Source organism: Rhipicephalus sanguineus, chromosome 9 (genome assembly GCF_013339695.2).
Source record: "Rhipicephalus sanguineus isolate Rsan-2018 chromosome 9, BIME_Rsan_1.4, whole genome shotgun sequence".
Taxonomy (NCBI): Eukaryota; Metazoa; Arthropoda; class Arachnida; order Ixodida; family Ixodidae; genus Rhipicephalus; species Rhipicephalus sanguineus.
In genome coordinates, this window is record NC_051184.2 from 131,285,513 (window position 1) to 131,357,601 (window position 72,089).

A 72,089-nucleotide genomic window follows, 5' to 3' on the forward strand; every position below is an offset into this window, starting at 1 on the left:
AGCAATGCAACAAGTTGAGGAAATGATTCTAACATTAAAGAATAGGGAAGCAACAATGCAGTGCTGCACATGTTCTAATTTGGAAAGGGAGAGAATGTTGTTAATTTGCAGCCTCTTTGCATAGTAGTCTGAAAAGTTTTAGTCTTTGTGACAAAATGGTATTTCAATTCAATTACTCCTTCTGTGCGCAGGTTGACATAGGCTACGGTGTACTGGTGGAGCAAAGCATCCTGACTCAACTCTCCGTGACATGTCACGGTGGACCGGGAAAAGACGCCAGGGCCCTCCTACGCCACTTATTTGACGACATTGAACTCGAGGGGCGATCCTTGTTTGGTGGAAAAGGCAGAGGCAGCAGTGGCCAAAAGGAGGCTTTGGACCCTGTGCGCGTGAAAGCCATAATAGGTGAGATGAACTGTACACTTGCGAGGTCTTGTCCTGGCGATGTTAAACTTTACAAAAGCTGCTCACAGACATTTCTTAGGCTCTACTAGAAACAAAATGCTGCAACCTCGATATTGGTTGCTGTCATCCTGAAGCAAAATACTTGTGCAATATTATATTAAGGGGGCTTTTCATAAAAAATTCACACCTCGTATGTTGTGACCTATGTTGAAGGGTAGTGCATTCATTCCTTAGATTGCTACATGCAAAAGTCGGGTAAAAGCTGCAACACGTAAACCAGTTAGAGCTCTATTGAAATCACTACCGTGAAATTTCGAACAAGCCCCCCCCCCCTCCCTCCCCCCCTTCTCCCCTTACGGTGAAATATAATTTGACACGATTTGTCCCTGCTCGGTTGTGGATCCAAATTCAAGATGATGGAGGAAGAGCCACTGATAAAAATGCACTCACACTTCTAATGAATTACAGTATTCAGTACGTTTGCATCTGCTGTTTTTAAAATGATGAATGAAAGTGAAAATGGTGGGAGGGTAGTATGGGGGCACATGCTCTGTCATTGGCAGATATATCAAGTCTTCAAAAAAAAAGGAAGGGGCACTTGCATGGGTAGGGGCGTTTACTCGGGATTTAACGGTAAGCAATATTACCTAATTTTTGTGAAATACTTCAGTTTTATTCTCTAAAGTTCTGAAATAAAATAAAACGTAAGCAACAGCTCGCAGAAGGTTTTATTGCTACTAAGATTGGTGGCATGGTATTAGTGTCCCTTGCATGCCTTCAAAATTAAGTTCGCCTGAACCGAAATAAAAGAAACCCTCAAGTGTGCAATGCCATGCAACAAGGTTGTTTAGGCAAGATCGTTTTACGTCATAATACAGTAAAAGCTCGTTGACTTGAACTCGAAGAGGACTATAAAATTGTTCAATTTAAGTGATGTTTGAAGTAGCGAGACAGCACTAGAATGAACGGATATTGCACCACTCTGCGTGGGCTAAAACCCAAAAAGCCACCTCTAGACTCCTTGTTGCGAATGAGGTGCTACTACACAATAATGGCAGGAGAGTTCATAAATTAAGCTCATTGTGCTTTAACAGCGCACACAATTACTAGATCAGTCCATGATACACCAGAAATAAGCGCCGACTGCATTCATGCAAGCAGCGAGCCTGAATGTCGAACTATATGGCGCTATTCATGCTCCAAAAACGAGGAGCGACTACCCCCCCCCCCTTCCCCCCTAAAGACTGTCAGCACCCTCCCTCCCATAAGTGCCTGTTGTCCACCTCCTATCACAGAACAGACAAATGAGTTGTACCCCTGTAAGCACACATTAACAATATTTATGCTGAGGTGGCGTTGTTATGATTACTAAATAGAGAAGAGTCAGGACTCCCTCCTCCCCCCTTCCCCCGCCTTTCGGGTTTTAATTCGAGCGACCGCCCCCACTAAAGTGAGTGGCTCAATCTGCTTCTGTCCGAAACACGTTTATTTACATGAGAGAGTTACCGCAATCCCGATGAAAAATAATCAGTAATTTGCATGTGCTTGCGTTTCTTCTCTTGTGACTCCATGAGCATTGCCTAAACTTGCTCAGAAGTTCCAGTGCAGCGTATGAATTCTTATTTGCTGAGAAATGCTGCTGTTTCATAGTTTTACATTTCTAGTAAATTTGCTTTAATTTGGTTTTGCAACACATTGTGATCACTCGGGCCTGACTTCTGCGAGGAGCGATGCAAATTAGGGGCTCGCAGTTCGAACTAACCATCTTTAATAGTGACGCGTTCAAATTGTCTGGAGTTTTCCTCCATAGAAATACAAGGGGGCTGTGCCGGGACCAGGTCGTCAGTTCAAACTCACTGTGTGTTCGAATTAGCGAGCTGTTGCTGTATCAATGTTAGAAGCAAGTTTACTTTGACGAATGTTTTTGTTAACTAGTGAATGCTGCAGGATTATGCCCTAATTAGAGAACAAGCACTTGTTGATGAGCTTTCCAGTTCCGGGTGGTAAAGCTAGACAGACAGGCAGGTAAATGTTCTGCTAAGCTAGAACTGCTTGAAGCCATTGTAGCAATTAAAGAAATCCGTCTACTCTACTTGAGCTGCAGCTGTTCTATATGTGTTTTGTCTTTGTGAGAGGTCTTACGGAAAATATGATATATTGCAAATTTTAGTATCTTTGAGAGACCATTTCAAAATGTCTCGTGCATTGCACTGGATAAACATGCTCCGTTATAGAAAAACTAGGAGGTTCTCTCAGAAAAGGTTCTTGTAGTAATTTGAAAACATTTCGATCGCAAGTTAAAGCCACACATCTGTCAAAACAATTTTAGGGTTTATCGTCATCTGCTTGCTAGTGCTAGCTTGTTAGTTCTAATTGATTTGTGTCTAACTTGAAAAAAACGAGCGCTTGAAATTCCCCTCCTTTTGTTCATTCATAGCGAGGGCGTCATACTGGCAGATAGGTGCTCCGAGGTGATCTGCGAGAGATTATTGGTCAGCTGCCAGCTCGTAGAAAGATCACGTGCTTCGTGACGCCAGCAGGCAAAAAAAAGTGTTCCACACTCGCCATCATGGCTACTAGCGGCGTTTACTAACACTCTAGCATATACAGTAACTCTACTCCCAGTTTTAAATTCCATATATACCTATAAAGTGGACGGGGGGATGACAGCCGCTGTAGCTCAATAGTAGAGCATCGGACTCGTTATTCGAAGGTCGCAGGTTTCGTCCCTGCCAGCGGCAAACAATCTTTTCGTCCACTTTGCTTTCTTCAGACTTTGCACTACATATACTACAAATACCATACCCTATACTTTCCTTGGGTTTCTGGTCTGTTACTTCTAACTAATGTCTCTAACGAAGAAAAAACGAACCTTAGAAATTTCCCTACATTCGTTCATTCATAAGCGAGGGTCTCGTGCTGGCAGACTGGGTGCCTTATGGTGGTGTACGTGGGATAATTGGTCAGCTGCTGGCTCGCATAAAGATCATGTGCTTCGTGATGCCAGCAGGCATAAAAAAGAGCGTTCCACAGTCGCCGTCATGGTTGCTTGCGGCGCTGACTAACACTCCCTGGTTTAAATTCACATATATACCCCATAAAGTGGACGGGGAGATGGCCGCCGCTGTAGCTCAGTTGGTAGAGCATTGGACGCGTTATTCGGAGGTCGCAGGTTCGGTCCCTGCCAGCGGCAAGCTATCTTTTCGTCCACTTTTTTTCTTTAGGTCTTACGCTATAATTACTACAAATCACATCCCCTCTACTTTCCTTGGATTTCTTGTCTGTTAGTTCTGATTTATTTGCACTTTTGTTAAAGTCGTTTTTGCATAGTAAATATTAAACTTTCACAGAAACTAAGCTTAACAAATAAAAAAAGCCTAGTCACGCTGTTTAGCCACCTTAAACGTCTTTAAAAGGATATGCATCAATAATATTTGGCAAACGTAATAAATTAGGCAACGCTTCTCATGGTTCTTTGTACAAAAACTTTTAATGACAGAACTGCTCTATTTTGTTTGCTTCGTAATATGACTATGTGTCTGATGACAGAAATAGTGTGTTATTTACACTGTTGCAAGGCCTTTTTTATGTTGAAGATAAGTGCAGAAAAATCATTTTTCTTTGGCATTGGATATAGCTCCAACTTCTAAAAGCACATGGGGTCAATTACAAATAAAGGTAGAACACTTTTTATGCATGACACCATCAAGACCTGCCGTGTGCTGCCTACTTGATTGTATGTTTGCGTCAGTATGCTGGTGAATTTTTTTCTGGAGAACTTGCCACCAGTGGGCAATGGTATGCTTGATCATCTGAGCATCCAAGGATCTATACATTTGTGGCACACTTTTAATGCACTATATTTACGCTTGTTTTACACATGCTCTTTGCAGGCTACACCTGCACCAAATTCCCGGGATGCAATGTCCCATACCTAAAGAACAGCCTATCGAACCTGCTAGTGAGGAGCTGCAAATGAAGACTGCAGCTGCCATTCAGCGGGATGTTCAACTTGACTGCCGAACGGCGTCAAGTGGGAGTCTGTGTTCCATTTATACAATGTCGCAGCTGCTGTAAGTGATGCCAATTTTATTCATGCCAAGAAGGCCATGGCATGTGGGTATTTCGTGCATAATTAGTACCTTTTTTTCCATGTGATGCCTTCTACTGTTGCCTGAATTAGGTTGTGGGCAGTCGTACTCTGTAAGTCTGTGTGTGTGTGTTTTTTAGACAGGGCAGGAAGTTTTCAAAAGGTTAAAATATGCACATAGTGTTTTTTCCAGGCGAATGTTAAAAGCACTTCACTTTTTTACTGTGCCAATTTTAAGCTGTGCCAAATTTTGCCCGCGGCAAGCTATCTTTTCGTCCACTTTTCTTTCTTCACATTTTACCTTACATTTACTACTAAAAACATCCCCTATACTTTCCATGGCATTATTGTCTGTTAGTGCTCATTAATATTATGTATAACAAAGAAAACGAGCCCTTAGAAATTAACACTTCTTTCCTTCATTCATAGCAAGGGTCTCGTTCTGGCAGACTTGATGCTTTCAGGTGGTATGCGAGGGATTATTGGTCAGCTGCCAGCTCGTAATAAGTTCACGTGCTACGTGACGCCAACAGGCAAAAAAGAGTGTTCCACACTCGCCGTCATGGCTACTGGCGGCGCTGACTGACGCTCCCACGTTTAAAAATGTACATATATACCCTATAAAGTGGACGGAGGGATGGCCGCCGCGGTAGCTCAGTTGGTAGAGCATCGGACGCGTTATTCGAAGGTCGCAGGTTCGGTCCCTGCCCGCGGCAAGCTATCTTTTCGTCCACTTTTCTTTCTTCACATTTTACCTTACATTTACTACTAAAAACATCCCCTATACTTTCCATGGCATTATTGTCTGTTAGTGCTCATTAATATTGTGTATAACAAAGAAAACGAGCCCTTAGAAATTAACACTTCTTTCCTTCATTCATAGCAAGGGTCTCGTTCTGGCAGACTTGATGCTTTCAGGTGGTATGCGAGGGATTATTGGTCAGCTGCCAGCTCGTAATAAGTTCACGTGCTACGTGACGCCAACAGGCAAAAAAGAGTGTTCCACACTCGCCGTCATGGCTACTGGCGGCGCTGACTGACGCTCCCACGTTTAAAAATGTACATATATACCCTATAAAGTGGACGGAGGGATGGCCGCCGCGGTAGCTCAGTTGGTAGAGCATCGGACGCGTTATTCGAAGGTCGCAGGTTCGGTCCCTGCCCGCGGCAAGCTATCTTTTCGTCCACTTTTCTTTCTTCACATTTTACCTTACATTTACTACTAAAAACATCCCCTATACTTTCCATGGCATTATTGTCTGTTAGTGCTCATTAATGTTGTGTATAACAAAGAAAACGAGCCCTTAGAAATTAACACTTCTTTCCTTCATTCATAGCAAGGGTCTCGTTCTGGCAGACTTGATGCTTTCAGGTGGTATGCGAGGGATTATTGGTCAGCTGCCAGCTCGTAATAAGTTCACGTGCTACGTGACGCCAACAGGCAAAAAAGAGTGTTCCACACTCGCCGTCATGGCTACTGGCGGCGCTGACTGACGCTCCCACGTTTAAAAATGTACATATATACCCTATAAAGTGGACGGAGGGATGGCCGCCGCGGTAGCTCAGTTGGTAGAGCATCGGACGCGTTATTCGAAGGTCGCAGGTTCGGTCCCTGCCCGCGGCAAGCTATCTTTTCGTCCACTTTTCTTTCTTCACATTTTACCTTACATTTACTACTAAAAACATCCCCTATACTTTCCATGGCATTATTGTCTGTTAGTGCTCATTAATATTGTGTATAACAAAGAAAACGAGCCCTTAGAAATTAACACTTCTTTCCTTCAAGCTGTAAAATTGTGTTTTATATGGAGGCAGCCTTACTGCTCTGTAAGTGTAAAATCGTCAGCATGCTTAACTCAAACCCTCCGCAGCATGGCCTCAACCCGCTTCGAGTGACGCCAGCGCGGCCAAGCGTTGGACACAGTATGTTTACTGCAGCTAACACAGAATGAGTGCGGCACAGTTTCACTGGTAAATGTGTTTCACGTCTGCCTGTACGGCAGGTCGAATACACTCACTTGGCAGATCCGTTTTCACCACGTTCGCCCGTGGCTTCGCTTTCACGCGCACCTACGAAATTCGTGACCATGTGCTTATCTCGACACTGAATCATGAAGTGAGTTGAGTCTACGCAGCGCAGCATTCGAGTTCAGCCTGCAGACTGCACGTGATCTTTCTCTAGTCATATATATTTTAAGGGAGGGTAGAAAGTTTTTAACAATTTGAAATGTGCACAATGTGTTCTTTCCTGGTCATTATTAAGAACTGTGTTTTAATTTGTAGTTGCTACTGTGTTTCCCTTTTAAGCAGTGAAATGGTGTTTTTTCTTATGCTATAAGTGTTTATGCTACTTCTCTTGTTCTGCATTTCTTTTTGGGTTGAGAGGGTATGTTTGAACAATTTAAAATATGTGCAATGTTTTTTCCTGGTGAACTTTAATATCTGTGGTTTTGTTGTGGCTGCAGTGTTCTAATTTTTAGTGTTGAGATATTGGTTTATATGCTGGCTGCCTTATGCCATAAATGTTCATGTCCCTTCTGTAGTATTTTCTTGAGAGAGGGTAGGGTTTCTGCAATTTAAAATATGCACAGCGCATTTTCAGGTGATGATTAACGGCTTTAATTTGTAGTGCGTTCAGTGTTTGGGTTTTATAGGCAAGCTGCCTTATTATGCTGTAAGTGTACGTGATCTGCTTTTTTTTTCCTTGGGAGGGGACAAAGTTTTTAACAAGTCAAAATGTGCACAGTGCGTGTTATTTCTAAGAGAATAGTAGGAACTATGCTTTTGGAGTGGCTTCCGTGTCCCAATTTTGTTCGTATCACACTATTTCAGTTATATTTTTTAGGGATGTTTATGCTGTATACACGAGGTTGTATATGTCTACTGGAGTACTTATGCCTTCCTTACTGTAGTGCCACTGCATTGAAAATAAAAGTACCTGACATAAGTCATTCTTTGCCTTTTCTGTACGTGTAGCTTGCTGTTTCCCATGCAGAATGCGAGTTGGCACAGTCTGCCACAATAACACTAACTATGCAGGCCTCTTATTGCTTTTTATGCAAGCATACACCAGAAGTGCCTATCTATAGATAGCTGTATGCTCATATAAAACCCATGAAAGGGCACTTATTAGCAGCTGTTATCGAGCAACTGTTTATGAAGCCCGAGGAACTGCAATTTTTATGGTAAACACGTGCCTCAGTAGGAATTCTTCAAGAGGTTCTATGCAAGACCTTTTGGACCATGCCTACTGTGGCATGTGCTTCAGTAGGCATTGTTCTTTCAGGGAGAGGATATATATCACACTTGCATGTCTACAAGAATTCAACAACTATTACGACATACTGTACATTTGCTTTCAATAACGAGATCATCAAATTTCAATGCTGCTTGAATTGCAGCTCATAAACTATTCAATAACAGGTTCACTACTGTTCAATCACTTTTGTGTCAATAATTTTTTTATAAAATATCACCGGCCAATTTTCAATGGGTGTAAATGGTGAGCTCAATGACTTTTCAATAACTTTTCAAATACCATTCAAATACTTTTCAATACAATGCGTCAACATTGACCACTAGTTTCTGAATTATTTTTGAATAAGATTTTTTGTTAGGGGGACCTGACTGTATAGTGTTCGTACCAGCTTGGGCACTCACAATAAACGGCGCAAAGCTTACTTGATCGACGCTGTTTTTGCCAGTCGAGACCAGTTTGGTCACATGGTGATAAACACATAAGCCAGTCGTTGTGTCTGTCACTTCTTCGCTTGCCCGGCGTCTTTTTGACTGGTTTTTGTCTCCTCTCGCTATTGCAGTTCACTACGCTGCCGCTTCGTTTATTTTCTTTCTACAAAGAAAAGTTCATTTTCCGTTCTTTGAAGTTGGTACAGATGCTGTGTGGCGCGGTTTCCACTGGGCGCGCACATGAGCCTGCTACCCGCGCCCTGTGACGAATGCGGAATTTCAGGAGGCTGTCGAAAAGTGTGCCTGCGAACGACTGCACTCGGCCATTTCTGCTGCATATTCTGCAGCTGGTTGGGAACTTGTGACAAAGTTCAATCCTTGCACCCAGAGCTTTCTGCTTGCGCACTGCTACAGGCAATCTTGTCGTTCAACGCGGGAGTGCAAGCACACGTATTTTACAGTAACAAAATAGCAAGTTAGTCTAGCTGTTGCTGGTTCATATTTGAAGAAATACGGCGCTCAAAAAGACGTAGAGAAAAAAGAGAGGGAACACCCACATCGTTGTGTGTGGTCCCTCTCTTTTTTGTCTAGGTCTTTTTTAGTGCTGTATTTATTCAAACAGATATATTTTGACTTCGTGGAGTTTATGAGTGAACATTCGCAGCGGTCTGACGGATCGAGAGCAGGAGTTCCACATAGAACGCCTGTATTATCGCGGCCACTAACCTTCCATCCATGGACGACTGGAAAATACAGGTAACGGCAGTAGTCATGGTTTGCCCTAACTCAGTTGCATCCAACTCTGATGATCTGCAATGATTTTCGCTGACTTCTAGCCACATGTGTCGCGCGAGATTTCCCTGAATAGGGAAATTTTCAGCGGAACGAGATAACCTTCCACGCGAGCAATAGTCTTGTTCCAAAAGAAAATAACAACCACCTTCATGCTTCTTTCTAATGTTTTACCGCTACGTTGACTGGTGAATTCCTCAGAGACCTTTTCTTTATATATTTTGTCAAGTACGAAACTTAAAACCACGTGAGCAGTTTTGTTTCTAACAGTGTAATGTTGCGTACATCTCACGTGCGTGCTCATTTACATCTGTGCTTTCCATAACAAGTTGGCTGCTGATTGTCAGCGCTTGCCTGGGTATCTTCCCTGCGGCGTTTGTGCTGTGCTGCACTTTACGTAATTTTAGGGTGGCATACCGTGCAACCAGCCCAACATTCCGTTCTTTTGCAGTACCAAACTGGCACGATTATAAGGCAAAGGTACTTAGCAATTTTTAAAGTCAGAACGCTCCCTTAGAAGAAAATCTTTTTAAAATAATTTTGGAAAACCGTTTGTCAATGTTGACATATATTATGGGAGAGTTATTGTCTGTCCATTGAATAATCATCGATTTCAATGTTGACACCTATGGAAAATTGGCCACTGAAATTTTACAACAATTTAATTGACAGAGAAGTTGTTGAATAGTAGTGGACTTGTTATTTAAAGTACATTGTGCATTCGGAATTTTTCCTGAATGTTCTGTTGAATAATTATTGAGCTACAATTGAAGCAGCATTGGAATTCAATGACATAGTGAAAGTACACATAGAGTATGTTTTAATACATGTTGATTTTTTGTACAAGTGAAAGACGCTACCACAGTATGAACAATGCCTACTGAGGCGCGTGCCTCAGTATTACTGAGGCCCATGCCTCAGCAGGTATTGTACAATAAATCTTATATAGGGCCTTAATAATAATATTTGGGATTTTACCCCCCAATACCACGATATGATTATGAGAGACGCCGTAGTGGAAGGCTCCGGAAATTTCGACCACCTGGGGTTCTTTAACGTGCACCTAAATCTCAATACATGGGCCTCAAACGTTTTCGCCTCCATCGAAAATGCAGCGGCCACTGCCGGGATTCGATCCCCGGGCCTTCGGGTCAGCAGTCGAGTGCCATAACCACTAGATTATATAGGACCTTTTGAAGAATGTCTACTAAGACAGGTGGTTACAATATGTATTGCGATTCCCCATTGTATGCTACAGGTTCAAAATACATTAACTTGAATAAAAGTTGCTGGGTGCATTTTAGTGGGTTTATATGAGTACACATCTGTCTGTAAATGTGCACTGCTGATGTATGCTTGCATAAAGAACTATAGGAGGTCTGCACAGTTCGAGGGTTATTGTGGCAGACTGTGCCAACTTACTCTGGACGGGGAACAGCAAGCTACATATACAGAAAAAGCAAAGAATAGCATAAACCAGGCCGGTTTACTTTCCCTATAGCTCAATTACAGCAGGTAAGGCACAACTGCACGGAGGCAGATCGCGCTTTCAATAACTGCAATAGCAAAACCTTTTTATCGCCTGCTATAACGCTTCAGTTGTTCGAAACGCGCGTAAATCTGAAAACGGGTAATCTGGGCGAGAAATAAAATACCAGGACACGGGCACATAAGTCAACTGAATGACACACACACAGACACCGGGAGAAGCCAACCCTTTTATAAGTTCTGTGAACCTTTGTTTTTTTTCAAGAGCCCAAGGAAAAGACGAAAACGCAAGTGTACGGACATCTGTCATTATTTATGCAAAAAACTGCAAATAACCCGACCATCAAAGATGGCAGCTGTAATTTGTTTGGTGTAGCACTCGTTTCAAAATATAAAGCGTGAGTCCCACCTGCAAAAAAAAAACATGAGAAAAGGAAATTGTTGTATAAGTTCGTTCCTAGAATAGGACGGTGTGAACAGGCGAAAACTCGATAACATCGTACGGCTACAAAGGGGCGAACATGGGACAATTAGCCAGGCTGAAACGGCACGCGGGAGAACGACAGCTTTGAAGGCGCGCGTCGAAACAGTCAAGGCAAAGTAACAGTTTGGCTCTAGAAAGATGTCCAACTTCTGTCCCTAAAACACAACTTTAAACGCTCACGCACCCACGCATTCGTAACTAATCCAAAATAGTGCACATACCGCAAAGTAGCTTTGCAGAGTCAGAATAGTAGGACAGGCGATCGACCGTAAACGGTAATGTATACCCTGAAACAAGCTCTATAAAGCGAGGCCAATAAAAGTCAGTACGTTCGAAACTGAACGGGAATGGCAACCAATATTTTATTAGGGCAGTGTAATCAATCATGCCGCAAAAATTAGGCAGTCACGTACTTCTGAAACATGTCGCGCAAGTAGCCCATCGTGCAACGAAACACACATTTTCATTTATAATCGTGCACATGTAAAGGAAATGGAGTTACCTTCAACAAGGACAGAGCCCTGTACTAGAAGGAATCTGCAAATGCAAGCATAGGTAAACGCACATCAAGGTGATCGCGACCGTCCCTCTATCTAAGGAGAAATGAAGCTGCGAAAGTCTCGCACCCAAACTGAGACGTCCATTTCTCCGCAGGAAATGTTCCGGGACTTAAGGCTGAAATCCAGTCCACGTATAACAGCCACTAACAGTCACTACAGAGGCATGAACTACTTGCATGTAGGTACACGAGGGGGTTGCAGCGATGGCGTAGTGGGTAGAGCATCAGCTTCGCATGCAAGAGGTCCGTGGTTCGAATCCCGGTGCCGCACAATTCCCAACCGGATTAAAAAAATAAAAAAATATCCGCGTGATGATGGAATTGTCTAAAAGGCCTGGGGTGCAGCCACACTGGCGACCACAGCCAGCAATGCACTCCCTCACCAGAGCAGGATTGGCCACCCTGGTGTAGTACTTGGCCACTACCTCCCACATGATTACACCAATTAACCCTCAGCCCTCAGTCCCCAGCGGCTGCGAAGCAACTGACCAAGGCGGCGGTCAGACCTGCGACGCAGCAGAGGGTGCTAGGAATCTCTGGCTCCGGACAGCCTGCCATTGGAATCTGAACTTGGCTACATATAACGCTAGAACTTTATCTAGTGAGGTGAGTCTAGCTGTACTATTCAGGAATTAGAGGGTGTTAAATGGGATGTAATAGGGCTCAGTGAGGTTAGGAGGCCACATGAGGCTTATACAGTGCTGAAGAACGGACACGTCCTATGCTATCGTGGCTTAGCTGACAGAAGAGAACTAGGAGTGGGGTTCCCTATTCATAAAAATATAGCTGGCAATATAGAGCAATACTATATCATTAATGAGAGGGTGTTATGTATCGTGATTAAGTTTAATGAGAGGTACAGGATGAAGGTGATACAGGCCTACGCGCCTACATCCAGCCATGATGATCAACTGGTTGAACGCTTCTACGAAGACGTAGAATCAGCAATGAGTAAGGTAAAGACACAGTATACTGTACTGATGGGCGACTTTAATGCAAAAGTAGGCAAGAAGCAGGCTGGAGATCATGCAGTTGGGGAATATGGCATCGGCTCTAGAAATGCCAGAGGGGAGTTACTAGTAGAGTTCGCAGAACGCAATAATTTACGGATCTTGAATACCTTCTACAGAAAACGGACTACTCCTAAGTGGACAAGGATGAGTCCTAATGGTGAAACTAAAAATGAAATAGACTTCATAATGTGCGACCACCCGGGCATTATACAGGATGTGGAAGTAGTTAACAAGATCCGATGCAGTGACCATAGAATGGTAAGATCTAGAATTCAACTAGACGTGAGGAAGGAACGGCAGAAACTGATACGCAAGAAGCCGATTAATGAACTAGCTCTGCGAGGGAAAGTACAGGAATTCAGAGTTTCACTTCAGAATAGGTACGCGGCTTTAACCGAGGAAACCGACCTTAGCGTTGACGCAATTAATGATAATCTGACTAGTATCATTAAGGAGTGTGCAGTGGAAGTCGGGGGTACAGTCGTTAGACAGGACACTGGTAAGCTATCCCAAGAGACGAAAAACCTCATTAAGAAACGTCAACCTATGAAAGCCTCAAATGCAACAGACAAAATAAGCTGGCGGAGCTTTCGAAGTTGATCAATAGGCGTAAAGTAGCCGACATAAGAAAGTATAATATGGAGAGAATTGGGCATGCTCTAAAGAACGGAAGAAGCCTCAAAGCTACGAAGACAAAACTGTGCATAGGCAAAAATCAGATGTATGCATTAAGGGACAAGGATTGCAAGGTCACAACCAATATGGATAGAATAGTTGAGGTAGCGGAAGAGTTCTACAGAGATCTGTACAGCAGCCGAGACAGTCAGGATGATAACGTAAGAAGCAGTAATATCCCAGAGGAATCTGACATCCCACCAGTATTCACTGGAGAAGTAAAGAAAGCCCTAAAGGGAATGCAAAGAGGCAAAGCCGCTGGTGAGGATCAGGTAACATCAGCCCTGTTGAAAGACGGTGGAGAGATTATGTTAGAGAAACCGGCGACCCTGTATACGAAGTGTCTCTCGACAGGGAGGATACCAGAATCTTGGAAGAATGCCAACATCATCTTGATCCATAAGAAAGGAGACGTCAAAGACCTGAAAAATTACAGGCCCATCAGCTTACTGTGCGTTGTCTACAAGATATTCACAAAAGTAATTGCTAACACAATTAATACGCCATTAGAGTTTAATCAACCAAGGGACCAGGCAGGATTTCGTACAGGCTTCTCAACAATAGATCACATTCATACTATCAATCAGGTGATAGAGAAATACAACCAACTCCTATACATAGCCTTCATAGATTACGAGAAGGCATTTGGTTCGGTGGAGACATCAGCAGTCATGCAAGCACTGCGGAATCAGGGCATCGACGAAGCCTATATAAACATAACGGAAGAAATCTACAGCGCATCCACAGCCACTATAGTCCTTCATAAAGAAAGCGACAGAATCCCAATAAAGAAGGGCGTACGACAGGGAGACACGATCTCTCCAATGCTATTCCCCGCGTGTTTACAGGAGGTTTTCAGGGCCTTAGATTGGGAAGAATTAGGCATAAGAGTTAATGTAGAGTATCTCAGTAACCTGCGATTCGCTGATGACATTGCATTGATGAGTAACGCGGGAGACGAATTACAGCTCATGAACTGGATACGGAAAGTAGAAGAGTAGGTCTGAAAATTAATATGCATAAAACTAAAGTAATGTGGAACAATCTTGGCAGAGAACAGCGCTCTGCGATAGGTGGCGAGACGCTGGAAGTTGTAAAGGAGTACGTCTACTTAGGACAGGTAGTAACCGTGGCGCCGAACCATGAGAGTGAAATAACTAGAAGAATAAGGATGGGATGGGGATCATTCGGCAAGCATTATCAAATCATGAATGGTAGTCTGCCACTATCTCTCAAGAGGAAGGTGTATAACAGCTGCATCTTACCGGTACTTACCTACGGAGCAGAAACCTGGAGACTTACAAAGAGGGTTCAACTTAAATTGAGGACGACGCAGCGAGCGATGGAAAGGAAAATGATAGGTGTAACCTTAAGAGACAGGAAGAGAGCAGAGTGGGTCAGGGAACAAACGGGGGTTAAGGATATCATAGTTGAAATTAAGAAGAAGAAATGGATATGGGCCGGGCACGTAGCACGTCGGCAGGATAACCGGTGGTCATTAAGGGTAACTGACTGGATTCCAATAGAGGGTAAACGCGTGAGGGGAAGACAGAAAATTAGGTGGGTAGATGAGATTAAGAAGTTTGTAGGTATAACGTGGCAACAGAAAGCACAGGATCGGGTTGATTGGCGGAACATGGGAGAGGCCTTTGCCCTGCAGTGGGCGTAGACAGGCTGATGATGATGATGACACGAGCGCTGACCATGCCGCGAAGAAGCTTCTTCACAGCTGCGTTCATAATTTCCTGTATCACGGCATTCACGGAGCCCGAAACAAAGCGAGAGGGGACGAGCGCGGCGAGCGCACCGCCACGTCCAAATTCCGCGTGCTCTACTGCGTGACACAACGGCCGCGCCGATGGATACACCGGATACAGCCCCAGCGCTACGAAGGCCGTCACAAAGTTAGGCAGTAATCGCTGTTATTAAGTAACGTAAAGCCAGCTGGTTAACCACCTTCGCACTCTGCATGCTTGCTGACGCATTGCTACACAACAAATTTATTATTCTTTTGGCGTTATTTTCTTTGTCGCAATAGGGCATCTAAGCTAAAGTTTACCGCGCGACGACAGCGCCGGGCTGCGGATCTGGCGCCACTGGAAGCACAGCCGACTGCACATATATAGGATGATCGGTCACGCGCAATAAACAGTTGGTAGTGAGCACTGTATGGGGTGTGTTCTTGAGTGGAAGTCTGTGTGAATGTGAGTGTGTTTTTCGAGTGAATGCCAAGTTGCGCCGTATATCTTCAATATGACAAGTGACCAACTAGCCCAACAAGTTCTTTTCTGTTACGGTTGTACGTGAAACAACTTAGTTTTTTTATTCCCCGTATTCGTGAGACCTACCCGTCGTTGTTGAACGTCCACACTCGCGTTATACCGTTAGCGTGGCGCGGTTGGCTGAATTCAACTGAACTCGGCACATTGCCCGAAGTTCGGCGCCTGCAATTTACGCGTCGGAAAGGCTCCTTTATCACGCCAGAACGGACGTCTGTGCATTTTCAGCAAACTTTGACATCGTTCTGCAGGTTTCCTTTGTTTTTTTCGCTTTATTAGGGTGATATATATTTAAGCCGCTAAACATAGCTGACACTTAAGACATGCTTTGCGACTACTACCTTGGAGAGTAGCGACCTTCCGAATTTGTGCGATTTTCTAGCCTCTTTCGCGCAGCAGGTTTTATACGCCTGCCATTCTATATCCTCAAAAAAAGAGTGCAAGCACGACGCGAGAGGCCAAAATACGAGGCGAGCAGTTCATCTTGCTTCACAGTAGCTAAAGCTCAGCTAGCTCTCTCGCGTCTTAATCGGCGGGTGATGCTCCAGCGGCACGGAGGAATTGACTCTAACCATATCAGGAAACAGTGTCATGGCCGTATAATGTCTTTTTTTCGCACGCCGCAAACGTTTTTTCACGAAAGTACACGGCTGCTACTGCAAGCATGCCATATAAAAACAACAATCATATGATTCGCAGCCCACAACGCAGCACATTGATGGCGTTACGCACCGTTACGCATCTTTATCACGACAGAATTAGACGTACCTCGAGGTTTACGTCCTACACGGTGAAATCGCGACTTGGCAAATGCATTTCGCTTTTAATCGGGCGTCGTTGTCGTCGATCGTCTGCTCTTCTTTGTAAACCCGATTAACGATTGCTGAGTCAAGCGTGAAGACCTATTTGAAGCCTATCTGCAGGCGGTACATTGTGAGGTGCCGAAAGTGCACCGCGAGAGCTCTGAACGTGCACGGCAGCGAGCGGCAGCGCGTTGGAGAGAAGGGAAAACGCGCGTTGTTTGCCCCAAGTTTCTATGACAGGCAGCGCCAGAGATGGCGCTGCCTGTCAAGAGCAACAGCGCCACTGAGCGATACTTGGGGAGCCCATACGTCTTACACGGTGTACTTATATTCATATTCGTAACGCAAAAAACAAGACACCGACACAAGTAAGGAACACATACACAAGACGGACGCTAGACATCAACTCATTTATTACTGTAAGACGACATACACAAGCCAAAAAGCCGCACCGTCTGACATGTGCGCACGCGCACCATCACACTCCGAGGTGCTTTCTTATACCTGCATCCCCACGTGCTACCACCTTACATGCGCAAGATTTCCTTTCAGATAGTCAAGCTCTTTACGGGACAAAGCTACCGACGCAACACTGACACATTTTCTTTCACTCTCACTTATAGCAAACGCTTCTATTTATTTTCGCGTTGCCTCATCCTTGCCTTTCTTAAGCACACATGTAGTGGTGAATTCTGAAGCACAACCACTCCGGCGGCAATGGTCCGCCAGATGTTCCCCTGCCGCCTGAAATCATCAGTTCTGTGGCAGACGTCCTCCTAATGGAGGCGAAGACTGAAGGGGGGGGGGGGGGCTCGATCCTGGTCCCCTGGCAAGCCAAGTGCATGGCCTGTAGCCTTGGCATACATTCAACGCTTCTGCCACCGGCTAAAGAAGGTAGCAGCAAAATGCGATGTGTCAGTGGATTTCTCTGCTCCAGAGAAGCTGGCCCATATGTGCCCTGTGGTGAAAGGTAGCAAAGAACAAATTGCGTGCACGCGACACCGCTCATACCTTGCGACAACGGTGTCGTGTACAAGATACCCCTTACTTGTGGCAGATGGCACATAGGACAAACCGGGCGCTGTCTTAACGACAGATTGCAAGAGCACGGTGCGGCAGTTGATGGATGGATGGATGCTATGAGCGTCCCCTTTATAACGGGGCGGTGACATGTCTGCCACCAGGCTCGAAGAAAAAAAAACCTTTCTTGTTTCATGTTGGCCTAATACCTTATCTCCATTGATTAAATCTATGTTAATATACCAAAAAAATATAAATTCACGGTCCATCTCTCTGCCTCTTAAGGCAGAATGACCTTATTTTTTGCTATTATTTATTTTTGTACTTGATCTCTATATTTCGGCCACCAATACTCTAACCGTCACTTACGTATTTTATCGCGGATGTGTTCACCTTTCCATTGTTGTCCCTAAAACCCAATGCTTCCTTTAGACTCGTGCCCACACGTATACCTGGGTGAATATCGCCACATTCAATCAGTACATGTTCCATCGTTTTCTTAGTTCCCCCGCAGCATGTACATTGTTCATCTTCATTACTAAATCTCGCTTTATAACTACGCGTTCTAAGGCAGCGCGACCTTGATTCAAACAGTAAAGCGCTTCCCCTTAAATTATCATAAAACCTTTCCCTCCTTCTTTCGTTTTTTCCCTTTCGGTAGTTACTCAGGGCCGGCTTCTTTTCCATCGCTGTCATCCAATAAGTCCTCTCCGCCTCTCTGACCTTCTGTTTAATGCTCCTTGTTGCCATATCGCCCACACTGGTAGCCGTATATTTGCTCGTGAACCTCCTAGTTCTTTTTCTCCACTGCGTGTCAACGCTTTTTCTATACAAATACCTGAAAACCTTCTCTGCCCATCTACTCTTCTTCATTTTCCTCAGCCTCTCTTCGAATCTCATTTTGCTCTGAGCTTCCCTCACTTCAAAGCCTGCCCATCCCATATCACCCTTTACAGCCTCATTTGTCGTCTTCCCATGAGCGCCCAACGCGAAGCGTCCCACCGTCCTTTGATTTACATCCATTCCTGATTGTACCTCTCACTTCATGCACACCACTGAGTTCCCAAATGTAAGCCCTGGGACCATCGCACCCTTCCACAGTCCTTGAAGCACCTCGTACCTATTGTATCCACATAAAGCTCTCTGCTTCATAATTGCAGCATTCCTCTTTCCCTTTGCTACCGATGCTTTCTCTTTTACCTCCATATATCTATCCCCTTCATTTACCCATACTCCGAGGTACTTCTACTCGCTTACCCTCGGTATTTTTTGGCCTTGTTTTAAGACCGCATGGTCTTCGTGATCACTGAATATCATCAATCCACATTTGATTGAACTAAATACTAGTCCTAGAGCCTCACATTCCCTTCCGCATATATCTGCCAGTCGCTGTATGTCATCTTGACTGTCCGCAAATAAGATAATATCATCAGCATAAAATAGACCTGGAAGCTTCTGCTCAACCATCGTGCCGACCTGTTTGTGTGAAAAAATAAATCCAATGTTGCTACCTTCTAGCACTTTTTCCATCCTCACCATGTACAGCATGAATAATCGCGGGGACAAAGAACATCCCTGTCTTAGCCCCTTGCAAATTTCAAAGTTGTGCTTGCTACTTATTCCTTCCCATTCTATACAAACTGTATTTTCTCGGCATATTTCCCTCAAAAGCTGTATACAGTCGTCACCTGTGCCCACTTCTTTCAATATATCCCACAAAATTTCTTGATTAACGTTGTCATACGCCCCGGTGATATCAAGATAAGCTGCGTATAAGGGCCTGTTTTCCATTTTCGATACGTCTATACACTGGAAAAGAACACACAGATTATCGTATAACCACCTGTCGATTCGAAATCCATTCTGCAGTTCTCCCTAAAATATCATTTTGTTCTACCCACGCTTCTATTTTTAATTTTACTGCCTGCATCGTCAACCTGTATAGCACCGATGTAATGGTTAGCGGTCTATACGAGCGAATGCTATCCTTTTCTCCCCTGCCTTTATAGATTAAGTTCATTCTACTTTTTCGCAAACTGTCTGGTATTTCCCTCTCCTGTAAGCACTTTCCTACGGCTTTCAGCAGTGCTTCTTTAGCGTTATGTCCGAGTTCGTTAATGAGGCTGACGGGAACCCCATCTAAGCACGGAGTAGTGCGGTTAGGAATTTTTCCTTCGGCCTTCTTCCAATTGAAATTCTCTAGTACTACATCTTCGTCGGTTGCACCCCTTTGCGTACTTTTGCTCACCGGGGTAATCCCCTGGGCTACCTTTTTAAACGAATCGGCTGTTATCTTTCGGATGTAACCTAACGCTTCATACCCTTTCAATTGATTTCCTCCTTCATCTAACATATGTTGCTGCATTGTGACAGACTTCCTACCCAGCGCTTTTAGGTGACTCCAAAATATCCAAGGCGCGGCCGTCTTCTTTTCGCGAATCTCTGTCATCCAGCGTTCACTTTCACCTTTAATTTTTTTTACTTATTTCTGCACAATAGATTTTCGCTCTAAATATATTTCCCATATTTGGTTGACATCGTCCTGTGGCCGCTTTTCCTTTTTTGCCTCTCTGTGCTCCCGTGATGCCTCACGTCGCTTCTCGATCGCCTCCCGGATTTCTTTGTTCTACCAACTTTTTGGCTTTCTATTTCCTTTCCAACAAAGAGTTTTCTTCTCTCTTTCCATTTCTTTCGTGATTACACGTAGCAGCTCACTCTACTTCCAGTCTTTGCCTGGTAGTTCGTCTACTTTTTCCTCGACTCTTGCGGCTATATTTGTTATTTGTTTGTCATTTAGATACAAGCTGCCAAACTTTGATTCTATGTTCTTATTTTCAGTTTTATATCCCATTTGTAATATTATGCGTTTATGATCACTACCCAAGCTGTTAATGCCTTCCTCGTCTATTTTAATATCTCTAAGTTTGTCATATATTCCTTCTGTCATGAGACGATAATCAATGCTCGATTGCCTGTTTCCGACTTCCCACGTGATCTGCCCCTCACACTTGGGCCCCACGTTAACTATCTCAAGACTATGTTGCTCGCAGAGATCTAGCAATAACTTGCCATTGGTGTCTGTATATCCGCCAAGGTCATGAATGTGAGCGTTCATGTCCCCTAGAAGGATTATTTCGGCATCATGACCAAATTCTGTAGTATCGGTGCCTATGCATTTCACTATCTGCAGATGCTTTTCTCTGCAGTTATTCCCCGTACAAAAGTAAGCTACACCTAGCCACGTTTTCTTTCCACCTACTGTGCCCAAAACCCATGTGTGCTCTGAACACGTTTGTTTTACTCTATCCCATTTTGTTCTGCTATGAATTAGCATTCCAACATCCCCACCTCTTCTTTCTGATGTGATCCTGTTACATCCTTCCCAAATTTAATTGTCAATATGTGGTGGCTCTTCCAAGTCTCTAAGGTGTGTTTCTGTAACCGCATAAACACCTATCTGTTCCTTGTTTAACTGTCCCTCAATCTCTAACCATTTTGCCTTTTTTCTGCCACCCTGCATCTTTATCCCTTTACTGCCGGTTGTCGCGAATTCGCGACATACCGAAAGACGCCGACCAAGTAACACACGAAACACGTTGCTGCCTTCAACGGTGGCTGTCACGTATTTGCGGCGAACGTAGCTTTCAGCACGAGACATCTAGCGCCATCGCATGTAAGGTATTGCAAGCTGGAACCTAGTGTTGTGTATCAATTACCGGTGAGCGCAAAGGACGTGCAGCGGCGCTTTCTGCTTCGTTGTTTTCTGCCTGAGGTACGTAAGTTCCATCCCCAATGAAAATGTTTCGGTGTGCACACATACAAGAGGTTGCACACGATATGTCACCTTGTTTTGAAGTACGTTATTTCCTGCGCGATCCTCGCTTCTGTGGTACGTCGCGAATTCGCGACATCCGACATTTGAGTCAGTCAGTGAGGACTGCCGGTATTACAAGTTCATCATGAACTTCCGCTCACTTTATGGGAAAAAAGGCTTCGCACGCGCTTGACACCTCAAGATAAAAGTGAGGACAGCTGTCTCAGTGACAGCGAAGACGACGATGTCGATCCCGATTCTCACGCACAAGCACGAGTGACTGCATCGAGCAGTGGAGATGAAGACGAAGATGTGGTAGACCAACCAAGCTAGTGCCTCTCTAAAACATGCAGTGTGGAGGAAAAAAAAAGACTGCCAAGAACAGCGGGAAATGCCACAGTGGAAAACCGCTCTTCCTCAATGGGACCCTGTCCGATCTCCTATTGAATGTTTCAAGGAATTTCTTATGACACCTTCATGGATCACATCGTTCAGCAAAACAATCTGTTTGCGACGCAAAAAAATCCGAACAAAGGAATGGCTCTATCTCCTGTCGAGCTAGATCTATGTCTCGGTGCGGTCACAATCATGTCATTCTGTCGACTCCCAAGTCGGCTATAGTGGGCGGCGGAGTCTAGGGCCCACACGGTGACCGACAGGATGCCACGTGATTGGTAGGAGGCAATAAACTCAAACTTACGTCGCCCTGCCACAGATCCGCTTCATTGATGCAGGGATGCCATAATTACGATGCATTGAACATATCCCTATATTGAACTTTTATTGGCTTAAGTGCCGGTTGTCGCGAATTCACGACATACCTAAAAGTGGGCATTAAAGTTGCATTTTGGATAATACACCTGCTCATTTAAGTTAAGGTCGCTATTTAAAGCTGAAAAATGAAAAAAAAAACAAATTTTTTCATCGGCGCTTTCATAATTCAGGCATTAAAGGGTTACGTAACTAATTGCAACACGCGCCTTCTCCCTTGTTTTACCTTTTCTCTGGTTTTTCGCTATACTGCCTGTCAAGCAGTCCCCCTGGTTGTTCTCCTCATTACAAGCTACCCTGGGCACCGAAGGGCCCGCGTGCCCCCCAAGAAAGCTACTGCGCGTCATGCAAGTCACCAACCCACCTCATGACCAATCCTCCTATCTGAGTGTATTCCGTCTCTTCGAAAACCACCCCACCTGTGCGCCTCTCTGTTTATTTCCACTACCTCGATACCTTTCTCTCGACTCATCTGCCATACCTCTTTGTTTGCGTCGACAACCGCTCTTTGTAAAATGCCGTCACGCACCGGGAGCTCGGGTATTGTGCATACCACTATCTGCACCTGAGGGGAAATGGCGCGCATGTCATCGACCCCTTTCGCCAATGTGGTCGCTAGTTCGTCTGATTCTTCATTCAAGACGCCGTTTAGATCTCCCGCGATTATCACGATGTTACGTCCATTAGCCTTAGTTGCGAGTTTTGCGCTAGCTTGTCTCATCACTGATCCCAGCCTATGTCCCGGGAACTTCCCTTTTAAAACTCGTTTGTCGCCTCTCACAGTTTCCTTGACTGCTTCTGCGTATCTACCTAAATTCGAGTCCCCGCGATTATATACGCATGCGCACCATCACCTTGGAGTGTGATGGTGCGCATGGGCTCATGTCCGACGGTTTTTCGGCTTTTTTATGTTGTCTTGCAGTAATAAATCAGTTCATGTCTAGCGCTCGTCCTGTGTATGCGCAGGCAGCGGGGAGACATCTGGCGGACTATTGCCGCCGGAGTGGTTGTGCTCCAGAATTCACCACTACACGTGTGCTTAAGAAAGGCAAGGATGAGGCAACGCGAGAAATTATAGAAGCGTTTTTATAAGCGGGAATGAAAGAAAATGTGTCAGTGTTGCGTGAGTAGCTCTGTCCCGTAAAGAGCTTGACTATCTGAAAGGGAATCGTGCGTATGTAATGTAGTAACACGTGGGGATGCAGGTATAAAAAAGCACCTCGGAGTGTGATGGTGCGCATGCGCTCATGTCCGACGGTTTTTTGGCTTTTTATGTTGTCTTGCAGTAATAAATCAGTTGATGTCTAGCGCTCGTCCTGTGTATGTGTTCCTTACTTGTTTCTTAAGAAGTTGAAATACCTCCAGCCACAAATTCTTGGAGGAAACCCGACGTTTCGAGACCGGCTCGGTCTCTTCTTCAGGGGTGACTGTGCTGATCAGGGGGGCTTCGTCGCAGCTTGTTTTTGGCTCCGCCTTTCTCTTTCCCTCACGTTCCGGAAGCCGTGCACGTAGATCGGAGGCATTGTTCCGAGGGACCGGTTCACATTCGCAGGTGTGTTCTGGATGTGCCACGACTCGAGTAAGAGCCTCCTTCCCAGATTCCTTTCCGTTTCTATGATGGAAGCGCCCTCGAAGTCAATTTTGTGGTCGTGCTTCTCGCAATGCTCTGCAAGGGCACTGCGTTGTATTTCTATCTTTCTGACGTCGTTTTTGTGATTATGATTATAAGTGATTCAAACCAACTAGCCCGCATCACCGCCTTGACTACACGGTGTAGTCGTGACTGGGAAACGCATTTCGCTTTGAGCTGGGCGTCGTTGTCGTCGATCGTCTACTTTACACCGTAAACGGGATTCACGAGCCTTTTTCCTTTTATCAAGTTCGCTTTGCGGAAGTGCCAGTCAAGCGTGAAGATCTTTTTGAAGCCGCACTGCAAGCGGTACATTGTGAGCCGCCGAAAGTTTGCCGCGAGAGCTCTGCACGTGCACGGCAGCGAGCGGCAGCGCGTTGGAGAAAAGGGAAAACGCGTGTTGTTAGCCCCGAGTTTCTATTTTCATGCAATAGATGGCGCTGCCTGTCAAGAGCAGCAGCGCCACTAAGCGATGCTTGGGGAGCCTATAAGACATGACGCGCAAGCTCGAGTTCAAGCGTCCAAGTTTCAACGGTGTTTTGCATGGAGCAGGCGGCGCGGTGGCGTACGTTTGCAACAGCAGGGGTAGTAATAAAATAAAATGAAAAGGACAGATAGTCGCTGGTACGTCACGTTCCTCTTTGATAGCTCTCTGCGGTGAGGTTTGAGATATTGATTTAGTGGGCACCGCGCACAGGCAGGCGCTGTATTACGCGCCGATGTCTCCGCTATCCATTCGTAGATACTTTTACGTCATGTCCGCGATAGTGTTAAAAGCTCGTTTCGCAGAAATTTTGGTGTCGGCGGCGGGTTCTTTAGTTGCGAGCAGCGTTGGCCGTGAGCGAAAATTCGAGGCAGATGCAAATAAAGATATCAGCCAGAGGGCACCCGCACATTGGCTTTCCTTGTGGCACGGTTTCGGTCTCTAACGAGAAGCGAAGGCAGGCTAGCGATCGGCAAGGCGATACTCACCCGTATACGTTGGACAGAAAAGACATTGTTGTCATAAATGTGTTGGTACGCGTGAGCGACGCAGAGATGAGGCGTGTTGTTGAGACCCTCGGTACCAACATTTTTTTTATTTCTCCGCCGACTGGTTTCTCTTCTCCTCTCTCCCTCTACCGCGCCTCCTTCGTGCCTTTGCTACGGCATAGAGGGAGGAAAAGGAATATCGTTCTCCAACACGCTGGCAGCGCCACGGCTGCACCGCGGCGCATTTACAGTTCACCAAAAATGTGCTGTTGAAGAGGGCGCAAACCTTTACCTTTACTATACGTATTTGGCGCGTGCGTGCAGATATCGCTATCGCGTTCAAGCTTAACGCTTTATCAATTTTTGTTACTGGCATGCCCCCACGGCGGTACATGAATGATGCCTATCCTTAAACACTGATTATGACCGTTATATCCTCAAACGAATGTTCCTTTAAGACCGCCGTGGTGGTGCAGTGGTTACGGTGCTCGGCTGCTGACCCGAAGATCGCGGGTTCAATCCCTGCCGCGGCGGTAGGTTTTTTAATGGAAGCAAAAGTGCAAGAGGCCCATATACTTCGATTTAGGTGCACGTTTAAAAGCCCCAGGTGTATCATATTTCCGGATATGAGCCCTCCACAACGAAGTGCCTTGTAATCATATTAGGGTTTTGGCGCATAAAACCCCAGTAATTAATTATTTCAGCTTTATTTGTGTATTGAGCTGCAGTACAGTTTCTGCGCACTACTGTGTCAGGAGGTTACACTTACCTGCGTTGATTCGGTTACTAAACGAAGAATTCAGCAATATATTGTTGCCGCATGAATAGTTATTTGTGGGTCTTTCCGTTAGAACCAAATAAAACGGACAGGCTTGAGAAATCACGTTGCCGAAGGTAGCTAGTAATATAATCCCACGTAGGAACCGCCAGAGCAAACTCGACGGCCCGCTCGCGGCACTCTGGATGGCCAGGGTTTGGTCTTTGAGTTCGGGGCTTCGCAAGCCTCATGCGCTTCTGAATATCAGTTACCATTGCTACATATCTGCATTACCGTGCAAGGTTGAGTAAAAAGTGGAGTTGTATTTAAAAAAATGTATTTTTTGTAATATATTACATATATTGCAGCAGCAAGTTCTGCATATGCCTAATGGAAAATTTTGCTTTGCCTTAGCTGACACATAGAGAGCGTCCGTGATACAAGTCGTGCTATAGTATTGTTTGTGTGCAAGGCTATTTGTTGCTTGCTCGAAATTGAATTTCATGTATGCCGGCTACCAAAAAACGGAAATAAACCTACTATATGCGCATGTGTGTCTGGGTATCTTAAGATGGCAGAAGTGCTCGTGATTTTATCTGTAATAACTGTTACGCCCACCTTAGTACGTGGGCCGGCCGGTCCTAAACTCAACCACCGTAAAACATAAAGTCAACAAAAGATCAATATATCTTCGAACATGTACTTTTTATTGAAATGAATCAATGACAATTTCGTTGTGTAGTTTTTGGGAAGATTTATCGACATTTCACATTTAGTTGAAAAGTCATTGAAACAACCATTTGCCAATCATTTGGCAACAGCCACTCAATAGTCATGTTTATGAGGGCTCCTCACGTTATATACTGGTGGATGACGTGAATAAAAACTCTTCTCTTTTTTTCAATTATATTTAAAAATTCCTAGCTCCCCGTGTCCGCTGTCATTACATGAAAAATTAATACTCAATGCATAAACAGCTGTGTCAGAATTTCTAACCTTCGTTATTAAAGGAAGCATGATCACCTAAAATCACCTGCCGGGTCTGTGGTACCCACTGCGTCAACAGCGGCATTCGTTATACCAAGTTTAAAGACCAGTGAACGCTTCCGTCTGGACCACCGAACAACATCGACGGCGGCAGAGATTGTAACCATCCGCGAGGTAATTCGTTACATATCGACGCAACCTCCTCAGCAATGGACTATATTTTGTGACTGTAAACCAGCACTCCAAGTGATAGATTCAGCACTTAAACGAGGGCCTTATTACATACTTGTTCACGAAATGGCCGAATTACACTATGCCGCGCTGAAAACTGGCCATCGTATCATGTGTCAGTGGGTTCCAGGGCACTGCGGTCTGCAGGGCAATCAGCAAACCGATGCAGAGTCAAAGATGGCCCATTATAACGCCAGAGTACTAGCTATCTCCTTTTCCCGACCGGATACTAACACCGTAGTGTACACACTCCTGAGTGAGACTACAGCAGCATATTGGTCTTTACCAAGCCATCGTCACCACCGGCTTCACGAACTTGACCCACATGTGAGTGTTAGAATCCCACCAACCATCGTGGTACCGATGTCGTCGCATGTCTCAAGTTATGACGAAACACAAGCTGGTCAACGCGTGTGTGCGACGAAGTACGCGATAGATCCCCGAGCTCTTTTGGGGACACGATCACTTTCGCAAGATTGCGCGTCGTGTTGTGCAGCGGTTGACATGTACTAAGCAGACGCGAGCTTAAAGGGGCCCTGCAGCACCTTTCTTAGTTATATTGGAAAAGTCTCATTATTGACGTATGACTCTTCACGAGTCATATGCCGCAAAAATTTTTCGAATCCGTCAAGTCTAAGTGGTGTTACCAAATTGTAGAGATAACATTCCGCAGCTTTCTCCCTCAACTCAACGCCGCGAGCGCGCGGAAAGCTGCGCGGGGTGTGAAGGGAGGGAGGGCGGAGGTGCGAGGAGGCGCCGAAGAGTTACGTCAGCGCCGGCGGCATTTTTTTTCTTCATTTTTTTCTCTCTGGCGTCTAGGCGCAACCACGTGATCTGTGGCGCCACTTCCGGTCGGCTTGCGTGGTCGTCGTCGAGCGGAGCCCATCGCACCGTGAAAACTGCGAGTCGGTTTGGTAATGTTGGGTGTGCACCTCGAACTGCCGTAGTGTTTTCATCGCTCTGCCAACCATGGACGCAAACCTGCTTGCGCGTTTAGAACGAATGACAGCTGAGATGGGTTTCGACCCACACTCCGATACACCGCCTCGTCGCACTGCTCGCGCTTGAATCGTATTCAACACGGCAAAGCTGCGTGCACCCTTCTCCCAGTGGCGGTACTTCGATGCTGTTTGCTCTTCGAATGCGGGCGCACAGCGAGTGCGGGCTGACAACAAAAAATTAAAGACTAGAAGAAAGGATCGTGGGGCGTCGGGCCGGCGCGGACCCATCCCCCGGCTGCCTGCAGCTACCGTGAAAATGCCAGTCTGCTTGGTTGCTGTGACGCGGTTTCTCGGGAACGTGAGTTTACGGGGAGGATACGCCGAGGTACGGCTCGATGACATACTGAACAGACAGCGAACGGGACTCTCGCCATACAGCGAACACAGGTATCCTAAACTAGCCGGCGCCAGCATTGTTATCGGAGAAATGCTGCACCGCTGCCTCGGTCGGTCGTGAGAACTTGCCGACGATGCAGTTTCCAGCTGACGAGGCAACACTCGAACGGCTGCCACTATCAACGGCAACCGGCGATGGTCAAAAGCACAGAAATATTCACGATTTCGGCAATGCGCATGGTGAAGAAAACGCAACCACGCAGCTGTCGGTGAGACCGGAAGTGCTAATATTAATGTTTGTTCGGTGTTTTAACGGCATAACACAATATTAACACACATATTATCTGCTTATTGAACTCAAAATTAACAACGAAGGTAATAATGAAGGTGTTATCGTGATTATAACATCAGCCAATGGTGGAACTGCCGACAATCGCGTCATATATTGCGAGGCTAATACATCATTTGTCGAGAGAAGAGGGAGCGCTTTTCAGCTGACTTTGAGAATTTATTGTAAATTCCACGCCGCTCGCTTCGCTAGAATATTTAGCTCGCGTGTTCTTGAGAGCCTCGACTACCGATTGGCAGTGCTTTTTGACACTGCTCAAAAAGTGTTGCAGGGCCCCTTTAAGCCGTTAGCGGTGCGGCAGCTCAGATTGCATCGTTATCGAGGCGCCGTGCGCCAGCTGGCTGTTTTGTTCGCGGACGGGGCGAGTTGCGCGTGATCTTGCGAACGTAAGTACGTGATCGCATCCCAAATGCGTATGCTCGAGAATATCACATCAACTCTTCAGTAAACCTAGCCACATATTTTCAAGCGGGCAATGCAGAAGAAACCAACGTGCACGCAGCGCAAAGTTTCGTTTGCTGCCACGGCGGTAGCGTTTGTTTACGTTACGCTGGCTGTCCCAGCGTTCGATTTTGCAATCTTCGGGCAGCTTCGGAGTGTCTCGGGCTTCCCACGCACGTGAACAAGACGCTGTTTCCTGTCCCGACTGGAACTGGCTAGCTGACCTTCTGGCTAGCTTTGGCTGCCAGAAAACTGCCAGAAGTCCGAAAATCGAAGATCCCCAGTGATGCAAGACACCGCCGAGTAGGTCAGCCGGATTTCTGCAGCCTATCGAGCCACCTCGACAACCGTTCCAGCAAATCGGGATGGACTTACTGGGGCCGTTCCCGACGTCGACTTCCGGAAACAAATGGATCGTCGTAGCTACCGACTACCTCACCCGCTACGCCGAGACAAGGGCCCTGCCCAGAGGCAATGCCGCCGAGGTAGGGAAGTTCTTCGTTGAGAACATCGTCCTGCGTCATGGCGCCCCAGGGGTCCTCATAACCGACAGAGGTACGGCGCTTACTGCTGACCTAACTCAGGCAATATTGAGATACAGCCAAACAAGCCACCGCCGGAGCACAGCGTATACCCACCCGCAGACCAATGGCCTCACCGAGCGGCTAAATAAGACCATCGCGGACATGCTAGCCATGTATGTCGACGTCGAACACAAGACGTGGGATGCCCTCCTTCCGTGTGGGACCTTCACATACTACACGGCCATGCAAGAAACAACGCAAATGACGCCGTACAAGACGATATACGAAAGGAGAGCGGCAACGACGCTCAACGCAATGCTGCCAGCTACCACCGACGAAGACAATCTCGACGTCGCTGCTTATTTGCAACGTGCCGAAGATCGACAGCTCGCCCGCCTGCGCATCAAGAACCAGCAGAAGGTCAACGGCCGTCACTATAATCTTCGACGACGCCACATTGAATACCAACCCGGTGTCCATGTGTGGGTCTGGACGCCAATACGCCGACGGGAACTTAGTGAGAAGCTTCTTCGACGGTACTTCGGACCGTACAGGGTACTTCGACGCGTCGGCGCACTCGACTACGAGGTTGTCCCTGACGGCATTACGAACGCTCAGCGGCGCCGTGCGTGACCTGAAGTCGTCCATGTGCGCCTGAAGCCATATTAAGCGCGTTAGTGAATCTCAGGACTGTACTTTTGCTTTATTTTTGTACTTTCTTGCTTGTGCTTATTGTTTATTGTAGTTTCTTACTTGTTGTTATTTATTGTTGCATGCATTGGCCACCCCCCTCCCCCCGTGTTCTGTCTTAAGCATCGGGACGATGCTTTTTCAGAGGGGCGCATTGCCATGTGCGTTTCTTGTTATCACTTTTGCTGCATTTGGTTTTCGCCTACAAAGGCTGTCAGCAACGCTCAGCGCAAACCGCGTCTCATTGTTCGAGAAGCTTCGCGATTATTGTAGATCGTTTTGTTAAGATTGCGCGCAAGACGCGAACACTCGAGGTTATTCTAGAGCTTGCGCGACGGCCAGCGATAACGCTGGAATATTCGACGGCACATGGATAAATGCCAATTTTATCGATGGCTGACGACCTGTTCACCACTATCAGTGTACAGCGTGTATTGCTGTAGCTTGAGGTTTCATTTCCTGGCCACAAGTTCGGCCACGTCGACTGCTGTCTTCATCGACGTCACGACCACGTGACATTACGGGCTGTCGCAACGTCAGCACACGTTTTAGTGTACAAACTTCAGTTTTAAATGCGAAGGATTCCTTAGCGAACCTTTGGCACTTTGATCGTTTCTATCTACGTATATATCTATCTATCTAGCCAGCAATGTCTGGGTGTTCTCATGATCGCCCCCTTAGCTTGGCGTAGACCAAAATCGACACGAGAGGATAAAAGAATTTGACGAATGTGACTGTCGGGTCATGACATGAATAACGTAAAAATCCTTTCGCGTACGTCGTCAAACACGTTTCTCCAGACACGTCTGGCACATACCCGTTTACCACGGGCGGCGGTGTACGGGTATGCCCCACAGGTGATTCACAGTTTATATCTACCCAGGAACGGCGAAAACAGACATTGGTAACTTAAATGCGAGAGCGTTAAGATAAACGGGCATCGGTTAGTGTTGACCCGTCGAACGGAAAGAAAGAAAATTAGAATCCCAGCAGGAATCGAACCCAAGCATTCTGCATGGCAATCGGGTATTCTACCACAGAGCAACGCCAGGTCTATAAACTGGTTTGGAAAAACAGCCTTTGCAGGCGTAATGCCGGCGCCACGTCAATTGCCGTTGTGTTGCTGGCTATCTGATTTTGCAAGAAAGCAAAAACACTGCATTATACTCCTGCGATGTGACTCCTACGATACAGGCGTCATATAAGATTAACGTCGGTGGTTCCAGTGTTGGCTCCGCTTTTATAGCAGTCTTGTAAGCATTGCATTTGTATTCCTATGATTCAGCAAGCTAAATTGAAGCACTGTTCGACCTTTGAGGAATACACAAACGAAAGTTACGTATGATATTGTCACGTGGTCGTGACGTCGACGAAGACAGCAGTCAGCACGTCCGAGATGAAACTGTTTATTTGGCCGAACTTGTGGCCTGGAAACTGAAAGTCAAACCACAGCAATACACTGATAGAGTCGAACAGAGCGTCGACCGTCGATCAACTGACGAGCGGTCAAGTGCGTCGGCTTTTATACAGGCGCTATCGAACTTTCCAGCGATATCGCTGGTGGCGGCGTTATCTCTCGATAAAGCTGGAACATTCGCGTGCGGCGCGAAATCTTAACAAAACGATCTGCTACAATCAAGAAGCTTTTCGAACACTGTTTCGCGGACAGCCTCGAGCGTTGATAACCGTCCTTGCTGGTCAAATTCAAAAAAACATAAAATAAAACAAGAAGTGGGCGTGGCATTGCCCCCTCTGAAAAAGCATCGTCCCGATGCTTGTGAAAGATCAAAGAAGAGAGAAAGAAAAAAAAACAAGTGCATACATAAATAAATTACAATAACAAAGGTAAAAGTAGAGTCCCCAGGTTCGCTAACGTGCAAAAAACGGCTTAAGGCGCACGACATGAACGACTTCAGGTCGTGCGCGGCGTCGCTGGGAGTTCGTAATGCCGTCCGGGATGAACTCGTAGTCAAGAGCGCCGAGACGTCGAAGAACCTTGTATGGTCCGAAGTATCGCCGAAGGAGTTTTTCACTAAGCCAACGTCGGCGTATCGGCGTCCAGACCCAGGCACGGTCACCGGGCTGGTATTCCACGAAGCGTCGTCGAAGATTGTAGCGACGGCTGTCGGTGTGCTGCTGGGTCTTGATGCGCAGGCGGGCGAGCTGTGGAGCTTCCTCGGCAAGTTGTAAGTAAGCGGCGGCGTCGAGGTTTTCTTCGTCGTTGACGTTCGGTAGCATGGCGTCGAGCGTCGTCGCCGGGCTCCTTCCATGACCATCTTGTACGGCGTCATCTGCGTCGTTTCTTGGACGGCCGTGTTGTAAGCGAAGGTCACGTACGGAAGGACGGCGTCCCACGCCTTCTGCTCAACGTCGACGTATTGGCCAGCATGCCGGCGATGGTCTTATTTAGACGCTCGGTGAGGCCATTGTTCTGCGGGTGGTAGGCGGTCGTTGCGGCGGTGGCTCGTCTCGCTGTATTTCAAGATCGCCTGAGTTAGGTCCGCAGTAAAGGCGGTGCCTCTGTCTGTGATGAGGACCTCTGGGGCGCCATGACGCAAGACGATGTTCTCCACGAAGAACTTCGCTACCTCGGCGGCACTGCCTTTGGGCAAGGCCTTTGTCTCGGCGTAGCGGGTGAGGTAGTCAGTTGCTACGACGATCCACTTGTTGCCGGAAGTCGACGTCGGGAACGGCCCCAGCAGGTCCATCCCGATTAGCTGGAACGGCCGGTGAGGTGGTTCGATCGGCTGCAGAAGCCCCGCTGGCCTAGTCGGCGGTGTCTTCCGTCGCTGGCAATCTCGGCAAGTCTTAACGTAGTGGGCGACGTCGGCAGCAAGGCGTGGCCAGTAGTATTTTTCCTGTATTCTGGCGAGCGTGCGGGAAACACCGAGGTGCCCAGCCGTCGGGTCGTCGTGTAGAGCCTGGAGGACCTCTGGTCGCAATGATGAGGGCACGACGTGAAGGTTGTCGGTTCGAAGTGCCGAAAAGTTATTCTTCATGAGAACGCCGTTCCGTAAGAAAAACGACGGCAGTGCTCGCTTGAACACCTTCGGAACAAAGGCGGCCTTGCACTCGAGGTACTCCATAAGGCCCCCCAGTTCCGCGTCGGCTCGTTGCCTTTCGGCGTAGTCGTCGGCACTTATAGTTCCGAGGAAGCAGTAGTCGTCGTCCTCTTGCGGCGGGGCGTCGACGGGGGCTTGGGACAGATAGTCGGCGTCAGAGTGTTTTCGTCCGGACTTGTACACGACGGCAATGTCAAATTCTTGAAGCCTCAGACTCCATCGTGCGAGACGACCTGAAGGGTCCTTCAAGTTAGCTAGCCAACATAAGGCGTGATGGTCACTGACAACTTTGAAGGGCCTTCCATAGAGGTAGGGGCGAAACTTTGACGTAGCCCAGATGATGGCAAGACATTCATTTTCTGCTTTGGAATAGTTGGCTTCTGCATTGAATAGTGACAGGCTAGCATAACTGATAACCCTTTCAAGCCCGTCAGTCTTTTGCAGAAGGACGGCACCGAGTCCTACGCTGCTTGCGTCCGTGTGTATTTCCGTATCGGCGCAATCGTCGAAATGCGCAAGTATGGGTGGCGTCTGCAGGCGTCGTTTAAGTTCTTGAAATGCTTGCACTTGCGGCGTTTCCCACCTGAATTCCACGTTAGCCTTCGTGAGAAGCGTCAGTGGTTCGGCGATCCGTGAAAAGTTTTTTTACGAAGCGTCTGTAATAGGCGCATAGGCCGAGAAATCGGCGCACGGCCTTCTTGTCGGTGGGTGGCGCGAAGTCGGCGATGGCAGCTGTTTTCCGCGGGTCTGGGCGCACTACAGACTTGCTGATCACATGACCCAGAAACAGGAGCTTGTCGTATGCGAATCGGCACTTTTCTGGCTTCAGGGTCAGTCCAGAGGTCTTGATTGCTTGAAGTACTGCCTCCAGCCGGAGATGCTCGTCGAAGGTCGAGGAAAACACGACGACGTCGTCCAAATACAAAAGGCACGTCTGCCACTTAAATCCGGCCAGTACGGTGTACATGACGCGCTGGAACGTCGCAGGTGCCGAGCAAAGACCGAAAGGCATGACCTTGAACTCAAAGAGGCCGTCGGGCGTTATAAAGGTGGTCTTTTCTCGGTCTCTTTCGTCTACTTCGATCTGCCAATAGCCGGTCTTGAGGTCCATCGACGAAAAGTACGTCGCGTTGTGAAGTCGATCCAGGGTGTCGTCTATCCGTGGGAGGGGGTACACGTCTTCTTCGTGATTTTATTCAGCCGCCGATAATCAACGCAGAAGCGCAGTGTCCCGTCCTTCTTCTTCACTAACACCACGGGTGACGCCCACGGACTCTTTGATGACTGGATGATGTCGTCGCGAAGGATTTCGTCCACTTGTTTCTTTATCGCCTCACGTTCTCGCGTCGAAACTCAGTAGGGGCTCTGTCGGAGTGGTTGAGAATTTTCTTCTGTTATAATGCGGTGCTTAGCGAGGGGCGTTTGTCGGACCCGCGATGACGACGAGAAACAGTCCTTGTAATGCAGGAGCAGGGTTCTGAGCTGGTCTTGCTTGACCTTCGGAAGGCCCGGGTTGACGTCAAAATCCGGTTCGGGACCTCTGTTCGGCGATGCAGATTCGGCAGCATCAAAGAAGGCGAAAGCATCGCTGGAGGCTACACATTCGTCGATGTAGGCAACCGTCGCACCCATGTTGAGGCGCCTATATTCGTGGCTGAAGTTTGTCAGCAGTACCTTTGCTTTACCGTCATGCACCTCGGCGATACCTCTTGCGACGCAAATTTGACGGTTCAGGAGTAGTTGCTGATCGCCGTCGATTACGCCTTCAAGGTTCGCAGGTTTTTCGGTGCCGACGGAAATAATGACGCTGGAGCGCGGCGGAACGGTCACGTGCTCTTCTATCACCTTCAGTGCATGGTTCCCTGGCGTCGCGTGGGGTGGGAGCGCTTTGTCTGAGGTTAGTGTTATCGACTCAGACCTCGGGTCGATAACGGCGCCGTGGTCACTTAGGAAGTCCATTCCGAGCATCACATTCCTGGAGCAGTTTTGTAGGATTACAAAGCTCGCAGGATAAGTCCGGTTATTGATGGTGACTCTCGCCGTGCAGACACCAATCGGCGTTATCAGGTGGCCTCCAGCTGTCCGGATTTCGGGTCCACTCCAAGTGGTCTTTACTTTCTTCAGCTTGGTGGCGAATGGTCCACTGACGACGGAATAGTCGGCTCCGGTGTCGACGAGAGCTGTGACGCTGTGGCCGTCGATAAGAACATGGAGGTCGCTAGTCCGTCGTCTTGCGTTGCGGTGATGTCGTGGCGTCGGATGACGGCTTCGTCGATTTGTCCCGCTGTTTCGACGTTGCGTCGTCAGGTTTTCTTCGCGCTGCGAAATTTCGTCGTGAGGGCTCCGTCCGGTTTGCGTCGTGTTCTGAAGGTCTCGTCGCGTTGTCGTCGTCGGCAGCCGCGGAGGATCTTCGGCATTTCGTCGTACAGCAACCGCACCTCCATCCCTTGCTGCCCTTAGTTTCCCGGATACGGGCTAGGCGACCGGCCCCGGTTTGGGCCAGTGTACTGCCGGCGGCGTGGTGACATGTAGCGGCCGGGCGACGGCGATCGGGAAAGTCGTCGTTCTTGCCACTGTGTTCCGGTGAGGTAGTCGTCAATGTCGCGAGGCCGTTCGCCTGGCTGCGGGCGCGGCGCGTTGATGGCGAATCCGCGTAGCCCCATCTGTTGGTATTGCCAGCGGCGGTACGTGTGGCTGGCCTCCCCGCAGTGGTAGCAGAGCGGGCGGCTGTCAGGGGCACGCCAAACGTCGGTCTTTTAATTTTACTGCCTGCATCGCCAACCTGTATAGCACCGATGTAATGGTTAGCGGTCTATACGAGCGAATGGTATCCTTTTCTCCCCTGCCTTTATAGATTAAGTTCATTCTACTTTTTCGCCAACTGTCTGGTATTTCCCTCTCCTGTAAGCACTTTTCTACGGCTTTCAGCAGTGCTTCTTTAGCGTTATGTCCCAGTTCGTTAATGAGGCTGACGGTAACCCCATCTGCTGCGCTGAAGGCAACAGCTTGCGCAGCTCCTCCCGCATTACCCCTCTGATGGTTTCCCGTAGGTCGTCGGTGCCTAGCGAGTGCGCTTCCGTGTAGCCAGTCGACAGGGTTGAGCGGTTGTACTGCTTCGTCCTAATCTCGGGGGATTTTTCAATTGTTGTAGCCTCCTTTAGGAATTCGGTGACAGTTTTCGGTGGGTTCCGCAACAATCCTGCAAAGAGGTCTTGTTTCACTCCCCGCATAAGGAAGCGCACCTTTTTTCCTCAGGCATGGCAGCATCGGCCAGGTGGAAAAGTCGCGTCATCTCTTTCGTGTAGATAGTGACCGTCCCATTCGGTAGCTGTGCTCTTGTCTCCAGCAAAGCAGCGGCCTTTTCCTTGCGGACGATGCTCGCGAAGGTATTGATGAACGTCGTCCGAAAGAGGTCCCAGGATTGAAGGCTCGATTCATGGTTTTCGAACCACGTCTTCGCGGCGTCTTCTAAGTAGAAGTAGACGTGGCGCAGCTTCTCTTCAGTGTCCCAGTGGTTGAAGGCGGCGACTCGCTCGTACGTCTCCAGCCAGCTCTCCGGGTCTTCAAACGACGATCCCGGAAAGTTGGTGGCTCCCTTGGCTGTTGCATCACTACCGTTGTAGGTGGCAGGGGGTCTGTCATCGTCTCGGCGGTCGATGTGACGGTCTTCGGCTGCCTGGCGTTTTCGGGAAGGAGCCCGTACTCTGGTTGTAGTCCCTTCTGCCGGCGGCTGGTTCGAGGATCCGGGTTGTCCTTAGAGTCGTCTTCTTCGCGGCTTGGGCTTGGGTCAGCGCTCCGCGGTGGCGTCCGGATCATGAAGCAGCACCTCCACCAGATGCCACGTGGTCGTGACGTCGACGAAGACAGCAGTAAGCACGTCCGAGATGAAACTGTTTATTTGGCCGAACTTGTGGCCTGGAAATTGAAAGTCAAACTACAGCAATACACTGATAGCGTCGAACAGAGCGTCGACCGTCGATCAACTGACGAGCGGTCAAGTGCATTGGCTTTTATACAGGCGCTATCGAACATTCTAGCAATATCGCTGGTGGCGGCGTTATCTCTCGATAAAGCTGGAACATTCGCGTGCGGTGCGAAATCTTAACAAAACGATCTACTACAATCAAGAAGCTTCCCGAACACTGTTTCGCGGACAGCCTCGAGCGTTGATAACCGTCCTTGCTGGTCAAACCCAAAAAACAAAATAAAACAAGAAGTGGGCGTGGCAATATTCACATCATCGCACCGTAAAGTGAGCTTTGTTCGCCAGAACGACTCAGTGTCCTCTTCACTTCTTACGAGGCTGGGCGATAGCCTCATGCTGACCAAGGATGATGCCAGATTGATTGACAGCCGCTTTGTAGACTAGGCTACGTAGGCTACATACACCCAGGTATTCTACGAATACGGCAAGCGCCATCCATTGATGTTGGTCTACGTAGCACTATTGAGGCCTACCAGGCTCGACGGTCTATATCGACCGAAAATTTCTCGACGAAATGACCGAGGCATTCAATTTCCAACAGATGTACTATACCTCATACTTCACTAAACATGGACCCCCCCCGTCATCGCTATCACGACCGGATCCGATAACAAGTCATGACCAGCTGCTGGTGCTCACTGATCACGGTGATGATGACCTTGTTCTAGAACTGTCAAGAACCTCTTCCACACATGCGAACGGGCTTGTGAAACGTGCGTGTGTTCTTTATCATAAAGGACAAGTATAAGCACTACATATCAGCTTACCGCTTCTGGTGTTGGTAATACCACGTTGCCGTTGGCAGCGTTACCCAGCTGTAAACAACTGTTTATATAACACATATGGGGCTCTTCAACACATATATGTGCGTATAAAATTTATACATCTCTTTATCGCCGTTTTGTATTACGCCAAAGTCACTTTCCCGCCGCGTGCTTCGCATAACATAGACTCCCACGGTACGTGGGATTTGCCGAGTTTTTATTGAAACGAAGCGTACGCTATGATGCGATTCACATTTCGCGTACGATACTGTGAATACCATACGTATCATTCATCAGTGATTTGCTCCGTGGCGGAGTAATGCTTGAATATAGCTTCCTGAGCCATAAGAGTACATGTGCAATGCTTATTGAACTGTTATAAAGGCTGAGTGAACACTGGAACCGAAATTGACGTTAAGCCGACATGACGTTTGTATCGTAGGAGTACATACCTAATGTTTATTACCTTCTTATATAGTTCAAAGCCAGCACTGCGACCACATCTGAGGTTGCACCGACGTGATTCCTGCGCATATGGTCTTTATACAAAGCAGTTTCCAGACTTGGCGTGTCTCTGTGGTAAAATACGTGAGTGCCAGCAGAATGCGCGGGTTCGATTCTTGCTGAGATCCTCATTTTTATTATTTGAATTCGTCGGGCCAACGCAGCCGATGCCGCATTTTTTCAACGCTCTCCCCTTTAAATTACAAATCTCTGTTCTCGACGATCCTGCGTAGATATAAACTGTGATCGCTTGTGGCGCATACCCGCATTCCCCGGCCCATGGTATACGGCTACGTGCCCCACGTGACTGGAGGAAAGGGTTGCGTGACGTACACGCCACGATTTTCAATGCGAAGCATTTCTTAGCGAACCTCTGGCACTTTGAGCGTTTCTATCTACGTATCTATCTATCTATCTGTCTATCTTTCTAGCCGCCTACGTCTGGGTGCTCTCATGATCGCCTCCTTAACTTGGTGTAGACCAAAATTTGCATGGGAGGGTAACAGGATTTGACGAATATGATTGCCGGGTCATGACATGAATAATGTTAAAATCCTGTCGCGTACGTCGCCAAACCCTCTCCACTAGACACGTGTGGCACATACCCGTTTACCATGGGTCGCGGAGTACGGGTATGCGCCACAGGTGATTGACAGTTTATATCTACCCAGGAACGGCGAGAACAGACATTGGTTACTTAAATGCTAAAGCGTTAAGGAAAACCAACATCGGCAGCATTGACTCAACGAACAGAAAGAATGGAAATTAGGATCCCAGCAGGAATCGAACCCAAGCATTCTGCGTGGCTATCAGATATTCTAGCACTGAGCCACGCCAGGTCTATAAGCTGGTTTGGAAAAACAGCCTACGCAGGCGTAAAATCGGTGCAACGTCAATTGTGGTTGTGGTGCTGGCTATCTAATTTTACAAGAAAGCTATAAACGCTACATGATACTCCTACGATATGTACTGATACAGGCGTCATATCAGATTAACGTCTGTAGTTCAAGTGTCGGCTCCGCTTTTATAGCAGTCTAATAAACATTACGTTTGTATTCCTATGATTGAGCAAGCTATATTGAAGCATTGCTCGACCCCGGAGGAATACATTAAAGAAAGTTACATATGATATCCACATCACCGCACCGTAAAGTGCACTTCGTCCACCAGAACGGCGCAGTGTCCTCTTCATTTCTTACGAGGCTGAGCGATGGCCTCATACTGACCGAGGATGATGCCAGATTGATTGACAGCCGTTTTGTACATTAGGCTGCGTAGGCCACACACACCCAGGTAGTCTACGAATACGACAAACACCATCCACTGATGTTGGTCTACGTAGCACTATCCAGGCCTACCAGCCTCGACGGCCTATACCTCACTAATGCGATGGGTGGCTTCAGGTTCCGACATGTCGCCGGCTCTGTCGACAGATAATTTGTCGACGAAATGACCGAGGCATCCACGAATTCCAACAGCTCTACGATACCACATAATTCACTACACATAGACCCCTCGTCACCACGATCACGACCGGATACTATAACAAGTCATGACCAGCTGCTGGTGCTCACTGATTACGGTGATGATGCCCTTGTTCAAGAACTGTCAAGAACGTCTTGCACACATGTAGACGGCTTCGTGAAACGTGCGTGCGTTCTCGAGACACGTATAAGCACTACGTATCAGCTTACCGCTACTGGTGTTGGTAATACCCACGTTGCATACGTAACCGTAAACAACTCGTTATATAACACATATGCGGCTCTGCAACATATATATGTGTGCGTATAAAATTTATACAAATATTTAGCGTCATTTTGTAACGTGTCTCTCAGTAAAAAAAGTTACGCCACAGTCCCCTACCCGCAGCATGCTTCGCATAACATCGACTCCCACGGCACGTGGGGTCTGCCGAATTTTTGTGTTATTGATGTTATGACCAGACAGTCAAGTTCGTCATACGCTCATATCTTCTTGTGCCTATTTTGCTCGACACCAAGTTAATGACGCACCACTAGAGCGCCCAGACGTAGCCGGCTAGATAGATAGATAGATAGATAGATAGATAGATAGATAGATAGATAGATAGATAGATACATAGATAGATAGATAGATAGATAGATAGATAGATAGATAGATAGATAGATTCTCTCAAAGTGCCTTTATTTCGCTAAGAAATGCTTCGCATTCAATATAACCTGTAGGATGAACCAATCGCAATAAGTTGCCCAAAGTCCCCCAAAACGCTCCTGAAACATATGGCTTATGCCCGCGCCCCACAAGAGAGGGCGCCACCACCTCGTCAAGCAGGCGATTGCGAAGGAAATCGCTCCGTTGCCGGTGCCATGCACTTCCTCGGGCTCTGCAGTAGTGGAGTTTCGTTAAGTGCGGGACTTAAAACTGCGCTTAGACGTACGCAAGAACAACAATAGCACTGCATTTTTTACGGGTGTCGCCGGCTCCCACTGGCTGCCGCGCAAGCAAACCACCAATCAGCGCCTTCTTTTTCAGGCCACATTTGAGAGCGAGTGAGCGATCGGGCCAGAGTTCCAGATGCTACCGAGCTTATAAGCAAATAATCATCACAAAAGAAGCCCGAAAAAAGCGCTGCGACTTTCGCGAAGATGCACAAAAGAAGGGAAATTTAATGAACTTTGTCATTCTAGAAAGTATTTTTAATTAAAATAAAAAAGTTCTCTCAAGTATGAAGGGGTGTTGAAAAAAACACGTTGATTATTTTAAAAAAACACGTTGATTATTTTAAACAGGGAAACTATGTGTAACTATGAACGAAAGCCAACATTTAATTTTTAACATTGTCTCCAAGGTAGTCACCATTCGGTTGAATGCACGTTTGCCAGTGCATGATTAACGTTACTTGTTGATTCCCCCAACAAATCTTTGAGTTCAGCGCTCAACTACTCAAGGTGATCGACAAGCGCACTATTGCTTAAGGTGATGATCACTGAAATAATTATATTTGCTGGAATAATTAAAATAATTAAGCCCAAGAAAACGCGACAACTGACTGGAAAAATGTACAAGGTACTCGGTGAAACAAGATGCCCAAATCTGCTTATTATTGTAGGCGCAACTGGCAACGCTGAATTGGACGTAGGATTTACGAAACTGAGCAAAAACTAACGAAATTTTTCGAGGTTGTATGAAAAAAAACTACAGCATATCCACGGGTGAATGATGAAGAGCTTGGGCGAAGCTCCTGAAGCAATCATGGTTACACCGTGAAATGTTCAGTGGTTTCGCCCAGCAGTAATCAAAGCGATACGCTGCTTTGATTACTGCTGCGCTCGCTTGGCGGCAGCCTCTCTCGGGATCCTGCCGACGAGCACGAGACGCAGCGGCCTTCCGCACCAGGCGCTCCTCGTCGTCCATTGTCCGCCAAGCAGCACGAACCGGCAAGCGCACTCCCCCAGGTACGGCGACGATCAAGGAGAATGAGCGATAACGGGCGCAGCAGCCAATCTGAGAGCAGCGGCACCTATAACGCCATCTAGCGGGCATTCACCCAACCGCCATATTGCACACATCTCTATGGGACAGCGCCATCTAGCATATCGTCACCCAACTGCAGTTTGCATGCATCTCTATGGGACTGCGCCATCTATTGAATGATATGGGAGACGCGACGGCGGGGAACGCCGGACGGGGCGACGACCGACCAGGTGATGCTATAAGGAGCTTCGCCCCTAAAAGACTGCAGTTTCCTGAGCCATCATATGCCGTTTTAGACACGTAGCTGTAACTCATGGCTGCGCTGAGTGTACGTCGTTTCCCACACCGGCTACTTCTTAGAGCTTCCAAAGTGAAACATCCCGAGAGCGACCTTTTCAGTTCAAAAGAAACGTGGCTTCAGCTTTGTAGCGTTACACTTAGGTCAACGCAGCGAGCAATGGAAAGGAAAATGATAGGTGTAACCCTAAGAGACAGGAGAGCAGAGTCAGCAGAGTGGGTCAGGGAACAAACGGCAGTTAAGGATATCATAGTTGAAATCAAGAAGAAGAAATGGATATGGGCCGGGCACGTAGTAGATTAAGAAGTTTGTAGGTATAAGGTGGCAGCAGCTGCCTCAGGACCGGGTTGATTGGCAGAACATGAGAGGCCTTTTCCCTGCAGTGGGACAGGCTGATGATGATGATAACCTTGGTCAGTGGGATGTTCTTTTGTTATATTTTTATGTGGCCCTCAAGCGAATTTATAGTATCTCGCATTGTTTGGGGGCCACGAAGGCTCCTGATCTGCGGCAGCGAGAACGAAACCATTGATATGAGCGATTGTACGGCTGTAGAGAAGGTACTAGTGATGTACCTGTGCCTTTATTCCACGATGAATTTCACACATCCGGCAGCATATGACGAACTGCCTTCTATTGTGCAATCACTCCAAAAGCCGGATTCAAGCAACGAAGTATCATGGGCATAAACGAGATTAAGAACTTGTCCACTGCGTTGCGCATTTAAATAGATCATATATGCCGGCTTCACATTTATCAGTATTATTAGAATGTTTTAAATGTGCGACACCTAATAATAATGCCCGGGGTTCTACGTCCCACATCCAAGATATGTTTATGAGTATAGCGCCAGTCCCGTCCTCTCTGTCTGTCCGTGTGTTGCTTTGCGCTACAATTTTTTCCTTCAGAAGATTATGAGGGACGTCGCAGTGGAGGGTTCCGGAAATTTTAACCCTCTGGCGTTCTTTAACGTGCACTGATATTGCACAGTACACGGGCCTCTAACAGGTATTAGCAATCTATTACGTTTAGATTCATTTCCGTGTGTTCAAACTGTATATATGCAGTAATCAGAACAAGTGGACTGCCTCATTCAGTTCTTTTTTAACGTTTGAAACATCCCCGCATCGCCGCCGTCATTCCGCCGCGGTAGCAGACCTTCAAGCAATTGGAACAACGATAACAGTCGTTTTGTTAGCGTTTTTTGATCTCTTCTGCTTACAATCGCTGGTAGAAAAACAGATCCTAATCTAAGCAGAACTGCAGAAGGAAACGAGCATGCATCGAAACTCGGTGAAAGAAAACCTTCATGAAACAAGGCAGCCTACAAATTTAATTGCACACAGGTGCAGCGGCCGGTACGACGCGTTCCCAACTGTTCTACGCTGTACTCGCAGATGAATGCTGAGACGAAGCTTTCCAAATTACGAAAACAACTTCCTCATGAGGTTCGAGGAAAAAAAAGACATTTTATCTCATTCGTAATGGACAGAGGCTTTGCTGCAGTAATCGGCATGAGCTTTGCTACTCGGTCGAAGTCCTTATTAACGTCATTCTTTATAACACCATGAACCATGTAGTCAAAATTATTGATGCAGGAATGTAACAAGAGATCTGAATGCTTCAAGAATTCTAAGACATTATACTTTGGCCAGGTAACTCAAGTGGTGTGTGAATGAAAGCGAGGGTATCACGTATCAGATATTTAATCAAGCGACGTAGCTGACCTCACTGTGAACAGTGTATTAGAACTAGTGAGTAGTCATGTTATAATACACAATGCCTCAGTTGTGCTGTAAGCCACTGTGAAACAAAAGAAACAAAGAAAGAATGAAAAAAAAAGAACGAAAGGAAGAAATTAGGTTTAGAAGAACAGATACTTGGACGACCTCCTAAGGATCCATGATGGAAAGAAAGAAAATATTAATTGTGCAGCACCGCGATTAGGAGAATGATTCGAAGATTACCTCTTTTTTTCTGGCCACTTTCAAACATTCCTCAGAATGGAACGGCAAATGCGAACGATTACTTGGTCCGTGATTACCTTAAAGGGGTGTGCCACCCAATTTGTTTCTTATAGCTCCAGAGGGCGTGATACACGCACCAACTGAAGCAAAACTGCTAGCCGGCCAAGTTGGAACGAATTCATTGTAGTACTTGCGCGAAACAAACGGGGACGAAGAAAGGAGACACACGGACAAGCGCAAACTCGTCGGAATATCAGAAATTTAGTCACGTAAGCACACATTGTGACGCACGTAGCGCTGAGTCATCTGCTGTCGCACAAATCGGCGGCTGTATACATTCGCCATATTGCGCGTGGTTGTAAACACATTTTGCCCTTTCCTTCTTCGTTAAAATACTGTCACCATGTACACAGGGTGTTCTTTACACAATACAGATTTTTTAAAAACTTCTATGACAGCCACGCTCCAGTCGTTTACCCATACGTAGACTATTTCGAGGCGGAAATGTTTTTCCGCAGCTGAAATTACATTGAAGAGACTAATTAACAAGAATTCGTTAACTATGCTTTTAATTATTGACTGGAGGGCAGTTGTTTATATTAGAAATTTGTAGTGTGTGCCATAGCATACTTATTTTCCAGAAATCATGAATGTTTTGCGCAACTCGAGATAACATGGAACAACTTCAAAGCGCCGAAAACAAGGACAGACGAAAAAGAGCGGACACAACGAGTGCTATTGTTTCCACTCGCTGTGTCCACTGTTTTTCGTGTGTCCTTGTTTTTGGCGCTTTGAAGTTGTTCCATAATGTCTTACAAACTCGCCCAAGCTTCTGTGCTTCTCAGCTCGAGATATTTGTCATAAAATTTGAAGGTAGATATCAAAACTGATCGCGCCCGGCACACAGAAAACGCGGCTTCTTCGTTACGCCAAACCGGGACTACGCATGACAGGAAAGTGACGAAATTTGAATGAAGGCGCATCGATGCCGTATCTATTCGTGAAAAGCGGCGTCATCTGCCTTGCGCCAGCGGACCGCCTTATCTTTGCGTGTGGTGTTTGGTGCTCACCTGTTTCTTTCAAGATGTGCGCAAGAAAACCGCGATATGATGTCCTTTCGATGGTTAGAGTTTAGGAAAGAAGCAGATAAGTACCACACATAGCTCCCGAGCAATAAGCTGTTTACTTGTGTATTGAGGAATGCTTGCAGATTTATTGACGTATTTTTGTATCTGTTTATTCCTTTCGTAAAACCGGTACAGAGGTCTTTCATCAGGTATTGCTATACCTTTACCTTCTGTACCTTTCTTGGTGTAAATAAATAAAAATAAAGCATCTGAATTTTCCTGGCCATATTATGATTAGGCGCCCCTTCATTAAACTTTCATCACTTTCTTTTGATTTCTAGCTCCGAAAATGCGTAACAGAGAGGCCACGTTTCCCACCATGACGAGCACTATCAGTTTCGATTTCGTCCTTGAAATTCGATGATGAAAATCTCGAATTGCGTGCAACTTTCGCGATTTCAAAAAAAATGTGTATGCCATAAATTGGCACGCACTGCAACTTTCAAATATAAGCTGCCCTCAAGTTAGTAATTAACATTTCAATTAACTAGTTTTTGATGATCATTCTCGTCGATGTCATTTTAGTTGCAGCAAACTATTTCCGTCTCTACATAGATTACGTGCGCGAAAACGACTGGAGCTTGACTGTTATACAATTTTGATTATGAAATATGTATTGTCTAAAAAAATGGCACCCTGTTAATTGTGCGGAGGTCATGCAGTGGAAACAGTTGCAGCTGGCGAAGGGAGTAGGATACCCTCAAAGCACAGCAAACTTAATGAGCATCCCCGCTTTTGTTATTTGCCCTGACACGTCATGAAATTTTGTGTGTGAGCGCTGCCCTTGTCAGATTAAGAGGTGATGGAACTGTCTGCAGTCATCCTGTGTTTGTATTGCGGCACTTGAATACTTCGGGTTGCCTTAAGACTACACATAGAAGCTCGGCAGCTGCACTTGGCCAGGCAGCCTCCTTGGACACTCGTGTTTCGAGGAAGTCAAGACGTCTCCAACAATGTGGATTACCTACGCTTAAGGTCTGTTTGTGAGGAGTTGCCTCGAATCAGTGCAATAACCTGAGCTCATGAGTGCGATCAGAGCGCTCGCGTAGTCGTCTTGTTTTCTTGTGTCTCGTCTGTTTGCGCTCAATCTATTCCAGTGCAACCTGCTGTCCTCTTCGCCAGAATGCCAGCTGTCATGGTCTGGGAGCACGACACTGCCAAGCTCATCCACGCAAGCAGTGTCACCTATATGGGGTCGTGTACCTCTGATGACTACATGAGAATGCTGTACTACATAAGAACTACATAGGTTGCATGTTTTGCGTTGTATGCCACATAAAATGTGTAGTGGATGCCACAATGAAGTGTGTTTGATGGTTGTCGATGGATTCCAATTCATGAGACTGCTGGCTATTCTATGTTTATGCCAGGTCTCACACATTCTGACGTCTTTTTAACGTATACTTAAAGATGCTTCCCCCAGATCAGAGCCTGCAAGCATGTGCACTATCTGGGGACTTCTGTCGCCTGCACCGCCAAAGGTCATGGTCGGGAATAACTTCAGCGGCTTGCAGGTGAACCTTCACATCTTGCACTACATACTTCTTACTGCACTCAGTGTGTCAATTAAGACACTTCGTACTATAACAGCTATTCGTGAGCTATGCCCCAGCTGCTGCTGGTGTGGTTGAAGAGGATGCGGCCCAGGATCTTCCCGGTGCCCCAACTCGTAAGTTTCGCTGATGTTCTTGAAAACTGTACATGGTATTACATGCTCACAGGTGATGCTCATGCATGCAGGCATATGTTAGTGAAAAGATGACATCTTTGGGCATAAATACATAATGTTTCACACACAAAAGAATTTTGGGCAAGCGGTTGCAGGTGAGCTAATTGTTCGCATAACTCTCAGATGAAACAAACAGGTGTCCTGCCTCGCAGTTATGGTGAAATATAGCAAAAAAAGTTGCGTTGGAAGAATGTTCAACACTTCAAATGTTTCCCTATTTTGTCGCTTGCTTCAAAAGCGAAACTAAAAGTGTGTTAGTGCTAAATGTACTGAATAAAAAGCAAGCTCGTTATACAATTTCTTAACATAGCCATCATACACAAATGCACATGTTTGCGCCTGTGTTACACCTGCTTGCTGTATGTTTTGCATACTGCAGCAGCTAGGGCTTCGGAAGGCGATTGTGTCGGTCAGCGTGTAAAGTCGGGAAACGATTCTGTAGCTCTGAAAAGGGCTGTTTGGTTTCTTCTTGTGCAGAGGTGGTTGGAGGTGTGAAATGAGTTTGATGAGATGACCGACAGTGAATTCCGGTACCGCTTTGGTCGGTATAAACGAAATGCATTGGTTGTGCTGTGAACTAGGCACCATTCTTGGTTGCTGTTGAGCCAGTCGATTTTCAACAGAGGAAGAAATTGTTGGGCACACTGAAACTCTTCACGAACAGAAGCTTCTTATGAGGAGTCGGTGGCGGGAAATTCATAGATGATAGTGGCAACACATTTCTTGGTTTCCAGCTGATGCCGCAGCTGCGAGATCTGGGCAACCGGCAGGGCCAGGCATCATTGAGAAGCTACCAACTGCCAGGCTCGACTTTTCGGTGACGTGGTCCATGAGCTGCAAGGCGTTGGGACCCTCGCCCGGGATCTCACTGCAGTGCTGCAGTGGAAGCCACCTGCACAGTGATTTGTAAATAGTAGTTGTACATACATGTAGATTTATTTTTGTTTACATCACGAGCTGTCATATATTGGTTTGCTTCAATGGTGCCCTGCAATATTTAAAGTTAATTTTCTTTTTCTGCATGTCACAAGCACTGATGTGCTGTTTCATTGTACATAACACAGTGTTGTTCCAATGGTATATCGTGTCCTGCGATGTCATTGTCTTTTTAATCTCCTCGTACGAGGTGATGCATTCAGCAGTTCTGCAGTACATGTGCATAGCACAGTGCGGTTTCATTTATAACTTATGTTTTGCAATGTCATTTTTTAAAATCTCATTAAACGAAGTAATGCTCTCAGCTATTTCGTACTTTATGCGCATAGTGTACGGAGGTGTATTCTTATGTTTATATTGTATATGTGTAAAATATTGTGGCACACTCTAAGTTTTTGTAGATTTTTACATATCCTAGAAAAAAACAGAGCGTTTGTGATAGTCTACGTTGCATAACAATTCCGAAATATTGCAAAACCAAAAAATAGTTGACGAACACGTGTTCTGTTGCTTAGAAGTGTTTAGACAACAGTATTGTGTATAAACAGAAATAAATAATAGAGGAAGACATATCAGCAATCAACACCTTGCAGTTTCTTAGCGAGTTCGATTAATACCGGTTCGACTGTGCCTGGTTTTCATGTAGTGCAACGACGTTTGTGTTGCGAGACGTATGTGTTGATGCAGAGGAGCAGCAGGAACTTCGTAACGTCTCCATTTGTATATTACAAAAGGAATCTACTTTTATGTTCTTTATTTTAGTGTTAAATTTAAGGGATAATCATTTATTTTGCTTTTTATGTACATTGCTCGTGATAATTGTATTAAAATTTCACTTCTGAGACCACCTTTGTTGTTCACTTCATTAAAAGCACGATCTTTGTTGCACTAAAGCTAGCCCATGTTGCTGTCCTGATTCAAACAGCCTTTCCAGGTTACCACTTTGGCTGTGAATGGCACCATCTGTAATTCACAGTTGGGCTCTCACTGTGCTTAGTGTGAAGCACCATATTTTACAACGTGGTTGAAGTACTTCATCAGGATGGTATTGTGTGACAAAGGGACATAGGTCAGCAAACTCCCTGAGCCGGCTCACTCAGATTCAGATCGAGCCGTGAACATGAGTGAGTCCAGATGAGTATTACTTTGGTGAGTTTGAGTCCGAGTGAGTCTGCCTGAGCTAAATTTTAGTGAGTCCGAGTCCGAGAGAGTCAACTCGAGGGAGAATTTGGTGAGTCTGAGTACGAGTCAGTAAGGTCATGGTGAGTTTGAGCCCGAGTGAGTCAGGGTGAAAAAATTTAGGTGAGCCTCAGTAAGAGTATATCCTCTTGAGGAAATTTTTGGTGAGTCTGAGTTCGAGTGAGCCCCAATGGCAAAAGATATTTCATGAGTGAGTCTGAGTGAGCTCCACATTTTTTGCCGACCTATGCAAGGGAGTCATTCATTGACAGCAAAACCCTGTTTTATTGATATGTGTAGCAATCGTTCGAAGTGTAGTAAAAAACAGCTTTTTGTTCATGCCAGTGACAAACACAATGAACAAAGACAAACACGCACACACAATGCTACCGAGGTCGTTGCAGGCGGCGGCGTATCCTGTGCAGGTGCTCAGCATGCAGGCCCTGTCTTCCTCGAAACAGGTTCACCACGCGGCTGCACTGCTGCTGGCCTCTGAGGTACACCTGCCGTGGTGTTGGCTCCCGTTGTGTGGTAGCTCAGCTGCTGCTGGCGGCGCCACAGCGTCGTCGGTGTCGTCATCGTTCCCTTCGAGAACAGGCTCGTGCCACCAAAGCGATGTTGTGCAGAGCTGCAGAAGCAGCAATGATGATGGCTGCTCGATCGGGGTTGTAGAGCAGGGTCCGGTAACGCTGTGAGCATCGGAACCTGCTTATTAGGACCCCGTTGCACCTCGCCACGACATTGCGCATGGCGGTGTGGGCCTTGTTGTAGTGGCTCTCATGGGTGCCCCGAGCTGGTTGTCCGGATACTTGTATCGGGAGCCATGGTTCCAATGGATAGCTGGCGTCTCCTGCACGAGGGCGGCAAGACAGCTGTAGTGATAGCGCCTTGAATATGGCAAGCATTGGCACCACTTACCAAGCAAGCATTCACCAAACCGCAGTTATGCTTCCAGGTGCTGACGGAGAGGGCTCCTTCACCACACCCACCAGTCATGACTTGACCCCGGGAAACTTAGATTGGAATCCACAATCCAGAGGTCGGCATCACGTCTGCAGAATTCAATTCAGTCAAAATTGTACCCATAAAAGACCTTGCAAAAACTATTATGTTTATGGCGAGCCGTCAACGTGAGAGAAGACGACGAAGTTGCGCTTCAGCTGCTCCGCACGTTCGAGCCAAGCGCGTGAGAAGAAGACGCCCGCAAGAACGACAGCGGCTGTGGTTGTACATCGGAGAGCAAGCAGCAATAAAATATGTGGGAAAGTGAACGCCTCACGTCATCCCACAAGTGGTGACCCGGACATCGAACGGCAACGCGCCTCCTGCTCCTTCCTTCGCCAACGCACTGAGCGTCACGGCCATCCCCGTTTCTTCGGTGACTACTGTAAGGACTTCAGCAACGTACATTCCGACTGACCATGGACACCACACCCAACAGTGACGCAACGCCGAATCCCACGGTACCCGATTCTGCCGTCGCTACTCTCAAGATACCGGAGTTTTGGCAGGCGGACTCGGAACTCTGGTTTCTGAGCGTCGAGCCACTCTTCCGACGACACCGAGTAACATCGCAATCAGCGAGGTACGACTATGTCATCGGCGCTTTACCACCTATTGGTTACAGTTGCTTGTATTTTTTTCCTTCTCTTTTTCGTGAATGATAAAGTTATTTTTGATGTGTGTGCGTTGAAAAAAATGGCTCCTTCCTTTCCCGGTCAGAGGCCTTGCCTCAATTAAAACAACCTGACGACACTAAACCTGCATAACAAATTGGCGTCCGCTACGACAGGACGGGACAGGTCGAAGCCATTTTTTTATTTGCATGAGCAGAGAGTCACCGCGATGAGTTTGGCAGAATTCGTAGCGTTGGGCGTGCGCATGGGGTTAGAGGGCGCGGAGTTAAAAGCGTGGTCCGAAAAACAAGAAGCTCGAGCGCGCGCAGAGAGAGTGGCAGAACTGGATGAAGAAAGGAGAGCGCGGATCGATGAATTAGAAATTGAGGAAATAATGCAGAGGACAGTTCTGCTGAAGCTAAAGCTTGCAGATGCTTTAAAGACGAGCCTAAAACCAGAGAGCCATGATATGCCGTCGGTTAGCTTCCGTGAAGATGAGTTTCAGATTTGCTCTCGAAATCGTAGTTGCAAGGGTGAGTTGGACTCCGTCAATAAGACTGACCTTGACTATCACCATAACCTTTCGCTAGAGCCATGTGGCGGGCTTAAGGATGGAATACAGACGGTCGGCCATGGAACTAGGAAAAGCCTCGCTGAGCTTGGCGAAGCAGATCACAGCTTCGGGAGCAAGGAACAGAAGGGTTCCATTAAAGATGAGCTGTGCTTTACAACCTCTAGGAGGAAAAGCACATGCATTGGAGAGGCAAGGGTACCTCAGAATAATTCCATTGAAAGAACGCCATGTGTTCTTGAGTATCAAGACGGCGAATGCCGTCGACTGAACTCTGAGTTTGACGCAGATTCACCAAGGGTGTTGCATGCTGCGACATCAGCTGATTCGGGCATGGTGGAGGACCATGCAAATACCTTGCCATTGAATTCAGGCAGCGTCATTTCACAGCTAAGTGCAAATGAGGCGTATCGGATAGAATCGGGAGAGAATTCAGACGCACATGTTAAATCAGGAAAGATGGAATCACAAGTAGAGTCTTCAGTATGCGGTGTTGTCGGCTCACGTGATGAGCTAACTGGCATGACAAGTAGTGTTGAGGAGCCCACCATTAAATACGCAGGAGGTAGTAACAGAGTGCCAATGTACTGCTGTTTGAGCAATGACGAAGCCGATACGACCTCTTTGGCATCCTGTGAGGGAGAAGGCAGTTCGTATGAGATATCGAAACCCTATGCAGCTGATCGGTCCCGACCAGACGTTCATGTGCCTAGAGCAGTCTGTCGAACGCTCCTCACTCTGGGCGCAGGCAAGCAACATCTCCTGTTGGGTTGTGACGTTTGCTGGTTTCGAGCCATCAGGCCGGCAGTACGTCTGACGCTCATAAAGATTTGCAGCCAGACCTCTGGGCCGAAACGCTGCCAAGCGTCTCTGGCGCTTTGCGGGATGTCGAAGGCCCATGCCGTTCGTCTCGTGTGGGATGCTATCACGTAAGCGTCAAGGTCAATGACCGGTGGATTTTCTGGGTTAGGATTGTGGGCAACGGACTGATATATCTGTATATATTTGGACTTTCGTGGTCTCGCCTGTGAACTTTTCATTTAAATATTTCGTGCAGTACTTTACCTATGTAGTGAGCTGGGGTGAACTACACGGAGTTTTTTTTGCTTAAGGATAAGGATAAGGCTTTATTTCTTCTGTAACATTACAGAAAGGTGGCAAGAGCAAAAGGCACCAAGGCCTGACAGAGGCTCCTGCTCCGTTCTCGAATTTGGCTGCAGCGAACAGATTATTTGTACAATAAAACATCTTGTAGATTACCATATTACAATATAACAAAATATAACAGCAAATGACACGAAGCAATAACACATTTGTAGAAGTTGAACACATTGTCCGATTTAGTTATACATCACTAACATCAGTAGCATTCCAGTAAAACATACTTTGAGATAATTAGTGGAATTAGAAGGAAGTTATCTATATTCAATTTTGTTTTCAATTAGCAATGATTTAAACGAACTCTTAGGAAGTGCATTGAAATCAGTAAATTCTGGACGATTTAGCAATGCCGGGATTTGATAACCAATGTGCTGTTTGCCATAAAGGGTTCTTGTCCGCGTGGTTCGGATAAGTGTCTTACGAAGCGGATAATGAGCTTGCGCTTGTGGCTCATATGTGATGGGCAGTTTATTAGCTTTTATGTGTTGCAATAATTTATAATAATAAATCTGAGAGGCCTTCAGTAGGTCATATCGCAGAAACAAAGGTTCTGAACTCAAGTGTTGCGGCTTCCCGTGGTAATTTTCGAAAAATCTGAGCACCCTTTTTTGTAAAATAATAAGTTTCTTATAATTCTGGGTATAGGTAGTGCCCCATACTAGTATACAGTACGAGAGCCTGGAGTAAAATAACGAATAATATAGCACCTTTTTTAACCACATGGGTACAATATCGCGTATCTTAAAGAAACAACCAGTAATTTTGCTCAGATCAGCCGTAAGGTTAGTAACGTGAGTATTCCATGACAGATCCTCTTTAAACCATACACCTAAAAATTTGAGTGTTCGCACCTGTTCCAGTTCAGCCCCCCGAAACTTCAAGGTAGTTTTACAGTTACGTGGTTTATTAATTGGCGCAAATATTATATACTTACTTTTGTTCACATTCAACTGCAACTTATTAATGTGCAACCAATTGGATAGCTGATCTAAATAAGTATTAACTGTACTTTGCAACACGGTCAATGAATTGTCGGCAAAAAACACATTAGTATCATCGGCATACATTATTAGTTGTATATTCTGCCGTTACGTGTGCTCATTTGAACTGCATAGTGGTCTCCATTCCAAACATGTACATAGCAAATGACCATGTGTGCATGGCAAGACACTTTACTCTGTTAGCCGTCACTCATCGAGCGCCAAGTTTTTAAAAAAAAAAACTTATAGAGGGGGGGACTCTTGTGATGAGTGAGTGTGAGACGAGTATGACGGTGCTGTGTACTCGGTGCTGTGCTGTGGTGTGGCGAGTGCTGCAAACGTGGTGGTGTGACACGACAGAGGCACCACACAACAAACACGGGCGGCGCGTTGAAAAGGACGACGTCGGCGGGGAATGGCACGTGTAAGCAGACGAGGGGAAATCGGCCGAGAACCAATGAGATGGTGGCACGGCAGACGGAGGAAGACGACGACGGGCTCGAATGCGATCAGTCGGACTCGGGGAGCCCGGAAAAAGGACACGCTGGTGCCAGGGTCAGTGTCGTCGGCTTACGGAGCTGAACACGAAGGGCCCGACAGCGTCGAAGGGTCTCCAGACGTCCTCGGAAACGGGCATTCGTGGGTACGAGGCGTTCCCGCTGTCCGACCAACTGGTTCCGGTTCGTGTGGAGCAGATGTCGCCGTCCAGGGTCCGCGAGCGGATTCCTGCTGCCGGTTGCCTGCCACGGGACGGGCCTGAGTGTCTACCACCAACCTTCGTGCTGCGTACGTGGACCGGGAGGTCGTCGGCATCCTGTGCCTGAGGGTGTTGCCTGCTCCGACCTCTGCGACGACTCGACTTCTCGTCCGCTCTACGAGGGCCCTCGCCGCCAACGCAACGCCTACCAACAACGAGACCGCCGCTCACGTCCACTCAAGCGTCGCTATAACCGGTGACTGTCATCCTTTCCTTGAACGGTCCGCGGAACCGTCTTTGGTTAATGCACCGGTCGCTATAGCGTTAACGTAGGCTGAGCTTGACTCTATTGGTTACAGTTGCTTGTATTTTTTTCCTTCTCTTTTTCGTGAATGATAAAGTTATTTTTGATGTGTGTGCGTTGAAAAAAAATGGCTCCTTCCTTTCCCGGTCAGAGGGCTTGCCTCAATTAAAACAACCTGACGACACTAAACCTGCATAACAAATGGGGACGATGCACCACAGCACAGGACAGCGGATATACTACGGCACATTCTGCGGGCGCTACTCTCAACAAATGAACATCGAGAATCGAGCTTCAGGGTACACATGGCGATCGAGCAACGGTAATTTTGTGCACTGTGCAGGCCGCTGAACCAAAGTGCACCCCGCGTCGCATGGTTTCATCGCTTATCCTAAACGAAGTGCCTGAAACGAACCAATTCGCGATAGATCGAAAATACCGCTCCCACTATGTTCAGTTGCAACATCCTCAGTAAAGCGGAAAGTTTAAGCAATACAAATGAAACAATTCGCACCGCAAGCAATACATGAATAATACTCACGATCGTGGCGTTGAATGCGTAGAATCCCTTCCCTGACATTTAATGCTTCGTGTCCGCGGGGCCCAGGCCATGGGGCTTCTGGATGGCGATGAGCGTACCATCCAAGCACTCGATCACAACGGGAATCCACCCGAGCCACGCGAACGCCGCCTTTGTTCGCTCCTTCGCGTCTGTGGTCTCCGGAAAAGGCCACCCACCGTTTTTGCCCGACAACAACAGTGACATGAGCCACCTCGTGGATGGTGTCGCTGACGGACGACTGCGACAGGCCGATGCCGACAGCTCGCTCGAAGCATCCGTTTGAAAAAATCTCAGCGCGCACAACACCTTCCGCTCTGCTGAAATCCGACTGGCTCTCTGAAACTCGATGATGGGGTCGAGTTGGCCGCACAACCAACGCACCATTCGTTTCAAGAAACGAAAGCGACGCTGGAATTCACACTCGCTCATCTCTTCAAACGCATTTTGCACCTCCAACCCTTCTGCCTCTGCTTCGCGAGACGCCAACGTAGCAAGAGAAGCACCCGTTGCAAGCGCCATTTTCTCAAAATCAGCTGTTGCGGCAGCCGCAACCACCGCATCAATCCAAATCCATGCCGTGCGAAGCCGCTTGTTCGCTCGAGAGAACGCGGGCGAACGGTCTCGCGCTCCGTTCGTTTGTAGCAGACGACGTGCTCGTTATGACGCAGCATGACGTCACCAAAAAGAAATCAACCAAAAAAATATGGCTACGCCCCTCAAAGTCACGTGGTTTCTCCGGCTTCAGCCAATCGTGTGCGCAGCATGTAAAGAACAGAGACCGACAGCAAACTCCCGTCTTCTTTTCCCTTTAATGCCACACTACTAATGATGATTGCAAGCGCGCGGTGCGCGACCGTCATCGTCTTCCATTTTCAACATCTTCCCGCCCGCGACAAAGAAGTGAAAAGGAAAGAATGGCACACAAGCGAAAAGAAAAAAAGATGGCACAGTACAACAAAACACTGCCCAGCCACCGCACTGGCTAGGCGGTAGTTCGAAGTCATATAACTTGTACCATGTTGCACCATATTAAATGCGAAGCATTTCTTAGCGAACCTCTGGCACTTCGAGCGTTTCTATCTACCTATCTATCTATCTATCTAGCCGCCTACGTCTCGGTGCTCAAGTAATCGCCTCCTTACCTCGGTGTAGACCAAAATTGGCAAGGGAGGGTAAGAGGATTCGACGAATATGACTGTCAGGTCATGACACCAGTAACATGAAAATCCTGTCGCGTACGTCGTCAAACCCTTTCCTCCAGACACGTCTCGCACATACCCGTTTACCACGGGCCGCGGTGTACGGGTATGTGCCACAGGTGATTGACAGTTTATATCTACACAGGAACGGCGTGAGCATACATTAGAAACTTAACTGCGACAGCGTCAAGAAAAACAGACATCGGCAGCGTTGACCCAACGAATGGAAAGAATAAAATCTAGGATCCCAGTAGGAATCGAACCCAAGCATTCTGCGTGGCAATCAGGTATTCTACCACAGAGCCACGTCACGTCTATAAACTGGTTTGGAAAAACAGCCTATGCAGGCGTAATGTCGGTGCAACGTCAATTGTGGTCGTGGTGCTGGCTATCTAATTTTGCAAGAAAGCAATAAACACTACATTATTCTCCTACGACGCGTACTCCTACGATGCAGGCGCCATATCAGATGAACTTGCGTGGTTCCAGTGTTGGATCCGCTTTTATAGCAGTGTCATGAACATTACATTTGTATTCCTATGATTCGGGAAGCTATATTGAAGCATTGCTGGACCTCGGAGGAATACATTAACGAAAGTTACGTATGATATTCACAGCACCGCACCGTAGAGTGCACTTAGTCCGCCAGAACGGCGCAGTTTCCCCATAATTTCTTACGAGGCTGGGCGAGAGCCTCATGCTGACCGAGGATGATGCCAGATTGATTGACAGCCGCTTTGTAGACTAGGCTATGTACGCCACATACGCTCAGGTAGTCTACGAATACGACAAGCGCTACCACTGATGTTGGTCTACGTAGCACTAACCAGGCCTACCAGCCTCGATGGCCTATACCTCACCAACGCAAACAGTGGCTTCAGGTTCCGACATGTCGCCGGCTCTGTCGACAGACAATTTGTCGATGAAATGACCGAGGCATCCACGAATACAACATACCTCACTACACATGGACCCCTTGTCACCGCGATCACGACCGGATCCGATAACAAGTCATGACCAGCTCCTTGTGCTCACTGATCACGGTGATGATGGCCTTGTTCAAGAATTGTCAAGAAATTCTTTCACACATGCACACGGGTGCGTGAAATGTGCCTGCGTTCTGCATCATAAGGGACAAGTATAATAATAATAATACTATCTAAGGTTTATCATCCCAAAACCAGGATATGATTATGAGAGACGCCGTAGTGGAGTGCTCCGGAAATTTCGAACACCTGGGGTTCTTTAACGTGCAGCTAAATATAAGTGTACGGGCCTCATACATTTTCGCCTCCATCGAAAATGTAGCCGCCGCGACCGGGATTCGATCCCGACTCTTTCGGGTCAGCAGTCGAGCGCCATAACTACACCACCGTGGCGGGGCAAGGGACCAGTATAAGCACTACATATCAGCTTACCGCTTCTGGTGTTGGTAGTACCCACCTTGCCGTTGGCAGCGTTACCCAACTGTAAACAACTAGTTATATAACACATATTTAGCTCTTCAAGATATTCGTGTGCGTATAAAATATATACACAACTTTAGCGTCATTTGCAAACGTTTCGCTCAGTAAAAAAAATTACGCCAAAGTCTCCTTCCCGCCACATTCTTCGCATAACATCGACTCCCACGGTAAGTGGGATCTGCCGAATTTTTTTCGTTCGCTGGCTGCAGATAGGTCGATACGCGATTCACTCAACGTGCATCGTGCACTAACCACTACTTTACGTTCGCAGATTCCTCTCGCACGTACTTTGACGATTCTTTAGTTCGGCGAAGTCAATGAAGCGCAGCTCGCAATCGTCCTAGTCCAGTCCGTGGTCGCGCGTCAAGTCGGAGCTATCTGGATGTTAACGAGAACATTTCTTTTCCATCGATGTTTGAAGCGTTTGCAGTGATCTTGAATTACAGTCGCTCTTCCTGCATGAAGTCGCCGCTTGCATGTGGCTAGGTCAGTCGGTGCCTCGCGCGTTCTTGGTATGAAGTGGCGTCTCTGGAAGCCTTTGCGTGCTCTTACTTTCTTTGGTTTCAGGCATTCTTTGGCGCTCACGTGTGAAGACCGTCTTTTCTTTCTTCTCCTCGGTTCATTTACTTTCGATACCGTTATTCTGTCGTTCGGAGTTGCCAGGTGGTTTTGCTTGGTTCTTGTGCCCTGTACGCCTTGAACATGATGGTTGCGTCCCTTGAGCCACATACCATGGAAGTGCACACTCTCCTTCAGGTTTGCCGTCTTGATAGCCGAGATCGTGATTCGTGTGGCTTGTACCGATTTCCATGTGTCTTCTCTAAAAGTATTTACGCTTTTGCTTGCTTGTGAACATCGATCTTTCCTTCGCTTGGTCTTTCGGTCTTCGTGACACACGTTTGACGCTTTTGTCGCAGTGGAGTCGAATCTGTCGTAACTGGAAATGTCTTCAGAACTCCCACAACCGACAAACAACAGTGCGCCAGATCCCACAACTGTACTTCCGGCAGAATTTCTGGGAATGGTTTCGATCGTTTTGTGCTCAGACGCAGCTGGTGTCATTGCTTCGTCACTGGAACCCGTCACTCTTACAGTTTCGCAGTTTAGGCCATTTTGCGCATTGGTACCAAAATTTCTTAAACTGACAGTATCTTTTCCAGTGTTGTTGACGGTCATTGTCTCGCCCTTCGAGTAAGTCAAGCTCGGCTTAGAACTTGTCACTGAACTTTGTGTTAGTTTTGCGAGTGCGCACAACGGTCTATTGTCAAATTCCGCTAATTGAAGTTGAAGGTTTGATATCGCCCTTAGGATGTCTAAGTCAAAGTTTTCACAACTTTCGACGTCGATTTCTAGTTCTTCAAGAGGTATAGCGTCATAAATGTGGCGGTTCACTTTCTTCAATTCCTGCCTCATCAATTCAAGATATAAGCAATATTCCTTGAGCTTGCCAATTTGCGGTGATGTAGAAGAAAATGGCTGTACGAAATGATCTCCAAATATTTCGGAGTCGCTTCATGTTCTCGTCAATCGTGTGTGTCTCGTTCGCTCTCGTGATTTCAGAGTCGTTACGCGTTAATATCGATGATGTTGGCGTGTCGCTATCTGATCCAGGGTTAGGGCCTTCACAGTTACTCTCGTGCAAAGGCTTCGGCATTCCGACTTCGGGACCCTTGAATTGAGTATCGTCAGGCAGGCACCGAAGGTCGAGTAGAGAATAGTCGCTAGCTTCGAGGGCTAGGCCTGCAGGACGGGCGTCATCGTAGCAAAAGTTCATCGTCCTGGCCTCGCTAACCTCGAAGTTGTCACCAAAGGGAACATCTGGTAGATGGGCAGACATAACGTTAGCTGCTCCGAGGGCTGGGCTGACAGGATATGATTCTCCTTTGTTTGTGGTCATCCTAGCCTTGCGAACCTCGAGCCGTCGTCCTGAAGGGCAAGGACGGCCGTCAAGTCCGGCGCACGGCTCAGCGGCTGCACCTAATGGATGCAAACGACCACAGCGCGGCCCCGGGAGGATGTTGAATCTACCGCGGCAAAACGTTGACGGGAAACGCCTTGCCGCGCACAAGACGCGCGAAGTGGGCGTAAGGCGGGGCTGCTCGAGAGCACGCAATAAAGAAAAGAAGAAGCGTTGAACCAGGGCAACACGGGTGTCGGCCTCTTCTCTATCGCTACATTATTGGTGCCGAAAACCCGGGAGAAGGCCGACATCCTCCTCACCGATGCCGTACAGAGGATGAACAAGTTACGCGGAGATCGAGGCGTCCTTCGCGGTGCCACTACCCGATTCCTGTCCGAGGCCAGCGAGATCCTCCTTCAAGGCACAGCACCGTCTTCCGCCGACTTGCAGGAACTCATCGACGAGCTTCGCGACAAGAACTCCGCTCTCGCTGACCTTGACAAACAGATCGCTTATGCCCTTGACGGTGAGGAGTTTGACGAGGAAATTACGGGCGCTATTGAGTACCACGAGAAGATCGTGAAGCCGTCAGCAGGCTTCGGTCCACGCTGAACGCGCGTGCATCGGTTGGTCCTGCCATCATCGAAGCCAACCAGCCGAGGCATGCGGATACAACTGACGGATACAGCAGCTACATGGAAGCTGCCCTCTCGGACAGCATCGGCCAAAGCCTCGCCGGGAACAGTAGGCCACGAGCACCGGGCTTCCGAGTCGCCTTGCCGAAACTTCAAGTACCCACCTTCAGCTGCGAGAACCGTGAGTCGACGGGTTTCTGGGAGCACTACGAGGCGACCACTCACACGCAACCCCAAGCTCACAGACATCGAAACGTTTAAGTGCTTGAAGCCTAACATGGCCAGCGCTACAAGGCGAGCCACCGAAGGAACGCGCCTGACTGAGAAGAATTACAACGTTGCCGTCAAGGTGTCCACCGAATGGTATAGCCGAAAAGATGTCATCGATGATCACACAGACAGCCTTCTTGCCATTGATCCGATCGAGTCTTCGTCCCAAGTATCAAGGCTGCGGGACGTGCACGACAAAATCAAGTTCAGTACCAGCTGTTTGGACAGCCCGGGCACGCCGTCTGCGGAGAAGGCGGATGTTCCACACCGAGCACTGTTGCGCTCACTGCCAGAGGACCTGGCGACCCTGTGCCTTAAGCGCACAAAGACCGACCTAGACGTCACGGACTCTGCAGTGAAATCTAGAGAAGAGCAAGGGAAGGCTATTTTGAAGTTCACTGAAGCTGATGGGGAAAGTCGGGAGCAGAGACTAATCCTCACATGAGGAAAACCACCTCAGGCAAAGGATCAGAAAACTGTGAGGAAGCGGGCACCTCGACATCGCCTCATCTACCGCCAACCATAGCAGTGATAGCGCAGTCATCAACGCCAGGAGCCACTTCAAAGCCTAGACAGGACCGTATGTCCTCTCTTGCGGAATCCCAGAGACGTGACGCGTGACTGCTAGCCACACCATCAGAGGAGGAAAAGCGCAGACGGCAATGGAGGCAGGCCATCTGTTTGGACGAGCCTCTTCCACCTTACGCCGACAACTTGTGGAAGGAGACGGCATCGTAACTTCCTACTCTGCATTCCCTACGCATTCCACGTTGGCTCTCTTTGACATGCAGATCATGGAGGCGTGACAGTACATGACCGCCCTGTAACGCAACTCTGCGAGGGACTATGAAGATTCACGGGTGCTAACACGATCACACCTCCTAACTAGCAACGTGTCGAGCGGCTACCAGGAAGAACTTGCGGCTGTTGGCCTGGTTCCACCATGGAGGACGGCGAAGGCGTGCGAAGGGCAATGAGGAGCTTTTCCGACTGTGGAAAGAAAGAAAGAAGGCTTGCGCCTCGAGCGCTCCGATCGCTACGAGCCATCGTCTTTGTCGCGGCTACGCGTTTGTGTCTTCGTCAAGGCCAATGATGACTGCGTGTTGGCGCTGCAGTGGGAATTCGTTAGAGTGGTCGAGGCGTTGCCAGCCAGGGACGGCCCAACAGGTATTTCGAAGATGCCCACCCGAACGTCCCGGGGCAAGTCCGGCGCACATCTAGTCGGCTGCACCTATTGGAAGCAAGCGACTACGCCGCGGCCCCGGGAGAATGTTGAATCTACCGCGGGAAATGGTGGCGGGAAACGCCATGCCGCGCACAAGACGCGCGAAGAAGCGGGCGTAAGGCGGGGCTGCTCGCGAGCACGCAGTAAAAGGAGAAGTGTTCAACCAGGGCAACACGGGTGCCGGTCTCTTCTCTGTCACTATAGAGACCAGTGGGCTGCATTGGGTGAGTCAAAAGAAATACTCCGCGACAATAAAAAAAGACGAAGACGGATCGGCAGGGGCGGGGGGTTATTCGCGTCGAATGATAGACGTTTCGCTGAAATATGGCTGTAAGACGGAAGCACCACATGACATTAATAATGTCACGGTGATATGCAGGGTTAGAAATCTCTAGAAGAAGGGTAGTTCTGCACAAATGAAGGAGAGCTAAGTTGCACAAGGAAACAGCTGCTAGATCTACATCAATACTCGAGACGTAACAACATTTTGAACTGAAAGGCATTCCCTGTGCTGAGACGGAAAACCTTGTGGATTTATTGGAAAGGTTGCTGGCTGTTTACCTGTTGACGTCACCGGCCAGAATATTGATGTCCACAGAGTCGCGGCGAAGGCAAACAATGTCCCACATGTCATGGTTACGATTCTGTTGCGCTTCAAACGTGATCTAATCTTCAAGTCAGCAAGAAAGAACAGGCTTAACACTTCGATGGTTGGTTTGAATACAAATCAGCCCGTGTTCGTTAACGAAATTTTGTGTCTTGAACATAAGATTCTATTTGGTAAGGCCATAGAGTGATAATGATAAGAACTGGGGATTCGTCTGGGTTTCCGAAGGAAAAGTGCTGGGAAGGAAGTCGGAAAGGTAATTCACATTACAGGTGAGGATGCCTTCACGAAACTAGTATAGGGGCTCCTCTTGATTGCCTGCTGCGGAGAATTTCAGAGAAATGGCTGTCACGATAGCTTAAGTAGATCGACTCCTCGTCGAAAGTGTACTTGCATATTACACTGCAATATCCATTTTATAAGAAAAAAGCTAAACTTGCTTCTTGCCTTCCTATCTTAGCATGCAAACCACTTCGACGTGTCAGCAACCAAAAAACGTTAAAAAAGAGAGAATGTCACAATTCCGGGATACGAAACCGTATTGTATCGGCGAGACTCGTGTTCATGTGGTGGCGGAGTGGCGCTTTTTGTGAAAAAAAGCCGCGCATATACTGTTATACCCTCACTGAACTGCAGTTCTCCAGATCCAGAAGCCTTCTTTATCAGACTGCACTGTTTTGGCGTAATCGGCGTACTTTATCGCCCACCAAATGCAACGCATTACCTCGATAGGATGGAAGAAAGTCTCTTGTATCTTTCAAGTACCAAAACCAAGCCGTCATCGTTGGGGATATGAATATCGACATCAATACTATAAGTACAGTCATTATACAAAATTGGTTAATTCATTAAGCTTTTATAATTTCATAGACACCCATACCAGAGTAACTAGGACGTCAACAACAATGATTGATCACATTTTAACTAACGTAACATCGAAAGTGAACGCTGGTGTTTATGATGAACCAATAGCAGATCACCTTTCCACCTTTGTTTCCATAAAGAAAACAACAAACAAGAAGGCTCAGTTTCCACAACTACCAGCAAAATAGATTACAACTTACTACGAGATAACATTCATTCCATTGAATTTTAAAATTTTTATGGTGGATGACGTCAATATTGAAGTTGAAAACATACAACAGAAACCCTTCGCAGTGCCATTGAAAATAGTTCAAACATGTCTGCACGCTGATATGACGCCACTAACTCCTTGGATGACAATAGAGAACCGTGCACTGCAGAAGAAGAAAGACTCCTGGTACCTCAAGTGGAGACATCACAAATAAATAAATATTATTTAGGCCAGTTTAAATTGTTAAGAAATAAGACTGCGCTTCTCATGAGGCAACGAAAGAAGGACTATTATTCTTGCCTTATTTTATAAGCGCAAGGCGATTCCAAAAAAAAACAAATTGTAAAAGTTCTCGGTAATGAACCATCACAGCTTGTATTACCTGACGCCGTTATAGCACATAGGCATGACAAATTTCCTTTATTCTGTACTGGAATTGGTTCAACTTAAGCAGCAAAGTTCCCTGATAGCGAAATAAAATGTTTTCACCATTTTCGTCAAATACGTTTGCTCTTCACAGCATTAGCCTGGATGAAATTCATGACACTGTTGCCAATATAAGCACAAAAAAGCCAGTAGTCTAGATGGCATTTCAACTAGGTTAGTCAAAGATGTTATTTATACCATGGGTTCCATCCTACGTCACGTTTTTAACCATTGCTTGCGCACATCAACGTACCCATTCTGTTTAAAAAACGCTAAATTTGTGCCAGTATATGAAGATGGCGATTGCTCTCTTCCTTCGAGCTATCGGCCTATATCCGTTTTAAGCATATAAATACCGTATTGGAGAAGATTCCTGGAAAACGAATGCGCATATTCCTTGAAAAATATCGTGGATGTTGCCCGGAGCAATATGGATTTAGATGGCATCATTCGACATCAACCGCTGTGTTATCGTTATCACAGATGATTAACACGGTATTACACAACAACCTTCTTGTAGCAGTTCTTTTATTGACCTAAAGCGTTTGGTACTGTTAACCACGATATCGTGCTTCTGAAATTAAAACACTACGGATTGCGACGCGATTTATTATCTAGGTATATAGAAGGACGTTATCAAATGGTGAAAATGCAAAACTTTACGTTTTCTTTATTAAACATAAAGATGGGGTTGAGGCCCGAGGCCCAAGGACCAACCGCAGGGGTCAGTCATTCCGCCCTCGGGCCTCTATTATTTTCACTATACGTAAACGACTTGCCATTCATACTCAAATCGGCTGACTGGCGTACAGATTTGCGGCTGACTTGATGTACAACGACACAGCTTATTAGTTACTGCCGATAACATAGCTGACCTAGATATAAAGCTAACGAAGAGCTGAAAAATAATTTTATGTAATTTAAAGTGAATAAATTAACACTTAATACACAGAAAAAAGTCTACCATTTTCACTCCCGATACCGATTGTAAACAAAGAGTCCTTTCGGCTTACAGTGAACAACTGCCAACTTGAGCACGTAAGAGAATTTAATGTCTAGGTGTAGCACCTGAGGGCAATTACACTGAAAAAAAAAACAAATAAATTCGGTATGCAGTAAGCTAGTATCCGGCTGTAGCGTGCTACTAGCTGCTAGAAATTATTTTAATAGTAATATTGTCAGAGTGCTTTATTTCGCATTTGATCATTGTCACCTATCTACTCAGTAGAACTAATGTGGAGTGAATTTAAAATTACGTTGAACCTATCAATATTACAATAGCGAGCATTAGAATAAATATAATGCGGCCTATGATCAACACAGCGCTCCTTTGTTTCATTTGATAGTATACGGCAATATAAAATGTTCATTCACCATCAGTAATATCATTGAATGCGTGTACCTTTCGTATCAATCTTTTCTTCCACCTGCGCGTAACTAGATGCATGATTCGCGCAATCTTATTTTTCCACCGACCAACAATGTCCATGGTGAAGGCCTACTGCAGTCGAGGGTTAAAGCCTCGAATAAAATCACCACTTAGTAAGATGCCAAAGGTTTTTCTCACATGCCTTAAAAAACCTTTGCTCCATAAAGAACAATAAAACAACCATGCACAAAACCTTACGCATATCTTGATGTTTTGTCTATATGCGTTTCGCTTGTATAATGATGTACATAGTGAAAACAGTGTTCTAATGACTACATTTCAGTATCTGGTATCATGCGTATGATTTACGCACTACTTCATCTTAAATCCTAATGTAATTTTCTGTATACTCATATTTCTTTTCCTTCATTATCGTTTTCTTTCGATGATGTTTTGATTCGTTATACAAATTGTTATTGTGCTTATACATTCTTCCTCTACTAGCCTATGGCTATGTGTCTAATCAGTGTTGTGAATTTACATGAAGTGTATCGTAAACAACCTCAATAAAGTCTTGAAGTCTTGAATTATCACTGGTTTCCGTTGTGTATGTACCATAGCGAATGGATTCAAGAGCCCCCTGTTACGAAATAAAGAAAAGGAAGGGGCTTGGGGCACGAGCTGCAGCCACAGTCGTTCGATCGTTCAGTTGTTCCATTCCTTCCACATGGCCAGACGTCCGGGTTTCGTTTCCCCTTTCGTACAATCGCCCCACGCGCTTAGAAACGTTTATACCTGCTGGCTGGAGTGTATGAAACCTGTGAATAAGGTGTGACGCTTTATAATTTATGCCTTTTGGGGACCGGAAGTTTGACTGAAGTATGTAAAGCTGAGATCGTCGAAGTTGTGGCCTGGTACAGTAAAATGCCGTGCCACTGCTTTGGGTATCTTCTTCGCCGTTTCCGAGCGATGCCCGTTTATTCTAACGTTAACAGACTGCCCTGTTTCGCCAGTGTACTGTTGTGACAATATTGCCGCGCGTCTTATGTTTCATGAGTTGAAGCTACACCCCCCAAGACTGTCAGCAACGCTCAGCGCAAACCGTGCCACATTGTTCGCGAAGCTTCCCGATCATTGTAGATCGTTTTGTTAAGAGTGCTCGCCGCACGCGAATGTTCCAGCTTTGTCGAGAGATAACGCCGCCACCAGCGATATCGCTGGAAAGTTCGATAGCGCCTGTATAAAAGCCGACACGCTTGACCACTTGTCAGTTGATCGACGGTCGACGCTCTGTTCGACGCTATCAGTGTATTGCTGTAGTTTGACTTTCAGTTTCCCGGCCACAAGTTCGGCCAAATAAACAGTTTCATCTCGGACGTGCGGACTGCTGTCTTCGCCAACGTCACGACCATGTGACAATATGAACACTCGATAATGTAAGTAGCGTTTGGACACGCTCCGCCTAAAACTAAAATTTCTATGATGGAGGTAATCATTTCCGACGGTGTTAAATATAGCGTCATCATGAAGGTGTTTGGAAGTCCTACATCTTTGAAGAGAAGAAGGTAATATGTTGGTAGTAGAATGAGGGTTTAGTTTTGCATGCACTAAAATTTGCTAAAAATTTATATCACGGCGATACACGACCCTTGATTCTTCGGGAAACGCTTTTATAAGGCGCTCGTTGCTTCCTAATATTGAATAATACTTGCGGCGGGAATTATTCATGTTTGTGAATGCATTAGAATATTCATCTTGCATTGCGCTGCCGGGTATGACACGGACCGAGGAAAAAACGAGAGACAACACTGGGTCACCATTGCTTTGTCTCTCGCTTTTAAAGACGATAGTCTTTCTTGGGATACTTAAACGGAGAAATTTTGATCTGTCTTTCTGTCTGTCTGTCTTTCTGTTTGTCGGCACGTCACTCGATTCAGACACTCGGGCAAAGTTGAACCACTTGCCCAAGGGCCAGGCATCTTGAACGGCTCACTAGGTTCATACTTGTGCACATTGTCGATCAAAAAGCAAACATTACGCATATCTGAGGCACAACATCACTAGGTAAGTATTAGGTGGCGTGTTCCTTTAATAGAAAATGCATACATACGTAATTCTAAAGACCCTAGTTTCTTAAGCTGCGCTGAAAATGCGGCTGCGCGTTAAACATGACTTCCTCCGTGCGATCTAGACGAGCTCATTGTTGTGTTTCGGTTTCGGTTCTGTATTGCACTGTACGAATGCCATGGGGTGCCGCTCTGGCATTCCTGTTTTAGCCAGGCGACGTGTAAATAAAAGAGTGTGTGGAGAGTACTCGTTGAGTGTAGACGTTTCTTGTGCTTCAGCGCTTCGCGCCAAACCGCGTGTTCGGGCTGGCTGGCGTCCCCGCCGGTCGTGTTGGTCACCGCCGGTCTTCGCCTGCTGCTGCGCCTGGACTACCAGTCCGCAACACAGCACTCATGTTCCCGACGTATTACCAGATGGCGTCCATATCTCACGCAGCGCCTCTTCTATCGTCTTTAGGCGACATTTGCAGAGAAGCACGCAGATACGCGGCCAATATTTTTCTTCGGTCATTGCCATACCTGGCAGCGCATTACAAGATGGAGACGTACCAACTAGCCCTTGTTGCAGCCTTATTTGCAATAGAGTATTTGGTTATAAATGGTAACGGCTGGTTTGGCTGTGCAACGGGGGCTCTTCTATCTAGTGTTGATTTCCTGTCTAATTTACATGCTGTGTTGTAAGCCTTGTCTAGAGCATCGCGCGGGTAATTGTTTTCAACTAATGTTTCCTTTTGCTTGAACTAGTCATTGGGATGAACGTAGTCACCGTCGTCGCTACAGATCCTTCTTGTACGCCTCGCCTGTCCGACAAATGTCCGTTGTTTGCAATGTCGCGGGTGATGGCTAGTGCAATCTAGGTATTGCTGGCTGTCGGTTTTCTGTAGAGCGTCGTCTTTAATTCTCCTGTTTCGATAGATACCGTTGGGTGTACGAAGTTAATTTTAATGGAAGCATGGCCCATGGTAAATTTATTATTACAGTGAAATTTGTTGCAGTGGTCAATGAATGCTCTTAGTGCGCTCAAGCCATGTTCCCCTATAATAAATATGTCTTCTATGTAGCGAAGGTAGGGGGAATCATTACTGGAGATGATTTCAACAGCGCTACTTCGAACTGTCCCAAAAAATGTTGGCGTATGTTGGCTCAAAAGGGGTTCCCATACTAGTGCTGAATGTTTGTAGGTAGTTGGACAAATTAAATTAATTAAGCGTGAGGACTAATTTCAGTAACAAGAGGTAAACTTCAGCGTCATGCCTTTGCTTGCTTTCCATGAGTGACTGTGAGACCACTTCAAACCCTCCAGTGGTTTCCAGCTGATGCCGCAGCTGCGAGATCTGGGCAACCGGCAGGGCCAGGCATCATTGAGAAGCTACCAACTGCCAGGCTCGACTTTTCGGTGACGTGGTCCATGAGCTGCAAGGCGTTGGGACCCTCGCCCGGGATCTCACTGCAGTGCTGCAGTGGAAGCCACCTGCACAGTGATTTGTAAATAGTAGTTGTACATACATGTAGATTTATTTTTGTTTACATCACGAGCTGTCATATATTGGTTTGCTTCAATGGTGCCCTGCAATATTTAAAGTTAATTTTCTTTTTCTGCATGTCACAAGCACTGATGTGCTGTTTCATTGTACATAACACAGTGTTGTTCCAATGGTATATCGTGTCCTGCGATGTCATTGTCTTTTTAATCTCCTCGTACGAGGTGATGCATTCAGCAGTTCTGCAGTACATGTGCATAGCACAGTGCGGTTTCATTTATAACTTATGTTTTGCAATGTCATTTTTTAAAATCTCATTAAACGAAGTAATGCTCTCAGCTATTTCGTACTTTATGCGCATAGTGTACGGAGGTGTATTCTTATGTTTATATTGTATATGTGTAAAATATTGTGGCACACTCTAAGTTTTTGTAGATTTTTACATATCCTAGAAAAAAACAGAGCGTTTGTGATAGTCTACGTTGCATAACAATTCCGAATATTGCAAAACCAAAAAATAGTTGACGAACACGTGTTCTGTTGCTTAGAAGTGTTTAGACAACAGTATTGTGTATAAACAGAAATAAATAATAGAGGAAGACATATCAGCAATCAACACCTTGCAGTTTCTTAGCGAGTTCGATTAATACCGGTTCGACTGTGCCTGGTTTTCATGTAGTGCAACGACTGTTTGTGTTGCGAGACGTATGTGTTGATGCAGAGGAGCAGCAGGAACTTCGTAACGTCTCATTTGTATATTACAAAAGGAATCTACTTTTATGTTCTTTATTTTAGTGTTAAATTTAAGGATAATCATTATTTGCTTTTTAGTACATTGCTCGGATAATTGTATTAAAATTTCACTTCTGAGACCACCCTTTGTTGTTCACTTCATTAAAGCACGATCTTTGTTGCACTAAAGCTAGCCCATGTTGCTGTCCTGATTCAAACAGCCTTTCCAGGTTACCACTTTGGCTGTGAATGGCACCATCTGTAATTCACAGTGGGCTCTCACTGTGCTTAGTGTGAAGCACCATATTTTACAACGTGGTTGAAGTACTTCATCAGGATGGTATTGTGTGACAAAGGGACATAGGTCAGCAAACTCCCTGAGCCGGCTCACTCAGATTCAGATCGAGCCGTGAAATGAGTGAGTCCAGATGAGTATTACTTTGGTGAGTTTGAGTCCGAGTGAGTCTGCCTGAGCTAAATTTTAGTGAGTCCGAGTCCGAGAGAGTCAACTCGAGGGAGAATTTGGTGAGTCTGAGTACGAGTCAGTAAGGTCATGGTGAGTTTGAGCCCGAGTGAGTCAGGGTGAAAAAATTTAGGTGAGCCTCAGTAAGAGTATATCCTCTTGAGGAAATTTTTGGTGAGTCTGAGTTCGAGTGAGCCCCAATGGCAAAAGATATTTCATGAGTGAGTCTGAGTGAGCTCCACTTTTTTGCCGACCTATGCAAGGGAGTCATTCATTGACAGCAAAACCCTTTTATTGATATGTGTAGCAATCGTTCGAAGTGTAGTAAAAAACAGCTTTTTGTTCATGCCAGTGACAAACACAATGAACAAAGACAAACACGCACACACAATGCTACCGAGGTCGTTGCAGGCGGCGGCGTATCCTGTGCAGGTGCTCAGCATGCAGGCCCTGTCTTCCTCGAAACAGGTTCACCACGCGGCTGCACTGCTGCTGGCCTCTGAGGTACACCTGCCGTGGTGTTGGCTCCCGTTGTGTGGTAGCTCAGCTGCTGCTGGCGGCGCCACAGCGTCGTCGGTGTCGTCATCGTTCCCTTCGAGAACAGGCTCGTGCCACCAAAGCGATGTTGTGCAGAGCTGCAGAAGCAGCAATGATGATGGCTGCTCGATCGGGGTTGTAGAGCAGGGTCCGGTAACGCTGTGAGCATCGGAACCTGCTTATTAGGACCCCGTTGCACCTCGCCACGACATTGCGCATGGCGGTGTGGGCCTTGTTGTAGTGGCTCTCATGGGTGCCCCGAGCTGGTTGTCCGGATACTTGTATCGGGAGCCATGGTTCCAATGGATAGCTGGCGTCTCCTGCACGAGGGCGGCAAGACAGCTGTAGTGATAGCGCCTTGAATATGGCAAGCATTGGCACCACTTACCAAGCAAGCATTCACCAAACCGCAGTTATGCTTCCAGGTGCTGACGGAGAGGGCTCCTTCACCACACCCACCAGTCATGACTTGACCCCGGGAAACTTAGATTGGAATCCACAATCCAGAGGTCGGCATCACGTCTGCAGAATTCAATTCAGTCAAAATTGTACCCATAAAAGACCTTGCAAAAACTATTATGTTTATGGCGAGCCGTCAACGTGAGAGAAGACGACGAAGTTGCGCTTCAGCTGCTCCGCACGTTCGAGCCAAGCGCGTGAGAAGAAGACGCCCGCAAGAACGACAGCGGCTGTGGTTGTACATCGGAGAGCAAGCAGCAATAAAATATGTGGGAAAGTGAACGCCTCACGTCATCCCACAAGTGGTGACCCGGACATCGAACGGCAACGCGCCTCCTGCTCCTTCCTTCGCCAACGCACTGAGCGTCACGGCCATCCCCGTTTCTTCGGTGACTACTGTAAGGACTTCAGCAACGTACATTCCGACTGACCATGGACACCACACCCAACAGTGACGCAACGCCGAATCCCACGGTACCCGATTCTGCCGTCGCTACTCTCAAGATACCGGAGTTTTGGCAGGCGGACTCGGAACTCTGGTTTCTGAGCGTCGAGCCACTCTTCCGACGACACCGAGTAACATCGCAATCAGCGAGGTACGACTATGTCATCGGCGCTTTACCACCTATTGGTTACAGTTGCTTGTATTTTTTTCCTTCTCTTTTTCGTGAATGATAAAGTTATTTTTGATGTGTGTGCGTTGAAAAAAATGGCTCCTTCCTTTCCCGGTCAGAGGCCTTGCCTCAATTAAAACAACCTGACGACACTAAACCTGCATAACAAATTGGCGTCCGCTACGACAGGACGGGACAGGTCGAAGCCATTTTTTATTTGCATGAGCAGAGAGTCACCGCGATGAGTTTGGCAGAATTCGTAGCGTTGGGCGTGCGCATGGGGTTAGAGGGCGCGGAGTTAAAAGCGTGGTCCGAAAAACAAGAAGCTCGAGCGCGCGCAGAGAGAGTGGCAGAACTGGATGAAGAAAGGAGAGCGCGGATCGATGAATTAGAAATTGAGGAAATAATGCAGAGGACAGTTCTGCTGAAGCTAAAGCTTGCAGATGCTTTAAAGACGAGCCTAAAACCAGAGAGCCATGATATGCCGTCGGTTAGCTTCCGTGAAGATGAGTTTCAGATTTGCTCTCGAAATCGTAGTTGCAAGGGTGAGTTGGACTCCGTCAATAAGACTGACCTTGACTATCACCATAACCTTTCGCTAGAGCCATGTGGCGGGCTTAAGGATGGAATACAGACGGTCGGCCATGGAACTAGGAAAAGCCTAGCTGAGCTTGGCGAAGCAGATCACAGCTTCGGGAGCAAGGAACAGAAGGGTTCCATTAAAGATGAGCTGTGCTTTACAACCTCTAGGAGGAAAAGCACATGCATTGGAGAGGCAAGGGTACCTCAGAATAATTCCATTGAAAGAACGCCATGTGTTCTTGAGTATCAAGACGGCGAATGCCGTCGACTGAACTCTGAGTTTGACG